The following is a 72,089-nucleotide window of genomic DNA, read 5'->3' as shown; positions in this document are numbered from 1 at the left end:
GTGTGTAGATGAGATTTAGACCAGCCTTGTGGCCAGACCAAGTCAGAGGGAGAGTTTTTAGGAACTTTTCTAATGCGGAACATCAGGGAGTTAATGATATCATCTAAGTAAGATGAGGAGTCAAACACTCAACTACAGAGGCAGGCAAGTAGCAGGAATGTGTGACCGAGGTCACAGGCTACAATACTGGAGCACTTGCCCAACCAAAGATGCCACAGGCAGCACATGTCACTTTCTCTTCCTCCCCCACTCTCTTCCCTCTGTCCTCTCTCCCTCACCGCCTCCCTTGCATCCTCTTCCTCTCTCTCCTTCTCACGCCTTCCCCCTCTCTCCCATGCTCTGGCTCATTTTCTTTCTGTCCTGGATGCCCCATTGGCAGAATGAATAATCTCCATGGTTCATTGACCCACAGGGCCCCTGCTTGACACCTCTTTTCAAGACATTCTGATACCTTAGGGGAAAAAAATAAAATTATTACAAAAACACCTGCCTCAAGACTTGACCTCCCAAAGACACCACATCTGCCCCCTTCCTTACCGCGGTCAACAATAGAATTTGGAGCTACACAATAAGACATAGAAGGGCACACGCTGCTGCGAATGCTCTCAGCCTCCTCTTCGTCACGTATGCCCCTCATGTATGTCCATCACACTATGAATTTGGTTCCATAATCTTCCATCAAATACCTGCTGATGGTCCTTTGCTGTCTGTGTGTGGTTCTGGTTTCCCTCTGGGCTCACATCTCTTCATCACACAGGTGCATGGAGGAGAGGCAAGCCTAGGAGGCTGACCACCAGCTCTTTTCTGACTAAGAGCTCCCAGCCTCAGTCTTATTGACATTTGGGGCCAGATAGTCCCTCAGGGGGAACGGTTCTATGCATTATAGATGTTGAACAGCATCTTTGACCTTTACCCTTTCAGACTTCCTCCCCTCCAGTGGAGCCCATTAAAAATATCTCCAGGGGCCTCCCCGGTGGCGCAGCGGTTGAGCGCTGGGTTGCGAAGCTGCCCGCGGCCTCTGCGGCGCTGGTTCGATCCCCGGCTGCTCCCCGGCCACCGGAGGAGGGTCCCACATGGTGTGCAGACCTCTCCTGCCGCCCGCTGCTCCCCTCAGCAGTGTACTTCGGTCCTTCTGCCTGCTCTGCTCCCCGCTCTGGCTCTGGTGAATTCTCTCGCCCTCCCGCGCTTCTGACCGTACCCAGTGCATGTATAAACCAAACAAACAAACAAATAATAAATAAATAAATAAGACATGCCTCTAGAAAATTAAAAAAAAAAAAAAATATCTCCAAACATTGCCAAGTGTTCCCTGGGGGACAAATCTTGCAGGGTGGAGACCGCAGCTCTCACCGCAGACAGTGTCCAGCACAGCGAGCTCAAAGGTCCAGGCAGCACCCACCCCTCTGGGCCGCAGACAGCCCACAACACAAGCTTCCAAAAGAAAGGACCAAGCTAAAAGGAAACAAGCTTCCGTGTGATGAGCTATGTCAGCTCCATTTAATTGTAAGTGACGACAGGCCCTGCTGAGGGGAGCACAGAATGTTTCTCGCCTTGGGCACTGATATTATATTAGAATAAAAGCAACCTGAGAGGCAGTTGTTTTGGTGGAAAGTGCGTGCATGGGCAAATCTCTGCTCATCAGCTTGTTTTGAATTAATGCAGAAGCTATAAATAAAGTGTTCGCTCTTGGCTGGACTGGCTTTGATCTATTGTTATCCCTCCCTTTTTAGAACCCTTTAAAGGCAATTTTCATTCAGATCTTTCATCAGTGAAGCAGACAGTCTTCAATGATTCTGCTCAAAAGCCTCAGTGGCATTCGGCACAGAAACCCCAGCTCGCTCCCCCGAGGGCTGTCTCCTTCCTCTCCTGGAGACGGGAGATGATGGACCTCCTTGGTGGCTCAAGGGGTTAAGTCTCAGCACTATGAAGCTATTGGCAGCCACTGCGGCATGAGTTCCATCCCCAGCCAGGGAGCTGAACCACATGGCGCAGCAGACCCCTCCTGTCTCGCCTGCTGCTCCCTCAACAGTGTATTTCAGTCAGTCTGCCTGTTCTGTTTCGCATTCTGTCTCTGGTGAATCTTCTCACCCCCCACCAGCACCTCTGGCCTGTACCCCAGCTCTTGTATGCATAAATAAATAAAATAAATCTTAAAAAAAAAAGAGTTCTTTTTTTTTTGGTGTTTTAAAATTTATATATATATATATATATATCTATATATATATATATCTCCATTATTGTTCATTCTTATACAGTGTATGCTTGTTCACTTTCATCTTTTAGGAATATTCCCTATAAAATCACCACCACCAGTTCACCAGTGCACCATCACCGTTGTCCCTTGTGCTCTTCTCTCCCTTATTTTGACCCCTCTCCCTCCCTCTCCCTTGCTGAATACCTCTGTATATAGACTTGCCTTGACAAAGTGGATAGTAGTTTTCTTTTTTTTTATAGATTTATTTATTTATGCATACAAAAACTGGGGTACAAGCCAGAGGTATGGGGGGGTGAGAGAATTCACCAGAGACAGAGTGGGGAGCAGAACAGGCAGATCTACTGAAATACACTGCTTAGGGGAGCAGTGGGCAAGACAGGAGAGGTCTGCTGCACCATGTGTGTTGCTCCCTGGCCAGGGATCGAACTCAGGCTGCAGGGACTGCGGACAACTTAATAGGTTGTGTCTTAACCCCTTGTGCCACCAGGGAGGCCTGATAATAGTAGTTTTCACTGAGACTTTAGTTCAAAGGCCCAGAGGCTATGGAGGGGACCAGGCACATTGAGTATATGGTTTCCTGCCCTGCATTCCATGCAAGAGCATGGACTGTAATCTCATGCAAATTGAAGACTTGACTGTCAAGAAAGTCCAATTTGAATGCCAGAGCAAGCTAGAGAAGTGGTGTAGATTAAAGAATAAGCCATAGACAACGAAGACAGATCCACATAGAATCCAACTCTGATTCTTCCATTTAATAATTAGGGAATGCTGCCTCCTCCCAATCTCAGCATCTATTCTGTAATCGTGGGTGGAATAGTTCCTATTTCACAAAGTCTGTCGTCTGGTTCTCTCCCTATATGGATTTGTGATAAACTCCTAGAGAAGATGGTGGTTTTCAGTAGAAGATGCCCATCAAAAAATTAAAATGCTCTTAAAACAAGAGGCTATAGGATACTGAGGTCAAGGCAACTGCTTTGCGCCAGGTCAGAGATGAATATCAATGAGAGAAGAGCTTGCCTTCTCCCTCACCCAAGGAAGTGGCCACACTGAGTAAGGCTGGAGAGAGAACACAGAGGACTGGACTAAGAATATTATCTTAAGGGCCTCCCCTGGTGGTGCAGCGGTTGAGCGCTGGCCTGCGAAGCTGCCTGCAGCCTCTGCAGCACCGGTTCGATCCCCGGCCACCAGCAAGTGTCCCACATGGCTCAGCAGACCTCTCCTGTCTCGCCCGCTGCTCCCCTCAGCAGTGTGTTTTGTCAGTCTGCCTGTTCTCTTCCCCGCTCTGGCTCTGGTGAAATCCTCTCACCCTCCCGTGCTTCTGACTGTACCCAGTGCTTATAAAAATAAATAATCTTTAAAAAAAAAAAAAAAGAATATTATCTTAAGATGCAGCTGCCCCACCCACAAAGGATCAGAGACCCACAGGGCAAAGTGGCAGAGGTGTCAGAAATGCTTCCATACCCAGCAGAGGCATCAGTGTCCTCTGTGAGTCACACAGGGCAATCCCAGAGAGCCCTGGATCAGAAGGGGTCAGAGCTCCCGCAGGCTTTGTTGTTTAGGATGGAATCAGACACTGCAGTTTTCTCATCTGTTGTGTCTCTTTGCTCTTTCCAGCTGGTGTGCTGTGGGAAATGAGGGTTTCACAGGGATTTACAAACTGCTCATCTTTGCAGCAAATGAGAAAATATACAATGTCAGATTTGTTGAAAAGCAGAAAATCTGTCAAAAACATTCAACCAGGAATTGGGAGTTCAGTTCCTAGACCCAGCTCAGTTCCTAAACCCTCCACATGGTGCCCTGGACGCAGAACAATCCTCCACTCACCTGACTCTTATCCATGAAATCAGTGTTGGGTTGGTTGTAGAATCTTCATCTGAAAAGTCAAGTTGTAGCACTTCGTGATGACTCTGTGACTCTCCTCTCTGAGGCAGGGAGTCTGAGTCTGAGGTTCTTGGGATGTGCTTGAGTCAACAGGGAACAGCCGCCCCTCCTGCCATTATCATACATCTAGAATGGAGGAAAATGTCTCCACACCAAACCTCACAATTAGCCCAGAGCACTCAGAGAATCAAATCCACTCTGCCCCACAGTTGGCACTCTGCCTTCTCTCTTTAGTGTCCCAACTCATTGATCTTCAACAAGAGAAACAAAAAGCCCTGGAGAGAAATCCAGTCTTAACCAAAAGATAACTAACACACACATCCAGCCTGGCCTTCTCCCCTGCAACAAAGCCATTCACCTGCCCAGGTGCCTGGACTTGAATGACTCCCAGCAGCCCTGGGGAAATAAAAATAGAAACAGATTCACTTTTCAGAGATTTTTCCTCATTTGCAGGGTGTGTGGAAATGAATTTTAAACACAATTTTCTGTGCTTACTGAGTTTGAAGCAAATTGGAAGCTTGACCACAAGGAATGAAGGTGGCTAATCTCATTTGAAGATAGCATGTAGCCAAAAGGGTGCATGTGAGCTGCATGGACCCGAGTCCTCCTCGTGCCCAACACCCTGGAGAAAGGAAAGATGCATTTATCTTCCAGGCAGGTGAGGTCCTAGGGAGACACTGGGCCTTTGCTTCTAGCTCTAAATTGATGAGACTCTATGAGTCTGTGACCCTGTGAGCCTTAATAACCACTCGACGAATAAAGATACGTATCCTAACAGGTTCACACATCATAGTAATATATGTTACCCAATACCCTGGAAATATTAATTCGAGCCTTTTTTCCCTCTGTTCTTCCTACCTCTTTATATAGAGATAGATATAAATATAGAGCTAGAGATTGATATACAGATATAATTTGATACAAAGGACCCATGAGGTGAGCATATTATAACCATGTTTAGATGAGATCATTTGGATTGAGATTAGTTCAGTACCTTGACCTTGACAGCAGCTAACACAATGGAAGAGTCAACATCAGATTCCCATGGAGGCAAGTCCAAAGAATTCCCCACTGTTCTCGCCTTCATGGGTACAAGCATAAATGAACCATGAAGTGATAAACTTCCCAGTAAGTTTGTGGTGAAAGATCCCTTCTAAATAGGCATAATGGTTTAATCAATATCATGTTTGGTAAAGGATTCTAGAAATATACCCCCAGAGAACAGAAAACCTGTGGCAATTTCCTGTGATGATTCATTGTAGGTTTGACGTTTGGAGGAGAAATTGCTTCCTGGTGTAATTCAGGTTCTCGCTACTTAAATTATTGTCACAGACCACTGGTGTTGACATCACCTGAAAACTTGAGTCTAAACTTGTCCTGTGGGATCAGAATCTGCCCTTTAATAATGTCCAGGAAAGATTCTTACTTACATTAAAAATTTGAAAAGCATTGATTTAGGGCACCAAAGTTAGAATATTTGTGGATTGTTCACAAGCTGTGCATAGATACCCACAAACCTAGGCTCCTGGGTGCTGTGATTTATAAAGATTTCTAAAATCTTTTGCTCTTGAAGGAAGTGCAATATATAATTTATTGAAAATTTGTTCACTGACGTTTATGTATTAATATGCATTAAGCACTAACTCTAAGGCATTGTACTCAGTATTTTAATACTTATTCTTTTATTTAATTAATCTAGAGCTCTAAAAGGTGACCCAATCACTATCCTCATTTTAGAGGTGGAACTGAAATTTAAGGAACTCAAGGAAAATGTTCAAAGTCTCTGTGCTGGCAAGTGGTGGTTCTGGGGTTTGACACCAGATATTGGGATACTAGGGTTTCCCCTGTGAATGAATTAGTGAACTGCGGCCTCTTCATACCATGCAAGAAAACACCCAACATCCCAGAAGGTTAAACAGAGCTTTGTGCTTCCAGGAAGTGAATTAGAGCTGCAGTTTTCTATAATACATGATTATATACCCATGCAATCTCCCATCAGATAGCAGATATGCAGAGGGTAACTTATTATTAATTCAATTACAATGTTTTAAATTAAGTAAATAAACTATGTAAATAAATTCAGCATAGGGATTAAGCCGTGTAAATAACAATGCAGCAAATGGACAAGCTTTATCTCCTGTTATGATCCCTGACACAGACACAACCTCAGCTGTGCTGTGTGTTTGCCACGCATAACCTGGATCAAATAAGAAGACTGACAAATCCAAACAGAGGAGCGTTCATTCCCCAGAGCAACTTGCCTGTACTCTTCAACGATGTCAGGTTCAGGAAGGGAAAAACAAAAAGGCAGGGAAACTGTTGTAGAATAAACAGACTAGATAGATACGCCAAACCAATGCACTGTGTAACCCTTGATGGCATCCTTAATGAGCAGAGGATGGAGGAGACACCTTATAAGGGACTTATAAGGGTCTCTGAATGTGGACTCTGTACACATTAAGTAATTAAATTGCATTGGTGTTGAATTAATTATGACCATTGTGTTGTGATCATGTGGAAGAAAGCTGTATTCTTAGGTCATGCATGAAGAATGAGAGAGGCTTGAAAAATCACTTTACATGTAACTCCTTTTTAAATGGTTCAGAGAAAAGAGAAGAACAAGGTCAATCAGGTGTAGCAAAATGTTTGCAATTTGTAAATCTAGATAATATAACCATTAGTGTTCATTTGTACCATTCTTCCAACTTTTCTATGGGTTAAAAAATTCAAAATTATATATAGAAGGAATGATTTAGTGCTGATTGAATGTTATTTCAATAAAATCGTGCCACTCTTGAGTAAGAGGAGAAGGATACTGCGTGGTGGGGGAAAGGATGTAGGGATGAGGGACTGGAGAGAGCATGTTTGGGGGACTAGGAATTGTCATAAACTAGATAAGTCATGGTAGACAGCTGCCGATGTCACCTGCGTGTGCGTTGAACTGTCAAAGGAAGCTGCAAATACAGAGAGATCAGTGCCGACTTCAGTGTGGTCCGTCAGACTGATGACTTGCCATCACCAGTCTGTAGTTGACATCTCCCATTATTCCCAATTAATATCCCCAAACATACTTTTACCTCATCAGAAATGTTTTGGGAGTCCCTGGTGTCCCCCACCCACTTTGTTGAGGAGTTGTTCTTAGGCTGTCATGTTTGTCCCACCTGATCCTAATCCCTGGCCCCAGGGGACTAAGATTAGACACCCTAATTAAGCTGGACCAATCTGGGTTAACTCTCAGGAATCTCAAACACTGAAAACATGAGTCTAGTTTGGAGAATTTAGGACAAAAAACTGTATGACCTGAGTAAATGACAGCCCAAGCAAGCAGAAGTTATGATGAAGCAGAACCATAAGTGCAGAGAGAAACATAGGTATCTGCAGAGAGAAGAGTAGAGCAGGTGTCTGTGTCAAATTCTTGAAAGTGAACATTCTTCTGCTGAAAGTGACTTGCCCCACTCCTGCTTTCACTGGGGTTCCCTCCCAGAACCACCTCCTCCTTTAGCTGGAACATCCCCAAGCCCCAACTACTCATCCCACTCTCCCCCTCTGAGGCAGGCCTGTACCTGGGCTTACTTGAATGGTGACATGATTTATTTTACTGTTTCTTCTGTTAATGTGTGGATTGGTGGAATGTTCTATTTCTAGTAAACTGATTGCCTTAGGGATTCTAGAAGGCCAGGGACAGAGGCCACACTACTTCTGTTTTTATTATAAAAGTAATACATGCTCATAATAGAATTCTTGGCGAAAAATAGAGAGGGGGGAAGGGAAAGAAAAATCATTTATAATTCTATCATCTTGAGATAAATCCTATTACTATTTGCATTTATTTTCATACAGACTTGACTTAACATAATTCAGATTATGCAACATACAATTCAAAACCCCCATTTTCATTAAATGGAAAGCATTCCCCTACATTTTTCAAGTTTTGTTAAAATATCATTTAAAAATCTACATGATATTCCATTTTATGTAAAATATGTAAAATTATGTAATTATACAGAATAATCTAATTATACACACTACTGTTAATACAAATGTTGGCTGTTTTCATTGTTTGTTAACATAAATAACCCAGGGATGAACATCTGTGTGTGTTTTAGATTCTTGATGAAAATTGACAAACTGCTTTCACAAATGGTTTTACAATTTGCTCTTCCTCTTCGGCTACAAACCTTTCTTGCATAGCATCTGTCCTGGATGGCTGCCATGATTGTTTCAAGGATTGCAAGTTTAATCATGAAAAAATAGTAGCTCATATTGCTTTACATTTCTGAAGATTAGCAACGTTGAACAGTACTCATTTCTAATTCGATTTGATACAAAGAAAATCAGTGAGCAATTAATAATTTTTCCACTGGATGAAGTCACAGGTGTATTTTTTTTTCTTTTTACATAACATAATAGTGTCTTCTGTTATGTGTTTGGGAACTTCAAAAAATTCTCCCTTTTGAGTAGTTAATGATCAGTGCTGGTGCAGAAAGTAATCACACAACAGAGTTTTGCTAATTCTTTCCAGACTGAGACCCCAACTGGAGTTGTTCCACATCTAGATGGGGGGAAAAAAACAAACAATATATACAGGCAGATTATAATTGAAGAAAAATTATGATAATAATTTTTTTTTGGCAAATGTTTCTTCATGTGTTGTTAAAACCTGGTTTCAATTAGGCACTGTTAAAATATGGCAGGTTTGAAAAAATATATAAAAATAAGAAATTTGGAACATGTTTAAGAGAGGAAAACTTCCATTTGTTAGAATTCTAATTTTAAAAAACAAGTCTAGACTGTAAGTACTGGGTTTTCTTTCAGTCTTGAAAATATTAGGATGGGAACTGTATTCCCATTATTCACATAATTCATGTAAGTTACCTGTAACTTTCACCACTATGTTACTCCAGTGTCTGACCAGTTCCTTTCTTACTCTAAAGGAAAATTTCTTTTTCCTCCCAGGTTTACATCAAACACTAGTTTCTGAGTTCCCAACAGAAGGAATGGAGATAATGGGAAGTCTAGTGGCTTATTTAAGGTTATATTTAGATTATTTTTAGCTTTATTAAAAATTCCAGATAGTTCTACTGTTGAACTGACCTTAAGCCCATTTTGTATGGGAAGAAGGAACTGAATGTTTAACTCAGTTTTATTCTTTCATTGCTAATCTTCAAATTTATTACAGAATGTCCACATTTCATTTTCTTTTTTTTTAATATATATTTTTTTAAAGATTTATTTATTTATACAAGCGCTGGTTACAGTCAGAAGCGCAGGAGGGTGAGAGAATTCACTAGAGCCAGAGCGGGGAACAGAGCAGGCAGAAGGACCGAAGTACACTGCTGAGGGGAGCAGGCCGGGGATCGAACCGGCGCTACAGAGGCTGGGGGCAGCTTCGCAACCCAGCGCTCAACCGCTGCGCCACCAGGGAGGCCCCACATTTCATTTTCTAATAGTAAAGGTGTTTTCTGTGTGATTTTACCTCCCAAAGAAGCTAGAGATTTCATGTATCAGCTCAGAAGAGCCCATTGCTAAATGTTCGAGAACTTCGTGAGCCAGGTGTTAGATACAACCATTTGAAATTAGATAAACAAAAATCTATTGAATTATATATAAAGGAAACAAAGGTTGAAACATATTCATCAATTCCTAATTATTTTCTGGATTTTATTGCTATCTATGCTTTGGGGTTTATTTGTGCTGATTGCATCATTGATAGGGATTTTTTGTAATGATACCCTACTGCACATCTCTTTCCAATGTTGACGTCTTTCAACAATAGCATGTTTGTAGCTGGAAATTCACCATAGCAACATACGTGCATTCCACTAAAAATGGACACACTACAGACCAGAACTTTTCCCTTCTCTTCTGCCATTCACTTCTCAAAAGAGAGCCATCACAAAAAATTTTTTAACACACCAACACATTGGAGAGTGTGTTTGTTGGTGGAGAGAGTAGGACTTTATGGTAAGAGCTTGGGTTTCAAAGTCAGAGAAACTTGAATTGACATTCTGGCTCTGTCATTCACTGTCTCTGTGGTTTAGGAAAGTTTAACAGCTTCTCTGAACTTCACACTTGTCTTCTATAAAATGGAAAGAATCTCTGTCTCTCAAGATTATTTTATTTTGAGATATCGACAATCATATATGCTAGTTATTTCTCAAGGTGTACCCATATTGAGAAGCTTTAATAAATGCTATTATTATTTTTCCACTCGAATCATTGTGAATTTACCATATAAATGTACAGTATAAGAGTCCTCATGTTAGATAAGGTAAGGGGAAAACATTTTCCTTTCTATAGAATTAGCTATGCTAGTTCTCAAGGAACAATCTCACTGAACAATGCAAAGTTAAATACTTAGAGAAGGGAGGAGAGAGGGCAAAAGGCGATAAGGTTAGAAAGGGAGGCAGGTACGATGTGGAGAAAGTCTGTGTGCCCCTTTGCACAAAACTGGACCCCAATTCTCAGATAGATTAGAAGCTAAATATTCTCAAGCAAGAGATGTCACAACCACCTTTGTGTTTTAGATAGAGCATCCTGGAAATAGAAGGGAGAAACCAACGTTAATGAGAGAAACTAATTGGGGCAATACTGAGTGATCCAAAAGAGAGAGGGCAGTGGTTTAACCTAAGGTGAAACTGGAAAAGGAAGAGAAGGGAAGAAAGATGCTGAAAAAGATCTCTGCTAAAGAAAGATCTTCCATCCCTCCTGCAGAGACAGAGTAGCTAAGCTAAATGCTTGGAATATTTCAATCTATCAGGAGAAATGAAAAATAAATTCCTTTCTCACTGGGTTATTGATTAAAATGGTCATCCTTGAGCTGCATGAAAATGATGACAGCATTAAATACCTTTGCTGAGCAAAATATTAACTAAGAATAAAATGATAAGTTGATATGCTACCTGGAACTCTCTAGAGCAGTAGTTGACAAGAAGTTTCTGTAAAGGGCCAGATAATAAATATTTTGGGTGCAAAGCCATAGAGTAGCAGTCAAACCAGTATTGTCAATAAGTACTGTTGACTCAGTTTGGGGACAATCGAGAGAAAGTAGACACGAGCCATATAAGTGAGAATGGTCATGCCCCAATCAGCTGTGTATGACCCAAAATGATAATTTTATATAATTTGATTTTAATATAATTATAGGTGTCACAAAATGTTCTTTTTTCTATGTATTTGTCAATCACTTATAAATGAAAAAATATTCTTAGTTCACACAGAAATGAAAGAGCCTCTGGATTGGCCTGTGAGGTGCAACTTTTTGATCTGGGACTAAAATAAAGAGGGTCCTCTGTATTATCACTGTCGTGTCCCAATTCTGTGCAGAAAGCCATGGAGACTACGCTTGAAAGATGGGTAGAGATGGATGGGAGCAAAGCTGTGTGCAGAAACATCTTAGCCAGGAGCATCAGTCTGGAGATGATTAATCAGGTCTTGCAAAGACAAATATAATGGGCTTCGGCAAGTCTCTGTCCAGAATGGCCGTGGGGTATTCCAGGATGAACAACTATTTTAATTCTAGCTCGGCCACTAAGGACTTGCATTTTGAAATACATATGATTTGAAAAAAATATTGAATTGGAAATTGAAATTCATAGAGGCAGTGATACCCTCACAGTGCCTGCCGGAGCCGGGTCTCGAGGCCTGGGTGACAGGTTGGCGCGGGCTGACTGCAGAGATGTGTCCACCCCGCGGACAGTCTCGAGAAAGCAGCGAGGACCCAGCGCAGATCCCACACGAGGCCATTGCTCTGTGATCTTACCAAACCAGTGGTGTGGAATTTAGGGATGACACTTAGGAACCTGGTGATGCTCCTTCGGGACATTCGCAAGCTGATCTCTGTGTAGACGGATTCTGTGTCCAACTCCTAGAAATCAGTTCAGGGTGAAGGAGACAAGAGGAATTGATGGTGACAGCTTTAGCTGGATAGTGCAAGATTTCTCCTGACGTCCTTTCGGCCCCAGAGGAGACATCAGAATTTGATGGAACCCTTGGATTGTTTAGAAGCAGGTGCAGCGGTTTTCCTGGAGAAGAGCAGAGGGTGGAAGGAGCAGGAGGCCAGGTTGGGAGGAAGAAACAGGAAGAGAGGGAGAGACAGAGACAGAGAGAGAATGTGTTTTAGGAAAACACAGGGGATTTTACTAACTGAAAAGTTTCTTTTTTTTCTTTTCCTTTTCCTTCCTCTCCCTCCTGCCCTTCTTTCTTTCTGACACACTATCTCAACAGCCATCCTGGTAGAACAGTCTCTGGCATTTTCTAGCCCTTGTTTTTTGGTGTTCGGTGTCCAGAGACAGGGAGGGAGCTGCTGGAGGAGAGCATGGACACGAGCCTCCAGGGGGCCTCCGGGCGTTGCTCTTCCTTGCTGTCTTCTCCTTTCTTCTCCAAACTTGCCAGTCCCTCTTCCCAGGCAGTCCTCACGCCGAGGACACCAGACAGAGTTGATCTGGTAACCTACGAATGTGGACTTTTCCCAGAAAACTTTGTACTTAACACCTTAAAGATACCGTGAATGGACTGAAGCAGAAGTGTGTTTGCAGGTCTTGTGCTGACCACCAGTTCCCACCTCTAGGCCTCCTTTGATGAGTGGAAATGTCAGCTCTGCAGGAGGCTGGGGGTGACTCACAAGGAAGCCAGGACAGAGAGTTCCAGGGCTGAGAGGGGAGGTCTTGCCACCTCAGGTCCAGGCAGCTGCTGGAATGGCCAAGGGGTCCTGCAAATCAGGTTTACTCTTTTCGTACCCTCGGAAGAAATGGACTTGTTCACACTCAGAACTTGTCCTTGCTCTTAGAAACTTCCAGAACAGAAGGAGGTGAGGTGCTAGGGGGAAACAGTATTAACAGCAGAACAGATTGGCCAAGCTTTTAAAAATGCCTTCCGGCTTCGTGGGAGCGATATGCACACACAGTCGCTCCGCTGCGTCGGAGACGAATATTTCACCCCTGCTGTCTGGAGCAAAAGCCTTTTCCTCTTTCTTGAACCCCTTCTGACAATTTGTAGCTGGCATGGAGTCTTTCGAATGTGGCGTTTTGATTTGGATGCTGACAACTCGAAACTGATTTACTTTGTGCCAAATCTGAAATTGGATTTGCTTTGGTTGGAGCAGATGGAAAGGCCGTGAAAACACACCGAAGCAGCCCCATCCCGGCCCAGGGCTGTGAGATCAGGCGGGGAGGGGCCTTGGGTTCCTAACTCAGAACAAGAAGAAAGGAAAAGGAGCATGGTCCCCCAGGGACACTCCACCCCCTTCCAATTGGTGTCTGGTTCTAAATTGCTCAGAAATTGTCCTGCCAGGTCTGTGTAGACAAACTCAAGCACCTGCTTCCCGCAGATCGGTTCTCTCCTGCCTTCCTCCAGCTCCCAAACTCTGCCGGGGATTGCAAGGCCGGCTTTGAATGTCCCTCTCCAGCCCTCCCCTCTCTCCTGCAGTGCTCCTCTCCCTGCTCCCTGATTTACAGGGACCCTCTTCCTCTTCCTCTGGCTGTGTCTTCCTTTCTCCTCCTCCTGCTCTTCCCTCCACGCACCCTCTCACCCCATTCCTGCCCCATCCCTGCTCCCATCCTGCCCCTGCCCATTTTAATGTGCTCCAGCTCCTAGAACTCTGTTCACAGGGACTTGTCAGGAACTGTTAGGGGGGAAAGGCTGTCCCAAAGCTAATTCCATTCAGGCTTTGTGGACTCCACCCCCACCCCAGGCCAAAGCCAAAGACACTGGGAACTCCAAATCCCATCACCACCAAAGGGAAGGTGGCTGGGACCTGAGGGTGGGGTTCAGCGGCCAGGTTGGTATAAAGCCAGACACGTGGGCTTTGGGGGGTCCCCCATGTTGGCTCTCCGCCAGCGTCCGGCCAGCTCTGAGAGTGCCTTTGGGTTTCCAGGTAGGCGGATCGGGTAGGACGCGTTAAAGACTTTATTTCCCTATTTTCTCCCTGAGTTGTACATTTTCCTTATTTCCTTTTCTCTTGTAAATAAACCTTTTATGAACCTTTTGTGTGTGCCTGCAGTGGAGTATTCATAAGTCCCTTGTAAACGCACAGGTGAGGACCCACAGCCAGGCAACCTGTTCAATATCGGGGCTGCCCTATAACAGCCCAGTGTCTTTGGCTTTGGCCTGGGGTGGGGTGGAGTCCACAAAGCCTGCATGGAATTAGCTTTAGGACAGCCTTTTCCCCCCTAACACTATGAACAAGGTATGAATAAATGATGCTGATCAAAACAGAACCAGGGGTCTCATTCCACCCCCCTGTGAGAACCGGGTTTTGATTTCAGACAGTGGGTGAGTGGCACAGGGAGCTGTGAGCTCAGAACCTGCAGGCCCCCTTTCAGGATGGTGGGGGGAAGGGAAGGGCTGTAACCTCCCAGACCAATTCTATAGCTGCCTGCAGACCCTACTCTTCTCCACCAGACTCTGTTTACATTGGATCAAGGGTTTTAGGGGCACAACTAAGGAAAGATGAAAGTTGTAATTATCCCAGGCCATCATTTTTTTTGCAACTGGATACAGTTTCACAACCTCTTCCTGTGCCCATGTTTTATTCTTTATTGTGCACCTGTTAGGGGGAAAGGATGTCCTGAGCTAATCCCATACAGGCTTTGTGGACCCCACCCCCACTCCAGACCAAAGCCATCAGGACATTGGAAAAGACAAATCCTGTCACCACCAAAGGGAGGGTGGCTGGGACCTAAGGGTGGAGTTAAGCAGCAAGGTTGTGTATAAAAAACCAAACACGTGGGCCTTGGGGTCTCTTGCTCTGTTGCTCGCCTCCTGGCTTCACGGCTCCTGGTTCGCGGCCAGCTCTCAGAGGGCCATTTGGGATTCCTGATCGGCAGATCAGGTAGGACTCATTTAAAACTTTGTCTCCCACTTTTCTCCCTAAGCTGTACATTTCCTCATTTGCCCTTCCCTGGTAAATAAACCTTTTATTAACCTTTCACGTGTGCCTGCAGTAGAGCATTGATAAGTCCTTTTAAGCGTGCGGGTGAGGACCCACAGTCAAGCACCCCGTTTTGTATTGGGGCTGCCCTGTAACACACCCACCACACCTACTAATCTGTGAATGGACCTTGGGGTCCTCTTCTTTGGTACAAAGTTCAACTTCCTGCCCGTGACTCTTAGGGTCCTCCAATCTCTGGTCTTTCCTCTGAGGCTACCTCCTAGCCACTGATCCTTATAGTCCAGTCGCGGTGATGTTCATGTTCATCCAGTCTATGCCTGGCCTTTGCACACAGTTCTTCTCCTAGGAAGCACCCTGGCCACCCTGACTTGGGGCGGGGGGGGGGTGGCAGGGAGAAGCACTGTGCTTAGAGGAGCAATAAAGGGTGAACTCAGCTAGACTGTCTCTCATGTTTCCAGGATGACCAGGCAATGGGCATGGTCACAGCCCAGGCAGAAGGCTGGGCCAGGTCTCCCAGGCACACATAGGATAAATACAGCCCCGTGCTTAGCAACACAGGCTCAAGCAGACAGGCCTCCTTGGTTCAATCCCAAACTCAACCACTCACTACCTTGCTGAAATATAAGGTATTGTCTCATGTCTCCAAACCCATATTTATTTTATTTATAAAAACAGCGATCAAAAATAACATTTCCTTTTTAAGTTTGTAATAAGGAAAATTGAGATAAGTTATAATCACTGCTACTCATGGGTTCTTATGTTTGGCCGGCACTGTTTGATGTGCAATCTGTGTATTTGCACAATCGAACCTCATAATGGCCATTGAGTTAGGTATCTGGGGGCAGGGGCTGCCTTTTGGGAGCCTCCATGTGAAGCAATAAATGCCTCTCTTTCATAAAGACACTTCATATCCATCTGTTGGAAAGTTGTCATAATGCACTATTTATGTTAGAATGAGATACTCCATTGGCATCTGTCAGAAAACTAGCAATAATGATCCCAATCTCTCATGTGAATATGAGAACGGTGCAGGCATCTGGCACCAGTGTACACTGTGCAATTTGACCGCTGCAGGCAGCAGGCCTGTTGCTAAAATTGCTATCCCCACTTAGCAGATGGAGAAACTGAGGTTATAGAGAGAGGTTAAGCAACTTGACTGAGAGTGTACCAAGATGCACCACAGGGCTGAGTCAGGGCAGCCCCACGAGTGGAGGGGAGCAAGGTAGATAAAGCTATGATAAAATCATAGCTTTTATCACTGTCAGAATTGACCTATATAGGCTAGGTGGAGTTGATTACAAGTTTTTTGCTTAAATGGGGAGAGTATTCCCATAATAATGGACATTGGAGGGAGGGAGATAATTGCCTTCCATGTATGGATTGGTTATTAGTTGTTTTATTAATTACCAATGTAGCATTTGGTTATTAATTGGTGTATCAACTATTATATGGTTTGGTTATTAATTTATGTATTACTAATTATTATTAATGGCATTAATTGCTTTATGCTACATAAACCAATTGGTTTTTGATGTTGGGAGGCAGACTTGTGTGTGTGTTTACAACTTTGCCAATTAGAGAAATGCCTTACATCTGAGACATACTCTATCCTCTTCAAAGGATTTCTATGTTTACTTCTGGCAATCCGCAGCATTGGAAAGATTTAGATAACATCTTATCCTCCAGATTTCACAGATGTCGAAAGGGAGAGCTGGTGGCCAGCAGTGTCCACTCTTTATGTGTTAAAGAGGCAGGTGAGTGAAGGTTAAATATTTTTCTCAGGAACAAAAATAAATTCCTGAAGGTGCTTGCCCTGGGGGTGAGGCCTCCGGCTGAGCCCTCTCTCCTCAACTCCATGGAGCAAAAAGCCCAAAGATACTCAGCATTTTTTAAAGCATGGGGCAATCTCCATGAGTCAATAAAAACTTGCCAAGGTTGCTGAGAGTCCCTTTTTTTTTTTTTTTTTTTTTCAGAAATGCAAATTGTAGGGATTTTTTAAAAAACCAGAAAGCATATTTCCCTTTGATTTTAAACTGAGAACATAAAACCTAACATGACCTTTTCTGGATGACTCAGGATCAGCCTTTTGCTATTAGCAATCTTTTCTCAGGGCACCTGAGAGCCTCAGCAAATGCAGAACGGCCTGATGAAGGGTCTGAAAGCGACAGCTCTGTGACAGAAGACATGGCCAGGTGGTAGCACAGAGCTTTGCTTCTTAGGGCCTATTAATGTCATCCATCCAGGGCTGCAGACACAGTGAAACTTTAAACAGCACCTTAACTCATCTTGCCAAGCAGGCTTTAGCCGCCTCTACCTGGCTTGAGCAGCTCGCCCATGCAGGCAGGACACAACACTCCAGCAGTACCGACCCTGAGTGACCTGATAGGGCCAGGCCCTCATTAGCACGCTAAAATCTCCACCCTGGGGAGGAGCTGAAGCGCCATTTTCTGAATCAGTGACACGCGTGGAAGCAGATCAGCCCCAGGTGCGCAGGTGCCTGGCACCATCATCCGGGCACAGAGACTTCTTTGTTCTACTTTTGCTCTTCCCCCATTTAAAAAAACCTTTCAAATCTACGCAGGGAGGCAGTCTTTGGCGTTCTAGCCCCATGCCCTCTTACCTATCACAAGTAATACAACTGCTCTTTCTCCCACCCGGAGAAGCCTGGTCTGCACGGTCGGGGTAGTGCGCCCCTCTGCCATCCCTGGCAGCTACACCTGCTTCTGCCAGGTTAGGTGATCTGTGTGTTGACTGTGTGTTGTGTGTTGTCCATTGCGCCCCAAAAGACAGAGGTTAATGAGACAGCCGTGAAGGACACAGACCCGAGTGGGGAGACAAAGAAATGAGCAAGTTGCTTCGCAGATGGGTGGGGGATCCAAGGTTTAGACTATTGAGTGGGGTCCTGGGGGGCGGGGGGGAGCTAATATGAAAGTAAAACCATAGAACCATAGAGTGTAAGTTCAAAAATAAGTGAGTGAATAACCAGAGTGAAGAAAAAAAAAAAAAATCACAGTGAAACTCTAAGGATTCTAAACTGCAGACCCCTTTCTTCTGACGTGACTTTAGTCAATTCACCAGGAACTCCTAACTATAAATTATTCTTCTTTGCTTCTCTTCACCCCTGTTGGGCCAGGATGGGACGGATCAGGTTTTCTATGATCCAGCAGACGGCTTAAAGGAGAGTCCTGAAGCCCTCGGTGGCTTTTTTGGGGGCTTTTATGGAGCTTTTACAGGTAGAGCAGCAACCAGGTATGCAGCAGGTGGGGGTGAGGGTGGGGTGATGAGGCCTGCAGGCCTCCAAGCCCCTGGCAAGTCTTCACTCTGGGTTTCTCTCTCTCTTCTGGCTTGCTTTCTCCCCTTCTCTCTTCTGCCTCTCTCCAGCCTCTGCTTCTCTCCCTATCTCAATACTCCTCCCAGGGCCCACAGAAGTAAACACAACAATGTACCAACTGCAGGTGCCCCATCAGGCAGGGCGATCCTGATGGTGGGAGGGCAGAAAAGCCTGAAAACCATTTACCCTATAATAGGAAATCATAACTATAAATTATTCTTCTTCACCTTCTCTTCCCCGCCAGGACACTTTCCCTCAGGGGTGGCCAGTGCTGAAAGGGTCCTATACAGGGAGGGTTCTGAAACTGAGGAAACATTAGCTTCAAGGTCAATTTGCCTCTCAGTTGTATTTGCTTTCGTGACAGGGAAAATGCAGACATGGGTAAAATTCAGGAGCGCTGAACCTGAGACTCAGGAGTCCTTCCTGGAGGAGGAGACCCAGGAGCTGAGCCTGGAAGATCTGAGCAGTTAATTAGGGGGGTGGGCAAGAAGGGGGCTTCCAGACAGGGGCAATGGCCTGCCTGGGCACACTATGGGGGGTGGGGGCAGTGAATTTGGGGTAACTGTGCTACCTGCCTCAGTTACTATGGCAAAAAATGTGTTTGTAGGTGGGAAAGGTGCTTAGAGCAAAATTTCCCGCTGACTTCAGAATTGCCCCGCGCCCCCAGCATGGAGGGGAGTGATGGATGCCAGACAGAGATAAGGCAGCAGCGCCCACCCTCGCTGACACATTCCAGACTTGCAGAATCCAAGTGCTTCCCTTTTTATTACTCTGAGCCTTTCTTCTGGGAATGTCAAGTCTTCTTTCCCATCTATGGGAGCGAATGCAGAGAAACGCCCTTCTTATCAGGCGTGCCTGCTAGTCTGGCCTTTCTCTTTGCTGCCTTCTTGGGTCTCTGACTTTTCTGAATAGAAGATGTACCTGCCTCCCCGGTCCTGCTAGCTAAAAATGGGGAATGGCTTACGACATTTTGTACCTAAGTATTCGGGAGACCATAAAAAAGCCAAAGTATATTTACTTGGCTTCAAATAACTCCAATGTGGATTATACAGATGCAGGTAGAAACCTAAACCATGCCCCAAGGAGATAAAAAGTCAGGGATTTTTGTGGGAAGAAAGAGGAAGACGACCTAAGTGATTAAAGAAAGAGTTAACTAGCAGTAACAAGTTTAAACTATTCTTAGCCAAGAAAGAGAAAGATAAATATGGATAGTGTCACTTGGAGGTGGAATACAGACACACTGGAGGGTCAGACAAAAACAAACTTTAAAACCAGCCCTTGAAAGCTGACCGTGGATTTGCAGCTTTCAGAGGAGGAGGGAGAAGGGGCAGGGAGGGGGACCATGTGGACTTTGGTGGATGACTATGGGTGCCTCAGAGGTAGGAGTGTTACAGTGACTCCGCCTGGGGTGGGAGATCCTACACTGTTAAAACACTGGCAAGAATATGGAAGAAGGGGGGCCTCCCTGGTGCCTCAAGGAGTTAAGATGCAACCTATGAAGCTGTCCGCAGTCACTGCAGCACGAGTTCGATCCCCAGCCAGGTGCTACCCACATGACGCACATCCACTGCTCCCCTCAGCAGTGTATTTCAGTGGATCCACCTGTTCTGCTCCCCACTGTATCTGGTGAAACCCCTCACCCCCCACACCTCTGGCCTGCACCCCAATTCTTGTATGTATAAATAAATCTTTAAAAAAAAAAAAGAATGTGCCTTGGGCCTAATCTCTTCTTGTAAGGACACCTGTCACACTGGATTAGGGCCCACCCCAATGACCTCATTTAACCTCTGTCACCCTTTTAAGGACCCTTGCTGCAAGTGTAGCAACAAGCTCATACACTGGGGATCAGGACTTCAGTATACAAATTGGACAGCAGGCACAATGCCGCCCACACCTATTACACTAGATATCCTTTTTGTGGTTAGATAAGGTTTGTGCAAAAATGTGAGAACTTAAAAGAAGCAGCTATGTAAGCCCTTAGGAATGGAGAAACACATTCATGTGGGAGTTGAGAGGAGGAAGGAATTATCTCAAATTCTTAGAATGGGACAGGGCCATGAGGAAACTAAAGGCATGTCCAGCAGGATTATTGACCACAGGCAACAGAGACCAAGTGGCTTCTAGAAGCAGATTATATGTAGATAATATATATATGTATGCACACATATATTAAAAATATATGGGTATATAGATACACATACATACATATTTAATTTATATCATGGGTTTGAGAAACAAGGGGAGCCTCACAGAATGCAAGGAAAGGATGAAGCACCTGGCTTACAAAGATAAAAAGTGAATAAAGAGAAATTATTGTAAGACTCTCAGGTCTAATTAGCAAGAACCACTGGAAATCCTCATCCAAATTCCTCTTCCGGTATGAATTCAGTCCAGAGACTTTGACCTCACAAGATAGCCCTTGAGATGCAGGGTCCCGGGACAAGGAGCAGTGAGGCTGGCTTAAAGTGTGAGTTCATTCTTGACGTGGGGAGTCCAGGACACTCGGAACTAGTGCTTCCTGGAGGAATGGGCAGTGCCCTGAGGAGAGAGCAAGGGGCTGTCACTAAAAGGGGATAAATAAATACTGAGTGGGGCAAAACAGTATCATCCTGATATTACAGGTGGAGAAACTGAGTCTTAGCTTTAGGTATAACTCATAACCGAAGAGGCCTGGGGCTTACAAGAAGTTCTGCTAATTCTAAATGATTTCCAAAGAATCTACCTACCCCATACATTACCAGCCTGCCCACTCATACTAAATAAATTAATACATTCATGTATTATAGAGTATATAAACAAACACAAGCAAACAAGTACACAATAAGGCAAGAATTCCAAAATTTGAATCCACTAATTTATATATTCTCTCTCTTCACTACTAAATTGAAGTGAGGACAAGAGCTTTCTTTGTTTGATTATCATTAATATTCAACAGAGGATTTGAATCTACATAATCCACCTTTTGCAAAAGAACAAATCTAGTCTTTCTTCCTGTAACTTCATCTGGGCCCTGATGAGCTGAGGTATATTTCATGCAGGTCAACCGTAGGTGACCTCTGCTCTCCTGTCATGTGGATGATCAGATCTACCAGGCAGGGGTCATGTCCAGCTCTAAACTTGCTGAGTACTTGATATACTGGTGGGTTTCAAAATCATGTAAATTAACATTAGCAATGGGGGAGGCTGGCCATGGATATTAGAGAGGGGTATGCAGACCCATGTGTAGGGAGTGGAGATTGGTATGGGGGTGGGGAAGGCTGCAGGTGCTACATCATATTGCATTTTATTGAGCTTCCAACTATGTGCCCAGTGTTATATAAGTCCCCTAAAAGTAAATAATAGTAAGCCAACAAATTATTCTCAGGAATGTTTTATCTCTATAGTTACAGGTTTCATAATGAAAACCTGACCTCTAGAGTTCATCTCACAAGCACATGTCACTCCTGTGGTATTCTTTCAAAAACTCTGTCAGCCACACTAAAATATCAGACAAACTCAGGCATTCTCCAGGATACCTGACCATACTACTAAAGAGAGTCAAGGTCATGAAAAGTAAGGAGAGACTAAGAAACTGCAGAAGATCAGAGGCGGATGAGGAGACTTAATAACCCCGACCAGAAGCTGAAATAGAGAACTGCTGTATTTTGAATATAGTCCCTCCCCCAAAATTTATGTTCACCCAGTAGCTGTGAATATGACCTTATTTGGGAACAGGTTCTTTGCAGAAGTAATCGAAAAATGAGTGGGCCTCTCTGGTGGTGTAAGGGGTTAAGTCTCAGCCCTATCAAGCTATCAGCAGCCACTGCAGTCTGAGAGTTCAATCTGGCCAGGGAGCTACCCACATGGCGCAGCAGACCTCTCCTGTCTCACCTGCTGCTCCCCTCAGCAGTTTATTTCAGTAGATCCACTGTTCTGTTCCCCACTCTGTCTCTGGTGAATCCTGTCACCCCCCCAACCCCATATCTCTGGCCTGCACCCCAGCTCTTGCATGCATAAATAAATCAATCTTTAAAAAAAAAAGAAGCTCATTTTGGAATAATGGTCAACTCACAGGCTGGGCCATCTTAGGAGGGTCTCCTCATCCATGAAATGGAAATAACAATCCATTTGAGGGTTGTGTTTAAAATGCAATAATGCATATAAAGTGCTTAGCAGGTCACATCTTTTTCTCATTTTGATTCTGTCACTTGCTCTATTTACCAGGTCTTCCAAATTCATGTCACAGTGAATTTGCCCAGTTCATGCCCTCATTCATGTGGTTGCTTAAAATGTCAACAAAGAAATGGACGGAACCCTGAAAACTGCTGTGGATTCAGCAGCAATATCCCCACTGAACGAATCTTCCAGCAAATTTGAATCCAGCAAACTCATGCATTACCTCTTAGCTAAAACCTCAGCACTTGTGAGTCAACACTCCCCCATGGCCATTAGTTGAAGAACCTTAATAAAAAAGAAATGAGGTTCATCTAGGGTAGATATACTGCTTTCCTTTTCTTCTGGGCATGTTGGCACTGTCTGTTAGACTCAGTGTAGCCATCTGTAAAATAAGGACAAAAACACCTGCCTCTGGACCTCCCTGGTGGCACAAGGGGTTAAGACACAACCTATAAAGCTATCAGCAGCCACTGTAGCATGAGTTCGATCGTGGCCAGGGAGCTACCCACATGGTGCAGCAGACCTCTCCTGACTCGCTTGCTGTTCCCTCAGCAGTGTATTTCAGTCAATCTTCCTGTTCTGTTCCCCACTGTCTCTGGTGAAACCTCTCACCCCCTCACCTCTGGCCTGTACCCCAGTTCTTTTATGGATAAATAAATCTTTAAAAACAAATACCTGCCTCCTAAGTTTGTCAGCAAAGCATCATTAAAGCAGGCAGGCAAAGGGCTAAGCCATCGCTCTTCACACAAGCACTGACCTTAGTGCATGCGTGTATCTGTGCATGTATGTGTGTGTGCATGGGTGTGATTGTGTGTGTGTGTTTATTGCATGGTGCAGTAACTGACCTAGCCGGAGTACAAAAATGATCTATTTCTGGGGAAAATCCTGTGCAGTTGGGAACACTATGGATTAAAGAGACTTGACCAAGAGTCTACTGCAAGAGAATGGCAGATGTACTGGTGGACTCCGAGGGCATTTACTCTGCAGAAAGCTCAAGAGTAATCTATTGCTTTATTTTGTAGACATGGAAACTGAGTCCTAAATAATTAATGAGATTTGTCTGGGGCCCCATGATTTGCTGGTGATAAATATCAAGCCCCCAGCTCCTGTGACCCAGCTCCTTGTCTAGGTTCCTTTCCTGCATCTTCTAGATTCTCAAGGGCACCTAATAAAATCTATGCACTGAGCTTCCAGTCTGTACTTGAGATGACTGTTGATATCTGGCATCTCAGAAACCAAGGGCAGCCCTGGGAGTTGTCAGGCCTGCAGGCAAGGGCAGTGAGGATGAGGACCACAAAGCCAGAGCAGCTTTGATTTAAACATAGTGCATGGCTGGAAGACCTGTGACTGTATCTTAAGGTAAATACAATAAGAACACAGTTATCCCAGCGGTGGGCAGCACGCCTCACAGCTAGGCTTACACCTGGCACTCAGAGAGGCACCAAGAATATCCTGGCCCAGCTCTGTCTGCCTCATTCACACAATGACATTTTGAGCAAATTATTTCTCATCTGTTTGTTACACTTAATACCAGAACTAACGGTGCCTGAGGGTTTCCAAATACTTGATGGTTTTTAAAAAGACATTTGACTCTCAACCATTGTTTCATTTAATCCTCTTTGCAGCCCTTCAAGTTATTGATGTTATTATAGTATATCCCTATGTTATTGATGTTATTATAGTATATCCCCTATATCATAGATAGGACAATAGTTGCAATGAAGTAGTGTCATTGTTTTCATCAATAGCTATCATCAACAATGAAAATAAGGAAAGTAGCTGTTAATACTTGCTGAGCATATATCTGTTCTCAACACTTTATATTTGTCATTTAATTCTCATACAACCCTGTTAAGTTAGTAACATTAGTATCCAATTTCACTCAAAGACGCAGAGAGGTTAAGCAACTTGCTTGGGGTCACATAGCTAGGAAATGGAGTTGTCAGAACATGAGGCCAAGCAACCTGGTTCCAGAGCCCAGGTTCTCAGCAGTAAGTTATGACAAGCAGAGCATCCAGCTAAACAGTGAGCTTTTGAGTGCATAAGACATAGATATACCTTTCTCCTAAAGGCACTCACAGATTAGTTTGGGGAAATTGATATGTAAATCACATCATCACAGTTCAAGAAGAAAAAAATGGATAAGATTCATGATGAGAGCAATGACACAGGGGTGCCCAGAGTCAACGTGATGAGCTAGGATTGAAACCCAGATCTACTCACTGCATAATTAATATTCATTTATTCATTCATTCAATATTCGATAAGCACTAAATACTAAGTGCTTGGGGTTGGAAATGATGATGATGATGATGACGATGATGATGAAGGCATAGTTCTTCTCCTAAAGAACTAATACTTACAGTCCTGAGAAAATATTTCCTAAGCCACTTCAAGCTCGCAGCCTTTCACACTGGTGCCAGCTTTCATGACAAGGCACCAAGGAGAACTGAATTCCACTCCCATTAATAGTGGGGGCCTGACTTAATATAACGTGTTGGAGGTTCTTCCCTGAGAACCATGCTCCCTGGTGGTAGGCCTGCAGCACCAGTCTCTTGGGAGTTCCCAGAACACAAAGGGTCAGCACACTCTCTAGATGACGGGATGATCACTAGAGTGTCTGAACCAATCCTCATGAAAATACCTTTGAAAGAAATGTCCACTCCCTTGAGGTGAGAAATATCTGAGAATACACTTTCCCTAATGTCTTGGGGATGGCAATGAGGAAAAGCTAAAGATATAGTTTTAATTCCTAAAATAGCTCTGTAAAGCTCAACTATAAATTTCACTATCAAGTTCAGAGTCCCTGAGATGAAACGATAAAATAGGCTTCAACAACGTGACTTCCAAATATGGGTCTATTTTCTCATTTTCCCTTTAGTCACCAGAATACCTACCTAAAGTTTGAGGTCTCAAGTGTAGTTGGAGAAGTATATCATCATATTTGTCCCATCTAAAGGGGAAGGGTAGGGATAGCTCCCTTTCCAAATAGCCAAAGGAGACAGAACTCATGTTTAATCTGTCACTAGCATTTCTTCCTGTTGTCACATTGTGCCATACTTTCAGAATGGCCTCATACATGACTCATGATGCACATTCACTGCCAGGAAGATGATCTTGCTGATTTAGGTCATTGAGCAGGGTGCAGAGATGCCCACAGTGGATGGCAAGCCTGGCCACTTGTCCTCAAAGCTCAACCATTGTGCCTGGCTTCAACTTCAGTCACTAGTTAGCCAAAACTAGCTCTCCCCTAGTCCTTTCCACTTACAAGTGCTTCCACCAGCCTGGACTACTTAGGCTACCTCTTTGGGGGACCATTTTGATTTCCATTACTGGGCTCCTGCTGGACCCTCATGGTCCATCCTAGATTATCTTTCTAACTTCAAATTTTCCTGACTTTTTTGGTCCTGGGACATCAATGCATTAATATCCAGGAGACTCAACAATGGACATCTTGGCCAAGGCTGTAACCTTCTCAGTGACTGTCACTCCACATGGATCCTGTTCATGCTACATCTCTGCAGTTGGAGGAGTCAGCGACTCTCCCTTGAACACAGCACTTCTCTGGGACTTTTGCCACTAACTCCAGTTCAGGAAGAGTTTGATATATTTCAGGAACTCCCTCATCAATTCCACCCCATTGGTGCAGCATTGTGTGCCAGAAAAGCAACAACAGCTGAAGGATGTACGTGGGAAGGGAGTCTTGTCTTTTCATTATGACATAGCCACATGTTCATCTTGGAAGTATCGAGAATGGCAAGAAATTGACAATGGGCAAATTGGTGAGGGCAGGGAGAGAGAACCAGAGCACAGGGGTGGTAGAAGGGTCTGTCCACCGTTTCCTCTTCTGGCTTGGGAGTCAAGAGCTAAGGAGCAAGTTTGCCTGTGTTTCCTGTGGACCAGTGGAGGGTGATCCTGGAGGAGAGAGGGGAAAGGAAGGGAGTCTTCAAGACTGACTTGTTACCCCAGCATAACTCTTGAGCGGATGAGCCCACAGCTCTAAGAGTGAGCCCTTGTGGCAGCAGGACTAGCAAGGCTGCTGCTGTCAACTCTGGCTATGCAGCTACGCAGGACCACGTTCTTGTGTGCTGAGAGCCCTGGGTCCTTATCAGCCTTTATTCCAGAGACCCAAGCAGCTGCCCTTACCTGCTTGTCTTTTTCCAAGGCCTCCTGCCCAAACAAACCAATTAAAAACATCAACGGCTGAGGGGCACATAACACGATTCTGTTTTCAGTTACTCTGGGTTTCCAAGCACATTCCCAAAATATAAACCCCACCACCGTGGTGAACTCACTTTTGATGAAACACAATGTACCATCTCCAATGTTGACACAGAACAGATGGGACTTGGATTTTTTTAAAATCTGTTCTCGATAGAAGGAAAATTGATATAGTGGGTTTTTTAGGGGGGGGGCACTTAATACTCTTCATCTGAAGCACCCCTAATGCTGACGCCCTCTGATTGTCTCTGGTTCCCTCTCTAAATGGCCGTCTCTCTGATGGACCGGGTCTTGCTTTTCTCATCAACCAGCAGAACGAAAGTTACGGGCCTCATGTTCCCTCCACCTGGTTCAAAAACAGGCAGTGGCGGGAGCTGCACTCCAGAGTGTCCACGGACCATGGACACTGTGACCATGGCAGTGTGACCCGTCAGCGAAGGTCTGTGGTGATGGCTGTCCAGGAGGGTGGGGTGGAGTTACCCTGCCCACCCAGATTGATCAAGTCTAGGTGAAAACAGGGGGAGGCTGTGCACAGTTGCCTTCAAGCCTCCTCAGATGGTGCCCGCAAGCCCCCTGAGCAGCCCTCCAGCGTGAACTTGGTCAGGATGTGTCCTTTTCAGCCCTTCCCAGAAATGACTGGCAGAGACCTTTTCAGTGTGGTCTGTGCCGGAATGTTCTTTGCTGAGGGGATGTCCACCCCCACACAATGCTATTCCCTGGCAACGGTTGTTACAGGGGCAGATTGCAACATACATCAGGGAATGGCTTAGGTCCTATGACATGAACCCAGATTGTGTGATCAGATGATAATGGATATGCAGATAGCTTGCCTCGCCTTGCTGCCATACTCTGGGGCAGTATTTCCTCCTTGCAGCCAAAAAACTGTGAATGGGAGTAAAAAGCACATGAGGGATTATGGCTTAAGGTAGTGGGGGTTCTGCCCTGTGCTGAGGACGGTTTGGCCTTAGGTGTCTGTAGGACAGACTTCCCAGACATTTGGGTTGATTGAAAGGGACAAAGGCAGACTCTGTGGGGGAGGAGCAGAGGTGTTGTCAGTCCTCAATCCCTGCCCACTCCTACCCTCCTGAGGGCTGATGGGGTAGGAGGGCTGGGACTTTGCTGGTTTACAGAACTGGTAGGTCTGTCACCTGGACTCTCATCTTATTTGCACTCCCAGATTCCAGTCTCCAGTTTCCAGCACAAGTTATACTATTTTTCTAAAAAAATAATCTGGAAATATGCATAATTCTCCAAGAAAACTTTTTTTTTAAATAATAAATTTTATTTTTATATTCCCCATACATTTGCAACCCCCCATTCTGACCCCAATCCCTCCCCTCCCACCCCCCACCCCCAAAAAGTGTCTCTGGTTCATAGTTTTTTGTTGATTTTGATTTTCACTTTCTTATAGTTATTCATTTTCCTGGTCCCTTATTTAAGTTTTCTAGATTAAGTGTGAGAGGAACTTAAAGAGCAATCTCTGAGCCAGTGGGTGACGTCCACAGCCAACTCCATGGTAGAAGGTGGTGCTTCCAGACTCCACCCCCTGAGTTGGGGCTGATGGGAAATAAGGGTCAAGCTGGTGCTTTGACTGTTGAACACCTGAGATTTTAGCAGTTAAACTGCTAGTGAGAAGGGGTGTCTGCAGAGAAGCCGCCAGCTTGCCATGTGCAGCTTCATCTTGGAACTTGATATCTGCTCAGTGGATGTTATTAGGTGTAGGACAGATGGTATCTGACCACATGCCAGCCTGTACATTCTCCGCTCCTCTCCCCTTCTCGCCCTTCCCTGTGTAAATAAATCCTGTTGTTTCTCTTTGTGTATCTGTTTTTGGATCATGTTCTTATAGCATATGGGTGAGGACTCACAGCCTAGGTCACCTTGTTTTCCCTGCAGATCCCCAGTAAGAAAAGGGCAAAGTTATACAGTAATACAGTTGCATATCCAAAGGAGAGAAAAACATTATTTTGAAGAAATATCTGCACGTTCACTGCAACACTACTTGCAAGTCAGGATGTGGAACAAGATGTGGAAACAAAATCTAAGTGTCCACTGATATTGATGGATGAATCTCAATCTCTCTCTTTCTCTCTCCGCCGCCCCCCCCCATAATTCTTTGTGAAATAGGAGACCCTGCTATTTGCAACAGCATGCTTAGACTTCTTGAGGGCATTATGTTAATCAAAATAAGTCAGACAGAGAAAGACAAATACTGGATGATCTGACTGATGTGTGGAATCTAAAAAAAAAAAAAAACAACCAAAACTCAGATACAGAGAACAGATTGGTGACTGCATGTGGGGGCAAGAGTGAATGGGGAGTGGTGAAGATGGTCAAAGGCTCAAATTTCCAATTATAAGATAGAAAAGTTAGGAGACATAATGTACATTATGATGACTGAGGTTAGCAATACTCTGTGATGCACATTTGAAACTTCAAAAGAGATAGATCATAAGAGTTCTCAGCACATGAAAAAAGCAATCATGTAACAATTTGTCACCATAAGAAAAACTATAAGCATGCTGCAATTGCTTGGATTTGTGTGTACACACACACACACACACACACACACACATGCATATACATGCACACATACACACATGCTGTGGGTGTAAACTAAACTTATTGTGATAATCATTTACATATATACTCATGTTCTACATCTTCTATGTCAATTGTTTCTCAATAAAACTGGAAAAAATTACAGGGGGACAGAAAAAAGATTGTTGGGTTGTCTTATCTTATGAGCTGATTACTAAGAAGTTAGCTCCTATTTTTCATATTTCGAATGCATTAGAAACATGTCCTCTTGGTGACTTACTATCCCAGTTTCAATATGATGAATGTAACTAAAGGATACTTGTCATTTTGTTTACCATGTGGGACAGCAACCCCCCCCCCAATACATAATAAGTACTCAATAAGTATTTTGACTTTTGAAAAAAATATTATAACTGTTATGATTTAGTTAATGATTAGCAAACAAACAAGGAGAGAACACCCTTAATACTGATGACAATGCGATAATGACATTGGGAGTTAATGAGAAAGATGGATAGAAAAATAGTCTTTATGGAGCAACCTGCCAATTTTTGATAAGCGTACCCAAGTAAGGTAGGAGTTCCAGAATCTGAATTCAAATCCCACTCCTATCACTGAGGATGATTAGTTGGCAACTTATATTATGACCCACCCTCAACTTCTTCATCTTTACCTTGTAAAGAGTGGTCCTTCATAGGTTGTGAAAATCAAATAAGAAAATTATATGTAAGAGCAGCCTAAAAATGAGTTTATACCAATATAAGGCAGTAATTTTGTTATCGATGGTAAAGATACAAAGGTCACTCTGCATCCACTTAAGTTTTAAGACATCCTCACTACAAGCTCTGAATAAAAATGCAGAATAACCAACAATGCTCTATCCCTTCTATAATGCATATAACAAGTGTCCCCAGACTTAGCAGCGTAAAACAATGCCTGTTACATTAAAGATCAGAGATCCAGGCAGGCTTGGCTGCATTCTTTGCTTAGGGTATCACATGTCTGAGGTTCAAGAGTCAACTGGACTGGGTGTTACCTGGCAATAATGAGGAAGAATTTGATTCAGTGTTCACTCATGTCATTGACCAAATTCAGTTCCTGGGGTGTAGGACTGAGGTCTCCTTCCTTGCTGACTATGAGCCCGGAGCCATTCTCTGTACGCCAAGGCACTTCTCAGGTGTTTGCCCCTCGCATCTCCACAATCTCCCTTAGATGAGACGTTGTCCCTCTGACTTTCTTTTATACTACCAGCTGGAGAAAACCCTGCTGTTAAAGTGATTAGATTAGATGCACCAGGACACTCTTTTATTAACTCAAGTCAACTGATTATAACCTTAAGTACACATCCAAGATCCCTCTTGCCATAAAATGTAACATAATCACCGGTATGACATCTTGCCATATTATTATCCCTGGGAGCTAGGGACAATCATCTGAGGAAGGGGCATCGTAGAATTCTGCTCACCACAGATTATGAAGCCACAATTCCAGGCCACAGCTTTGAATATGTGTACAATGGAGGGTCATTCTCATCGGTTCTCAATGCCTAACACAGTTCCTTGCACAGAGCAACTGCTTAATGTTGGTTTGTCAAATAAATACAAGATGCTTCTTCGGGGATATCTGTTTCCAAATCTCAGCTTTCATTAAAAAAAAAAAATTTTTTTTTGATCTTTCGTTCAGTTTTCTATATTCCTTCTGTAAGTGAAACCATCTGATAAATATCTTTTCCTTCTAATTTCACTGAGCACAATTCCTTCCAGCTCCAACCATGTTGCTGCAAATAGTATGAGTTTATCTTTTTTGATTGCTGAAAAGTATTCACAAACTTTCAGGGCAACTATAGATCTGAGACATACAGCAGGGGAGGGAGAGACAGAGGGGTCAAAGCAGGGGAGGAAGAGCACAAGGAAACTGTGGTGATGGTTCACGGGTGCTGTGGTCGTGGGAGATTTATGGGGACTAGAGCTAAGAGGAGAAATCAAATTTTGCACAAAAATGAACAACCATGTAAGAAAATTTAAAAAAAAATTAAGGAAAGTGTCTTTCCTCTTGTTCATAATCGTATACCCATCTTGCCCCTCTACCACCTAGCAAAACAGCCACCATAGACTAGGCCCACTCTAAATAATTTTGAGTGAAGAATGAATGAATGAAGAATGCTCTCTTAGGTTTAACCATTGATAATAATCTCCTTTGATATCTGCATATCAATCTAAAAATGCTTGTTTTTTTTTTTTAAGGAAAAGATGTTAGGAAATCTTAATAGTAAGATTTAATTTTTGAATCTTGTATTTATACACCTTTTAGAAGATTTCCTCAGGGATTTGTTCCACTGTGCAGTACTTACACTGAATAACACTATCCCTCCATAGTATAGAAGAATCAGTACTTTCAGACTCCGAGGTGATTTGCACAGATCAGAAGAAGCTCTACCTGAGAGAGGCATCAGAGGGCACCTGAAAAGGTTCAACTCCAGGAACCTTCTCTCTGAAAGCATTTAAGAGCCTCGCCAGTCTGCTAAAGAATTTAACAACACGAGGCATCACAACAGGCCAGAGTCTGGCTCAGCAAAGAAGTAATGTCCTCAACCAAACGAAGCACTTAAACAATCTTCCCTGAACCCTCCATGAAAATGACAAAGTCTCTGCAGTGTTTCAAAGTTTCCTTCTTGAAAGCTGGATTGACAGATATTGCACTAAAGTGAGGCAAGCTGAATATCAAAGATGACAGCTGGCAGTGCAGCATCAATACACAGCCCACCTTGCCGTGGATAAATCATTGTTCCGCTCTGGGCGATTCCTGCATTAGTGGCTGGTTATTATTTAAAAGTAAAAACCTGCAAATACATATTGGTTACACCTTCATCAGACTTTCTCTCTGGAGGATTCTTTTATGATTCTTCTGTTTTCCAAGTAGCACAAAACAATTTCCCATTAACCATATTCCAGCACATTCTGCTTACTAAATCAAAGCCATTTACATAATGGGTAATTTAAGACACACCCGCATACAAATACACTAGCTAAATATACGTGTGAACAAATAGCTTGCTAAAGTTTGGACACACTTGGAAAATGCTAGCCACCCAGACTGTGGTGGAGGTGGAAGATGGGAGGAATGTGTTACAAGTTAAAGAGAAAAATATATTAATATTATCTAATATTTATAATATCACTTGCTACACTTTCCTAAGCACTCTATTTCTATTAAGGCATTTAATCCTCACAGAAACTCTGTGATGTAGGTGTACTGTCATTATGGTCTCCCACTTATTGATGGAACTAGGATGTGGGGAGGCCAAACAGCAGCGCTGGACATGGAGCTCTCTAGTGATACTAGTGCTGGTCTATTCAGCAGAGGATTTCTGAACCCCATAACCACCTCATTGTCAAGTGACTGCTGCTCGGTGACTCTGGTACCTTGTTCCATTTCTCTAAGCCTTAGTTTCCTTATCTGCAAAATAAAGATAGACTCAAGCTCCTAACTGATTACAACGAGAATTACTCATTTCTTCAGTCAAAAGGTATTCATCGGCCACCTACTGTGTGCCATGCAATGTCCTGAACAGTAAGCAAAACACACAAATTCCTGCCCTCAGGAAGCATACGTTCTAGAGTGGAGAATAGACAGTAAACAAAAAATGTAGCAAAACGCAGAATCTACATCTGCTGAAAGTAAAGGAGAAAGCAGACTTCAATGAATTGATCAAGGTTACTTCTTGGGGTGATAAAGTCACTGGGACATTTGGACACATGACACAGATAATGTTTCTGGTGTATTATCTGCTGGTTCAACACAGACTTGGGAAAGCTAGGTGTTAGCCCCAGGGTACCATGTCTAGTAGGCAATGGAAATTGTATTTTACTTGAGGTCTGTGGGGCCCAAAGTCAGTGATTTTTCCAAGATCGCTGCTCAGTAGGTGATCGTTAGGTCTCTACTGTACATAGATGTTCATTTAGTGACGGGTTTCTAAGCTGTCTGCAACTGAAAGATTCTCATCTTTCCCTTAGATTTTACATTGTAGGTTTACTTTAGCGCAATCGATTGAAGCACAAGTCTGCAGAGACAGCTGCTTAACTTTCAGCCTGAAACGTAAATTTCAGAACCTTTGCATGAAAGGTTCTATCTGAAGCCCTCACTTCAGGGCAGAGAATTTCTCATCCCAAGAGTTGGTCAAGGTCAACATAGAGACCAAGAGACCATCACCATCCCAAGAGAGAAAAGCTATTGAGACCTGTTGGCAAGATGCTGGTTTTTCATTGGAACCCAGGTCTCACCACTTAATAGCCGGTGATCTCAGGTTATTTATCCTCCTGATTCTTGATTCCTCATCTCAAGATGGGTTGACAGTTGTACCTACTTCAGAGTGGTTACAATGTTTAGACATTTCCACTTGATTGTTTGAAAGACACCACAAATTAAACATTTCCAAAAATATCCAAATGGAACATGAAGATCCTGATCATCAACTTCAAACTCTTCCTCTCTAGTTTTTTTATGTCATAAGCAGAAATGCCATTCTTCAAGGTACTTAATCCAAAAATAAGTAAATAAAGGCATAAACTTTCTTGATTTTGCATCCGCACCCTGTAAGCATTCAAAAAATTCTGTCACCTCAACTTTGAAAAATATGTTGTTAACACAAAAAGTGACCAGTTTTCTCATCAAAAAAGTGGGTTTATTCAAAAACAGCAACAAAAAGACAATCTGGAAAGCATAGCCTAATAATGAGACACCTACATACTTTCCTAGAAGGAAAGCTAGTGTGCCCTGATACAGCCTTGGGGTGAAGGGAGAGAGGGCTGCCTCTTGATAAAGAGGACCCCCTCTTTCCACTGAGATGGAGGAGCAAGGTCACAAGCAACAGCCTGTTGTGGACACAAGGAATGTTGAGTCCTGTATCTTGGTGATTGTGCATGCATGGACACTCTCTTCTAGTAGTCTCTTGACCTCATTTAAATAGGGGTTCTGTACATTAATCTTCACAATATCCAGAATCCAACCAGTTCTTACCCTTAACTTCAAGAACCCTAAAGTCTACAAACTTTCACTGGATGGTTGCCATGACAACTCTCCTCATTTTCATCTTTGACTCTTGATAGGCAATTTTCAATGTAGTGGCCAGTAGGGTTTTCTAAAAGCAAATCAGCTTATTATGTGCCTTTGCTCCAAACCCTGCCATGGTTTCCCATCTCCCTCATCCCAATCAATGACCCACCCACATCCCCAGAGCCTATCTCCCCTCCTGAGCTCTTCTCAGGTCACAGTGAGTTGCTTGCTCTTCCTTGAGAAGACCAGGCATGCTCTTACCTACAGCCCTTCCTTTTGCTTTCCCTGACCTGGAAGGATCTCTTCCCCTAGGTGTGCACAGAAAGACACCTGCATTCCTTCAAGCTTTCCTTCAAAGTCATGTCTTAGGCAAGACCTTTCCCAAACATTCTCAACTTTCAACCCCCAACCTTCCAGCCAGCCACCCAAACTCTTTCTCTTTCCCTTCTTACCCAGCAGTGGCTTTTGTCCTTCAGAGTGTAAAACCTTTGTTGTCTTCTAGTATAATTGACATTTCGCTGGTAGATCTCCTGCCCAGAATCAGGTTTCTCAGCCTTAGCACCACTGACACTTGGGGCAGGATAATTCTATGTTGTGGCGGCTGCTTTGTATCTGGTAGGTTGTTTAGCAACATCTCACCAGATGCTAATAGCACCTCCCCAGCTATAACAAGCAAAATCACTCCCAGTTGAGAATCACTGACCGAAAACAGTGTGTTATGCAAAGCAAATGCTCAGTATTTATTGATAGAATAAATGAATGTGAAATGAGTTCTTGTCTTAAGTACATAGAACAGTGCTTGGCCCATAGTAAGTACTCAAGAAATGCTAATTGCGACGGATGTAAGTTTTTTCCCCTATTATTGTTGCTGTGTTGTTGTCTACATCTAGAATGAAAAATAGGGGAAACAATGACATTATGTGAAGCCCTGAATCTATACAGATTTCATTTTTTAAATATATTTGAATTATTTTAAAAACTGCAGTACCAAGCCTCACACTTAGAAGTGCTAACGCAGTGGGTACCACCAATTCATTAACTTGTGTTGCCACGTTGACTTGTTTTCATGCAGACCTCAGAATACATCCTCTTCTGCCATCTCTGTGCATATATTTTAACTTCTTATAAATGTGTCGCTGATTAGGAAGGCTTTAGCTTGGCACTGGTGTTTATTTTTATTCTTGTCTATTCCTGCTGGCTCATGTAAAACTATTCAAGCAAGTCTTCTCTAGAAGAGTTGCATCAAACCTACATTGATTTAATCTGCCCAAATTCAAGTATACAAGCTTGGCCAAAAAATAGAGACAGAAAGCATGATTTTCATTCAACATGGGTCCTTAAATGCAAGCCAATTACTTCATCTGGTGCTCAACGAAAGCAACAGAAATCTGTTGCTGGAGGAACAATTGGCTGGGAGATAGAGCACCATATACAACACCATTGGAGATGTTTTTTGTGGGAGATTTAGGATATTTTTCATGGGCAATTTTGACCATGTATGTTTATAATCCCTTCTTATCCATAGTCTCAAATTCAAAGTCTTTAAAAAAAAAAAAACAGCCTTTGGAATAATACATTTAGCAGCAAATTGAATGAGGTTATCTGTGGTTGTCGATTATGAAATGTTGTCCCAGACCAACTCAGGTGCCAACTCAGGTGCCAACTCAGGGAGTACATAGACAATTTATTAATTTTAAAGGTATGAAAATTCTGAGTTTCAAAACATATCTGACTACATAGTTTGAGAAGAGAGATTGTTACATGCCCAATGGTTCTAAAGAAGTTGTAAAAAAAGTTACTAGAACTATAACAGGTCATAGGATGCAAAGTCAGTCTACAAAATCCAGAGCCATCCCCATAAATACATGCTGACCACAAGTCAGAGTGTGGAGCTCAGAGGTCGCCCTGCAGATGTGCTGGTGCTGCCCCCATGAAGCTAACTGAGAGCCCTGTGGGGCTATGATGAGTCTGTCAAAGCACCCACAGCATGGACACTTCCTGTGGAATGCTCCCAGCTCCTGGCCAGGGCCAGTGTATCTACTAATTCAGGCCCCTTCCTGTGAGACAAAGGATTTCTCCAAAGATGATTTTGGCTCAAGAACTTCCCGCAGATCCTGCTGAGCCTCTCTTAGAACTAGGCCAGTTTGATTTTCCTTCTCAGACCTCCTTCCTTCTACTCATAGCAATCCTACCTGTGTAAGGGTCTGCAGACTCTCGCTGCCTTCTTCCTGTCCCCTCTATTCTTTTTTTCACAGGCGTTTTATCTCTCTATATATAATGCTTTCTCCTATACGTGCCTATGGTCAAGAGTATATCAATTAGGCATAGCAAGAGATTAACACAGAACAATTCTCTGGCTCCTTGTGTCTATCTGTCTGTCTGTCTGTGTCTGTCTTTTAATTACTTATTGTATGCAATAGTTTCCAACTGAAAGGTCACTGAAACTTTGGATAGTGAAACCCAAGATAAAGGGGAACCACTAAAGGTATACAATGAGAGGTTCTCATCAATGAAGAAAGCACTTTGAAGTAATAAAGAAATTTTTATTTTATTCTACATTGTGACTATTATTGGCTGAATCGTGCCCCTTCACACATTCACATGTTGAAGTCCTAAGTACATAGAACATAGGATCTCAGAAGGTGACTGTTTTTGGAGAAAGAATTAGGAAGAACTTGGATGCTTTGAGCTTCACCTCATTGGCGCTAACCCAGGCTTTCACCAGAAAGGCAAGAAACTTACAAATAAGCTTCTTCTGAACTGAGCCAGATGGGAATCAACCAATCTCAGACTTCAAGATGCTTTTAGTGACTTTTCTGTGTGACACTCTGACTACCCGGGGGCATTTCTGCCCTGTTGATGCCCATATAGAAAAGGAACATAAAGGCATTGGGTTCATTAGATAGTTTTCAACCTGAACAAATTTTCTTCCTGGATTGAGCCCTTTTAGAATGGGCATAATGGGTTTGTCTCTTTAACAATTTGGGGTCCCTGAGTACCCTGCAGAATTTGGTTCTCTAACCAGGAAAGACATTCCCTGCAACAGATCCATCACTTAATGCTGTTTCATTTGTCAAATTTTGAATCTGAGGTCGCAGTTTCCTCATCTGTAAGGTGGTAATCTTGTTGTAATTTGGAAGGTGTTTACTAATTACTATCATTTACATTCAGTAGAAAGTGTTATCATGTGTATGTAAGAGTCTGGGACATTGCAAAGCGCTGTTAGGTACATTATATTTTCTGTCCCTAATGCACCTCTGTGAAGTCAGGGGAGGGGATTGCTATACTGTCTTATATGTAAGGAAATTGAACCTAAAGAGTTTAAATGACTTGCCTACTGCCACAAGGAGTACCTCTTTACAGTCAGTTCTAGATCTTCGAACTCAGAATTCTTTTGTTACCCTGCCTTCTCCTTCGCAAAATATGATGGTTGCTTTGAGCAAAAATTTACCTCAAAACTCCATCTTTCCTCTTGCAAGTTAAAATCAACAACCCATATACCACACAGACTCCAGCCATGCCGGAAAAATGAAGTTTGTTAAATACCTTTTGCTGGGGTCACCGATACCTCCAATGACTGAAGATCTTAATGAGAAATTTAGACACATCCCTTGCAGCTTCCTGCCTGGAATCAGGTCATTTCAAAAACTCGTTTAATACAACTTTGCTTTGAAAGTCAATTGCTGTTGACATGCTCAGACACACACTCAGAGGCACCCTGTCTGGAGCCTCAACACTGAAGACAGGCTCCATTCACTAGCCTCCCAATTCATCATGGAATACTCCCAGCAGGGTCAAAGGTCACTTGCCTGGGTGAGCTCTGATGCAGAGAAATCTAGGCCCAGGCCTTATTTTGTAAAGTTTTATAGCTGTTAAAAAATAGTCTTCAGTAAATCCTCAGTAAAAAAGATTTGACATCATCACCCAGTTACAGGGGTGTTTAAAAACAGTGAATACAGAAGTCACTTCATACTTTTAGAAATTAGCTAGAATGGAAAGGAATGGAATGGAATAGAATGGAATAGAATAGAATAGAATAGAATAGAATAGAATAGAATAGAATAGAATAGAATAGAATAGAATAGAATAGAAAAGAAAAGAATAGACTAGAAATAATAGAAAAATAGTGTACATTGCATATAGCATTAAGTATTTATCTATTGTCAAGATGCAAAGGAAATCACTTCAGACTCCTCTGGATTCTAGGTTGACAAATAATCAAACAAGCATCAGGCAGGTTGATAGGGGGGAAACATAGAAGTTTAATATTAATATCATGCGTGTGTGGGAGACACCCAGCATGACTGAGAAGCCCGCCCATGTGCTTTAGATGCCATCTTAAAGAGCTTAGCTGAGACAAGGGAGATGGGGGAAGGTAGGGGATGCCAGTTAAAACGCTTGGCAGGGTGGGGGGCGTGATGACAAAGGAATGCTGACTTAGGTTCTTCCTTCTCCATTGAAAAGAGATAAGGAAAAGGAAAGTTGGACTCATAGAAACAGGGCAGGAGGGAGGGCACCATTCTATATCTGCAACACCAAACTATCTGCAATTTGGGTAACAATCCAAGATCACTCACTCCTGCAGACTCCTGTTTGTCTGTTTCTTCACCTAGAATTTCTGTTCTCACTGTGCCTTACCTTGGTGAATCTTATTCCTGCTTTCAATTACTCAATGAAATTGCCACCTACTTCCTCGAGGAAATTTTGGTTTACCACCCAGCCTCCTAGCCTTCCTGCCTGCCTGCCTTCAGCATCGGACACATTTTCACAAAACACAGACATAGGTACTGAAGACATAGTGAGCAACAGGACAGAAGCTCCTGCAACTCGTGGAGTTTATACCCAAGAGAACAAATGGGAAATAAATAACCAAATGTGTAATCTAATGTCACTGAAAAAAAGTGAAGCACAGTAAGGGGAACTTTGTGGAGAAAACCAAGTCAGGCTGCAAAGCAAGCTATGCTATGTTTGGAGAGAAGAGCGTTCCAGATGCAGGACCAGTAGGTTCCAAGACCCTGACACAGAAACAGGCTCAGCAGGTATTCGCTACCAGGCTTGGTGTCTGACTCCTCCTCCTGGCTCCATGGCACTTTATGTATGCTTCCATTCCACTGAGTTATAGTGTTTTCCTTTATTTTTTTCCCTTCTACTTAAATACCAGATTCTTGACGGCATCTTTGAACTAACAAAACATACACATTTGAGGGTATGAAAAAATAAATTAGTAAATGACTAAGGAAATCATTTGAACGAAGAAAGAGCAAATCATTGCCCATCCCTTCTTAAGCTCCCCCAGAATAATGCAGGGATCTAAATCCAGGAAAGGATGGGACACAGTCATCCTTGGCTACTAGACAAGGACATTGACACTCAGAGAAGAGAAGTCACGAATGAGGCCTAGACAGAAGGTTAATAGGAGAGTTAGGGCTGAATTCCAAGTCTCTTGAGAGCTCCAGGTAGAGGTGATCATGGCCAAGTAATCTTTCTACTAGACCTAGAGCTACAACCTGAAGGAAAGAGAGAGCATCAGAGTCCTAATGTCTCAGCTCAGCATTCAGAGAACTGAAGGACTTTGGGAAATGTGCATTCACAGAGTAAAGTTCTCAAAACAAAAATGAAGACATAGAGTTTACCTGAAATTAACCCAGTTGGCATATGCAAAATCACAAATGAAGAAATGAGTAGACTGGTCATTCTGGGGAAAACATGCCCATTAGGATAACCTATCTAAACTCATTAGTTTGAGAAGTAAATACTCTTTGAAAACATCATTGTGTTACATCAGTGTTTAGAAATTTCTCCTGAGTCTGCACACATTCAGTCTTGTGAAAAGACATGCCAGGGCCCTGACAATTTTTCAATAGTCTAGAAAATGAATCTTAGAATATTAGCGCTTGACCAAAAAGAAAAAGAAAAATACCGGATGGTCTCACTCACAGCAGGAATCTAGAAAACTTAAATAAGGGACCAGGAAAATGAATAACTATAAGAAAGTGAAAATCAAAATCAACAAAAAACTATGAACCAGAGACACTTTTTGGGGGGTGGGGGGGGGAGGGGAGGGATTGGGGTCAGAATGGGGGGGTTGCAATTGTATGGGGAATATAAAAATAAAATTTATTATAAAAAAAAAAAGAATATTAGCGCTTGAAGGAGAAAATGAACATCTCTCAAATCCTCAATTTACAATCCACCTAAGGAGGCAGAGCAGCCTCCTGCCCGCTCTGTACCTAGAGCCCAGGCTGGTTCCCTACAGGGTCCTTGCGCCCCACCATGCTGCCTTCCTTGCCCACTGCAGGATATTTTTCTTTTTCAATTTTATGAGAGAACCCTTCCCCCTGCCCCATAATACGATAGGGATTTATGAAGATAATTGAAAGTGCTGAACTCTGATGACCTTCTCCCTTATTCAAGATGTCAGAAGAAAAATTGCAACATTATCACATCAACTGAAGTGTCAGATAAAGAACCCCCGGGAATCTTAATCCAGGGACCCCATCCTGTCTCACTCTGCTCCCTTTGAACTCCTGCACTCCAGCTAACACTTAATGCAAGTTGTTCTTAAAAATACCCATTTGTTCTCAGCACAGTTTACATTGGTAGGAGAGTTGGAGGTTCCTCCAGCATAATGGTAGGACTGGGAGCTGTGATTGGGTGTTGATATGTCTTGGAGAGTCCTTTGTGTTTATGTGTCTTTGCCAAAAGTCAAAAAGATAGGCTATTACATTCCTTAAATAAAGATTTAATTTAGAATAATTTTAGGTTTAATTTGTGTTGCAGATATAATCCAGAAATTCCCCACATATACCTCACCCAGTTACATCTCCTGTTAACATCTTATATTACTATCAGACATTTGTCACAACTAAAGAACCAAAACTGGTAATTAACTAAATTCTATATTTTGGTTTCTCAATTTTTCCCCAAGTGTCCTTTTCCTGTTCCAGAACCCCATACGGGAAACCATATTGCATTGAGGTCTTCTCAGTCTTCTCTCATCTATAACAGTTTCATCAGGCTTTATTTGTTTTTGATGACTGTGACAGTTTTTTCAATTGTAATGCTTTTTTTATTGAGGTAATGCTGGTGACCTCACTGTGTATGATTTAGGGTGCAGTTCACACCTTTTCAGATGTACGTTGCTACACTGCACCCACCACCAAAGCACACATCATCCTCCACTACAGTCTGTTGGGTCCCCTCCCACTTCTGTTCCACACCCCCATCCTTCGCTTCCAGTTGCCTTAATTCTGCAGTTTTAAGGGTCATGCATTATTCTTCAGTTTGTATCTTCAACTTGCATCTTTTTTACAGTTAGACTTGTGTTTGGGGTTTTGAAAAGGAAGAACACGCACTGGAGTGCCCTTCCCAACACAACCGATCAAGGGGATACGCAATCAGCTTGACTTATCACTGAGTCAGCCTTGACCACCTGTTAGAGAACTGGATTAATAAATAAATATGACACATCTTTTAACCACATGTCAGAAGTCAACTCACTTGCCAATACTCTTCTCACTACACTTTCCAAGAGCGCAGAAAAACATGCAATTTGAAAAACATACCACATTATTCCTCCTTCTTGTCCTTTGCTCATGCTGTTACCTCTGATTGGAACACGCTATCTCCTCGTGCCTTGGTATATCCCTCTCACTTGTCACTATTCAGATCTGACTTTACTTTTATATCACATCTTCTTGAATACTCATTACTTTTTAAAAGATTTACTTATTTATTTATGCATAGAAGAACTGGATTGTAGGCCAGAGGTTCGGGGTGGTGGGGGGAGGGTATGGGGTGAGAGGATTCACTAGAGACAGAGCAGGGAGCACAACAGGTAGATCTGCTGAAATACACCACTGAGGGGAGAAATAATCAAGACAGGTCTGCTGTGCCATGTGGGTTAGCTCCCTGGCAGGGGATCAAACTCAGGCCTGCTGGGGATCGAACTCAGGCTATGCAGTGGACCATTGCAATGATAGCTCTGACACTTACCCACTATGCCACTAGGGAGGCCCCTCTCACACTTACTTAGGCAGGGTAAAACATCCCCGCTCTCGTGCCACGTGCATGCTTAATATCCTATTAGGTCTCGCTTATCAGCTTCTTGAAGAACATGACCATGATTTATATATTTCTATCCTTAGAATATAGCATATAGAACAAACTTAAGAAATGCTCACTGAGTAGATAAATGAATGAATAAATGTGAACCTCACAATGCTGTCCAGTAGATATTATTTGCATTTTAAGAATGGGGAAACTGAGGTTTATGGATAATAGATTTATCTTCCACCCAAATCTAAATAAATTTATTAGGGATAATAGACCTTCTGTAATGTCACATAACTAATAAGGGCAGAGTCAAGATTCAACCCTACTCATTTGACTATGTCCTTCTTGTCAACTTTAATGCTAATATTTTAAGTATTTAAACCTGCAGGATCTCTCTGCTACCTGGTGATGTGTGAAAATCCCATAGTACATCTAGGTTGTTACTATGCTTTCTTACATCTTCCCCTAAATTCAGCTGTTATCATTTAGGTCTTGACTAAAGATTTCTAATTCAGTTTAATATACTTGGTATTGGATTTTGGGTGTCAGAGCCCCACACTCTGTCTTAAAATTTGATGCATGTCCCCAAGGGAATCCAAAGGCTTGTCTCTTTCAAAGTGAGTTTATTTTAAGAGTGTGTCTAACCTAGGAAGACAAAATGTAATCATTTACATTATTTATAGTCTTTGCTCATGTTATACATTTAGAGGAGCAATTGTTAGTCTCAATTTGGATAGATCCAAGAGTTCCCAGTCATAAGAATTACCAAATTTTGAGCTCATACCTTGTTTTATACAGGATGACAGAGATTTGGGGAAGTTAATCACCTCCTAAAAGACACTCAGCCAGATGGAGTGAGACCATGTCCTGAATCCTCTGTGTCTATTTTCTCCATTACTCAACTTTGGTTAGTGTTGGCTGAATTCCAGAAGACCAAGTATGTATCACTCCCAAGGAGTGTGAAGAAATCTTATCATTCCTGAAGAGTGAAAGAAACGTGGGTAAGTAGAACTTTCCTCTTGTTATTTTCCTTTCTTTCTTTTCTCTCCCTCTTGCTTCTACTTGAGCAAGTGGGTTACAGTAAGAGAGAGAGAGGGGTGGGCACAAATCCAAGCTAATTATAACATCTATACTTAACCATCAGTTAAACAAACATATGCTAGATTTTTTTTAGATGAGTTCCATTTTCAATCACCCTGTTCACTCTCTCTTAAGAATTTCTCATAGTGCTAAAATCAAACTGGAACAGCATACTCACAGCAAAGGGAGGTAATGTTTCTGGCCCAGCCAGAGAAGTTTCAGCTCATGGTGACTTGGGTAGAGTTTTTCTTCTTAGCATTCTGCGTATTTTCATTTGTTTGTTTTTTCACCAAAAGTCCGAGGTTACCAATTGCCGACTAGTCATGGATTAAGCAACCTGTTTACTCTCATTCAGAGCAGCCTACTGAGGACATCCCAGCTATGACAATGGTCATCAAACAACTCTGTTACCCTAGGTCCCCCCACTTTTCTTTCTTACACATGGCTTCCAAGCTATGAATGGTTTGGGTACTCTTAAATGGTACAAAATAAATCAAAAGAATAATACTATTTCTTGAGATAAGAAAAGTATACCAAACTCAAATTTCAATGCCAAAAGATAAAATTTTGAATTTTGCAATTAAGAATGTACAGAAATTAGTTTGCTCTCATTTTACATTAATTCTATGAGTTTATCTCAATTTTGCCTTTTAATCCACAAAGCCCAACGTATTTATTATCTGATTCTTTATATAAAGATATTTGGTCTGTTATGCGGAAAGGTTGCAAAGACCTTGTTAGAAGCTCAGGTGTTGGATTCCATGTAGACTTGGATGGAATTCCCAGTGAAAACACTTTATAACTGGTGATTTTAAGCAAGTCCCAGACTCCTCAAAATTTCACCCATCGATGAAATGGGGAAATAACAGCAGCCTGCCTTTTAAGAATGTTGAGTTAAATGAGATGATGTATATACAGCTTGATGTACTTGGTTTATAGTAAACCCTCACTAAATTTCAGATATTCTCAGTATCTGCATGGTCACCCCTTTTCTCTTCACTATTTTTATTAGAGCAGTCCTTATGAAGCTCAGTTCTGAAGCTGCACCTGTCTCTAAAGTGGGTGTTCTAGGAAACAGTGAGTGCTGGAGGAAGTTGATAAAAGGAAGCAAGCAAACTCCTTTCAGAGTCCTCAATCTGAATTTCTGATAACAAACAGAGAAGCTGCATACGGGACTCGGTTAGATGTGGATCTCATTTAGTTCATGCATATTGTGGTGTCTGTAAGACTTAAGCCTCATCGAGGAGACATTTTAATATTAAGAAGTTTGCTTACTGTACCAAATAAATCTATAATTATTAAAGTAAGTACATGATGGGGGAAGGAAATTCATCAGTGGTGAAAATGAATAATGTCTAATTTTTTTGTCCATGGAACAGTTTTGACTTAGTTTTTGTAAATTCCAATTCACATACTTCTTGCTACTCCCATTTGAGATTATTCAATAACCCTGTCTCCGCCTCTTCCAGTCCAATGCACATTTATATTACATACACACATACTTTAATTTGTCTTTGAGAAAGCTAAATACATAAAAATATCATTGCATTATTTTGTTCTTAAAAATTTATATTCATTATAAATGAAGTATAACTATATTGCTGAAAATTTGGGAGAAAAGGAAATAAAAGGGAAAAGAGGCAATATCTCACCTGAGATCTCATTTGTTCTGAGCATATGCCTTTTTAGAGTTGTAATCATTATAAATACATTCACATTTTCACATACTGTTATTTCATTTAGTTGGTGAAAGCATTTTTCTATATTACTCTAATAGCGTTCATAAACATTGTTTAGATGTATGAAGGACACAGCTAAATCAATTGTCAACTTTGAGGGAATTAAAGAAAGATTCTTTTTTTCTAAGTCAACACAGTCCCATAGCAGAGACACTGGATGAGCATAACACAGATGAGAGTTCAGCGTCCAGGGATCTCTACCCAATGTCCAGCCCTTGGAGGAGTCACCTTGTGCAGTGAACAACCCAGAGCACTGTGCATGGCTGCCATATGTAGCTCTGTGTTTCACATGCCGGTCAGAGTCACAAGATGCCACGGGAATGAAATTTCAACTGTCATCTTGCACAACAATCTGAACGTTGGATCTTCCTTAAAGGTGTGATTGTGGTAGTGTTGTCATACCAAGGATAATCAGGGGAATAATGCGGAAACACACGCATAATTCAGGAATCAGACTCCTGGGTTAAAACCCTGCCTCTCTACTGGTTGGTGCACAACTGACCTTGGGGATAGGAGGGGGCTGGAGATTAGCTTAAAAAAGAACATCCTGGACAATGAGATTCAGGAAGCTTCTGGATTGGAGCTGCTTTATAAGAAAGTAGCCATTGTAAGTGAATTTCTGAGTTTTGTGAGACATCTTAGTGTATTCTAGAACATAAGACGGGAGTCAGAGGAAACTCCAGATTTGTGTTTGGTTGGGCAGAACTGCGAGTAGCTTGGAATCCACCTGCATTTGCTGTGTGGGCAGAGGCAGACTTGTGGTTTCTGCACTGACTCTGGGTAGTGCTGGAATTGAATCAAATTGTTGGGCAGCCAGTTGGTGAGGCTGAACAGGAGCCCTGGGCTGGGGTGGGGGGTGGCACACATTTATTATTTATTATCAAAACGGTGTTAGAAAACACCACTAAAAACCCTCACTGCTGCTGACAGTTCACAGAATAGAGGGGCAGATTCCCCGGCAAGGTCCAAGCTTACTCAGGCCTCCAAATCCCATCTTTCACCATCTCTGATGAGTGAGGGTACTGACAAACTTACGAGGCAAACACCCCCAATAGACAACCAACCCAGGAGCAATTTAGAGAAAGAATGGTTTGGACAGTACTTCACGGTTTGAAGAGTTTATCTCCACACATCACATCTACAAATCATATTATCAGAGAAATACTTAGCTCTTTTATTTAAGCTCCCGTTCTTCCAAATTGGACCTCTTAGACTAAGCTTGCAGGGAAAAAGAACTGAGCCTATGGCAAGGGTGACTTCCTTCATCACTAGAAGAAAATCAACACAATCGCTGCCTTAGCAAGGATTCAATGACATTCTCAGCCAGAAGTCCTCATTCTCCAGTTTCTACCAAGGGAAAGAAGAAAGGAGAGAGTGCCTTGATCTCTCAGTGACTCCAGGTCTTGCTTTTAGCTTCATCAACATTTTTTTAAAAGATTTATTTATTGGGGCCTCCCTGGTGGCACAAGGGGTTAAGATGCAACCTATGAAGCTATCCACAGCCACTGCAGTACCAGTTCAATCCCCAGCCAGGGCGCTGACCCACATGGCACAGCAGTTTATTTCAGTCAATCTACCTGTTCTGTTTCCCACTCTGTCTCCGGTGAATCCTCTTACCCCCCACTCCTCTGGCCTGTACCCCAGTTCTTGTATGCATAAATAAATGAATCTTTTTTAAAATAAGTTTATTTATGCATACAAGAACTGGGGTACAGGCCAGAGGAATGGAGGGTAAGAGGATTCACCGGAGACAGAGTGGGAAACAGAACAGGTAGATCTATTGAAATACACTGCTGAGGGGAGCAGCACGTGAGACAGGAGAGGTCTGCTGTGCCATGTGGGTCAGCTCCCTGGCAGGGGATCAAACTCAGGCTGCAGTGACTATGGACAGCTTGATAGTGTTGAGACTTTAACCCCTGGGCTCCCAGGGAGACCCCAGCTTCATCAATATCCTATTCATCATTCCATCATGGCCATCAGCATTTCGGGGTTTATCTTTTTGCTACTTTCCATCTTAAGTCTCCCTACCCCACTCAACCATATGCACCTCAAAGACAGGGTGGGCTCCCTGCGTGCAGGAGAGCTCAGCAGAGTACCCAACCCAAGCAGCCTCCAGAGAAAAAGTCAGTGACTTTGAGAGTGTCTCTGAGTGTAAATAAAGGATGAAATAACAAAGGAGACAAATGACTAATTCAGATAATGAGGCCTGAATAAGAACATGGGGAAAGCGCTGAGTCTAGTCCCTGTCTATGCCTCTGCTCAGTAAATGCTAAGTTTCCTCCCTCCACTTTCTAAATGCAAAAGCTGCAATTTAGCTTCTGTGGCTGATGACATCACTGTGTTTACACTTAGGATCAGACATGCAGTCTCTGTGCTCTTAATGGCGAGGCTTGTTACTCTATCAGGGCACTGGGGTATATTCCAGAGAGCAAGTCTCTACTTTCATGCTGCAGAGAGGCTCCAAGACCAGAATGGGGAAGTGCTAAATGCAGTGTTTATTTGGAATAACAGTTACTGGCTGTTTTGAAACAATAAAGGTTATATATATATATATATATATATATATATTTTTTTTTTTTTTTAAAGACTTATTTATTTATACAAGAACCAGGGTACAGGTCAAATGGGTGGGAGGGTGAGAGGATTCACCAGAGACAGAGTGGAGAACAGAACAGGCAGACTGACAGAAATACACTGCTGAGAGGAGCAGTGGGTGAGGCAGGAGAGGTCTGCTGTGCCATGTGGGACCCTCGCCAGCTAGCCGGGATCGAACCAGCACTGCAGAGGCTGTGGGCAGCTTCACAGCGCGTTGCTCAACTGCCTTTGCCACCAGTGGAGGCCCAATAAAGGTTATATTTTACAGAAGATAGTCTTTAATATAGAAGGGGAAAATGGAACTATATCAGCATGTTATAACAATTTAGAAAGTACCTGAGACGATCTTAATTGAAAATGATATATGAATTTTGGGGGTGATAGGTGCACTAATTGGATTACAGTCATATTTTCATGGGTTCGGAAAGGTTTCAAATTCACCAAATTGTACCCTTTGAAAATATGTTGTTTATTGCTGGTCATTACCCCTTAATCAAGCTGTTTAAAAGATGTTGAAAAAATGAAAATCACTCCAGCATAAAAGAAAGACAATAATTAACCTAAAAAGAAGGGCGAGGACATATGAAAATGTTATAATAACTCACAAAAAAGGCTGCTAAGACTATCTTAATTCAAAAGCAGATACTAAAATGAACCAGCCATAGCCAGTACGTAAACACAGCACAAAAACAACCCTCAGAATTGGTTTTCCGTTTCTTCCTGCTCAGCTATGTGCACACATATGCTTGCTTTTATCTTTACTTATGGAGACGAAGCAAAATAAAACAGACTAGAAACAGCAAAGTGAAGTTTTAGTTCATCAGAGCGATTTTCCAGGGAATCGGGTGATCTAGAGAATATTTGAAATGAGTTGAAGGGGATTTTGTTTTTCTTAACCGGACCCAGCCTCAAAAGCAAAAATAAAAGCAAAACTGATCTGCCCATTGAACTGCATCAAACCGAAGTTTAGCAAACATAAACCCGGCAGAGTTCTCGTGAAATCTTCACCATCACAGCTATTCTTTCCTTTGGACGGAATCACAGGACACCTAAGCAGGATTACCAACACATTCATTTTCTCCTTCCTGACACAAACGTTTCCCCCCATAGCTAAGCTTCAATTAAGAAACAAAGGGGAAGGCTTCTCTCTGGATTTAAGTGGAATTCAAGGGGCTCCTGGCTTGGGTCCTCTAAGCAGGAGAGGAGCCAGATCATTTGTGTCATTTAATTGATATCCATTACAATTACAATAGGTGAGTCTGATGCCAGTAATGATGACGTGGAAGCCAGCCAGGGTCTCCCCTCTGTCTGGTGGGGGTGGGGGTGGGGTGTGCCTTTCAGATCTGCACCTGCCCAGGCATCCCTCTGGTGTCCCTAACCAAAAGGCTCTCTGATTCAGACTGCCACAAGCCCAGCTCAGTCCCACTGGCCCATGAAGGGGATTTGCAGCACATAAATACATCTGACAAAACCACCAGGGATTTGAAAACAGAATCTGGCAATAAATATGGTAATTAGGTAATTTGAGACTTCCAGTGCAGGGTTCTTGGAAAATGCAATCTCAGAACTGGAGTCCAAAGTTGATTTTTGCACCATTAAGGAGAATTATGAGCGAATTGGAACTTTTAATGACATTTAAGTATTTTTTCATTGGCAAGTTAATAACTTCTCTGTCCACGCTGGGGAAATTTTAATGATGCAGTTAGAAAAGACACCACCCAGCTGGCCAGTGACAGAACTGGCAACTCCAAAGCAAACTTCCCACTTTCTCACTCCTCTGGAAGCCAAAGTGCAGCTTGGCTGAAGTCTGTAATGGGTACTTGGTGGATGCTTAAGAATTCAATTCAGCTGCTATTTGGGAGGGGGGAGGAGAGGCAGCAGTCTCTTTATCTAATTTAATAGCATCCAAGTTTTAATTATGTTTTGCCATTTCACAGAGGGGAGTTTTAGATGTTTAATCAAGCTGCAGGTTGTGGTTCAGCTTGGGGTGTTTGCTGTTAAGAAGCTGCTTCCAGGAAGGCTTCCTTTTGCATCTCGGAAAGGAAGAAAGAAGGTTGTGATGCCCCTTCCTTCAGTGGGTCACCTCCAAACAGCCAGCTGGCTTCTGAGCTCTTCTGTGGGCACCATTGCATTCTGGCCTACCCCCTGTTCTGACAGGGACAATTTAGATTACTCCGGACAGATATTGAGATCACGCCTCCCCCAAAGAAAAAACTACATGCTGTCCCTGGGGATCCCTAGCATTTCCATTTCTAGCAGATAAAGGCTCAAAACAGATATTTATTGGATAAAAGAGGGAGTAGACTTCTTTGGAATGCAAAATGCTCTCATGATAGAAAAATTCAGCGAATTGGAAGGATTCCACATTCTGTTTTCCTGTGAAGGCTATTTGCGTGAGTCCTTCTGTACCGTTCTAAAATATAATCTTTGAGGGATGAAGATCAAAGGACCTTGGGATAGTAGTTCTCAACCTGGCTGATGATCAAATCGTACTCAAAATCAAATTATAGATTTCCTGGTGAAATTCTAGGGTGGAGATCAGTAATGCTATTGCTTTGTTTCGTTATTATTATGATGATTATATCCTCAGTTGATCCTGAAATATTGGAACCCCTGCTTTTGAAATTAGATAATCAAACATTCCCTAGTGATGGATGAGGTTACTATCTAGAAAAGATGAGACTTGCTCAAGGTCAAAAGCAGGTTAGTGGCAGAGGTCTTCAGACTTAGGTGTTAGGACTTAGGTCCCCAGATTCTCAGCTTTTTGATCTCTTTCTTACACTTCAAGTCCTTACAAGTTGACGGAGTGTCTGTACCGTGCCAGCACTCTGCTGAGTATTGGAAATAAAAGACAAATAAAAATAGCCCCTCCCCGCCTTTATTGAGCATATCCTCTGTGTGTGATGCTGAATGAAGTGCTTTACAGCATAGAGCCTGGTATCATAAATATTGTTATCTTTGAATCAGAGAATTTTAACTTAAAGAGGTTAACTTGCCCAACTTTAAAAAAAAAAAAATTCATGCTTTTAGACTGCAATAATTCTGTAGAGAACTTTGCCTTTGAGAAGAGATAAGATAAGCATGTGAAGAAGTAACTGATGTGATGGAGTTTCTTCTTCAGCAGTTCTTCACCTGACCTGCTTTTTCTAGAGCTGGTACCTTTGATAATGTAACTCAAACTTGGGCATCATAAGGCACAGAAGAGGTGCCCATGCTTAGTCCCTGTGGCATATAATCTTTGTGGTTGTTTTAAAATATTAATCTATTTATAAACCATCGCAGTGTGAAGCACCCTGCTTCTCACCCTCACCCTCTCTCCCCAGACTGTGGCCCCTGCATGGCTCCCTGCTGTGGAAACAGATAAAGAATGACCAGCAATGAAGGGTGGACTTTGCTTGAGGGCAGGATGGAAGAGTGACAGGGTTGAAGGGCTGAGGGTGTTGACTTGGGAGGAAAGAAGATAAGTAAGAAAAAGTCCAAGGGTCATACACTGCAGATGATGAAAGTGGTGGAGGAATGTGCTTGGAAATCCACAGCCAAAACCCCCGACCATGAAATGAAGCTCAGGGAGAGACGCATCCTTAAAGAACCACTCCAAGATGGCTCCATTTTGTGGATTCAGTTGACCGGGTTATGTCTCCAAGAGCTCTTTGGTTTTCCCTGCTGATCTTAACATTTTATAACACACCACGTCACCCTTCTCTTCTGTGAGGTGGTGGAGCAGAGCAAAGTGTACATTCTGGGAGTGCTAGCAGGCCAGATAAGAAAGGAATGAATCTGCCCCAGGAGACGGTGTCAGGGAGAAAGGAAAGGCTCAGGGGAGGTTTGGAAAGACTAAAGCTTGCTGAATGGTGTTTGTTAGCCTTCCAGAAGGAGGGACCAAGCCTTGCAAGTATAAGGAGTCTTGAAAGGGTGGCCTGTTTAGAAAATGCTACTTAGGAAGCGGTTCTCCCATCAGGAAACTTAATGAAATGCAGATTGTCAGGCCTTCCCCTGAGCCTCGCCTCCACTTCAGAGGAGGGCTTTTGTTCCTGGCTTTTTGTTTTTAACTGGGTGTGCACAACTCTATCCCATGAAGCCCCTGGATTTCACTGGAAGACATTATATCTCTATCTTCACTAACCCCTAAGAGAAGTTTAGCATTCTGAAAGCAGGCAACAAGCAGGATGATAATGGCATCTGTACTCTCACCAAGAGAAGCCACATGTATTTTGACGTCACACGAGCTTTGTGTAGAAATCACCAAACACCATTTATTCAGAAGTCACATTTATTAAATGATGCTGAATCTTGTTTTTATGTGGTAATAGATATATATTACATCAGAAAACTGGTATATTGCTAACCACAAAATTAATATATAGTTATGAAGATAGAAAACTACATAATTAATTTCCTTTGTGACCCTATTTGTTCAATTGCACGCATTTTAAGACACAGTTGTGAGAAGAGAGTCCAAAGGCCAAAGGGGTATGTGGCAAGAAAAGTTTAGTTACTTCTAACAGAGTAAATTCCGGGAATCTCCACGGGGCTAGTGGTCTAGGGAATGAACTTTGAGAGACCCTAGGGCTTGAGTGAGTGGTGACTATGTGAGTGTGTGAGTGTGTGTGTTTGTGAAATATGACTATCTGTAAGTCTGTGGGTAAGTGTGAGTATATGTATGTGTGGGCTTAAGTGTGACTATGTGTGTGCTAAGCATGACTAAGTGTGACTATGTGTGTGCATGCATATGCATATGAGTATGTGAGTATATGTATTTGTGTGTATGTGTATATGTGTGTATGTGCATGTGTGAGTATGTATGTATGGAAATGAGTATGAGTGTGTTTGTTCATGACTATGTGTGAGTATGTGGGTAAGTGTGAGTATGAGGGTGTATGAGTGTGAGTATGAGTATGTGAGTCTGTATGTTTGCATATGTGTTTATGTGCATCAGTGTGTGTGTATGTGTGCATGAGTGTGAGTATGTGTGTGTTGCTCATGCTGCAGGACTGGGGTAGACTGAAGTTGGGAGCAATGAGCCTGGGAAGTCGGTGAGGCAAGGCTGCCCGGGAGAGTGGGTTGAGCACAGCGCAAAGAAAGACCCCTCCCAAAGGTACAGGTGAACTCACAAACAGGTAATACATTCCCCTTGGCCATCCAACTGGAGAGGACTCTCCACTTCGCACAGTCACTGTTAAATCACAGAAGAGGGGCTACCAGGTTTTATGACAATGGTGGACTTAAGTGCATGCCAAGTGTCTTACTAACTTGAAACCTGGGCCAAGAGTGGAAATGAAAACAAGTGAACCGTGAGACAAAAGGAAACAGGAAATGCCAGGAAACCAGGGCTCTCCAGGTCAACCAGAGGCGGGGTCTGGGCCCCAGTGGCTCTTGCTCAGAGTCATTCTGTCCTGGGCAGCGGCCATTGCTCAATCCTGAGAAGCAGAGGGGCAGCCGTGAGACATTAAATAAGCAAGCCCACCTGGGGTAGTGTTAGGGTTTATTGGACCTCTTCACGTTCTCATTATAAAGCATATTCATTTGTGGGCTCAAAGAAGAATAAGGATTCGTCTGTATTTACTGAAAACCAGGTATTTTATATACTCAATCTCATGTAACCTTGGGAGCCTACTCTGATCCCCCTTTGACAGCTACCGAGGCACTGGCTGGTAGCAGAAAAGGCTGTTTAGCAGGAGGCTATGCATCCTGGCCAGTTTTACCATCCCCTGCTTCTGTTCCCATTTGTGCTAAGGAATTTCTACAATAAGTTGGGGAGAAAAATGATAAACTGCGTTTCTTTTTTTTTTTTTTTAAAGATTTATTTATACAAGAACTGGGGTACAATCAGAGGTGCAGGAGGGTGAGAGAATTCACCAGAGACAGAGCGGGGAGCAGAACAGGCAGATTGAAATACACTGCTGAGGGGAGCAGTGGGTGAGACAGGAGAGGTCTGCTGCGCCACGTGGGTAGCTCCCTGCCCAGGGATCAAACTTGTGCTACAGTGACTGAGGACAGCCTCATAGGTTGCATCTTAACTCCTTGTGCCACCAGGGAGGCCCCAGTTTCAAATTTTAACCTGGAGCACTCCTGATGTTACGAACCAAGAATAACAACACTACAAAGAGAGAACCCAGAAAATGAAAAGAATATCAAGTAAATAATTCAAGAACTATCCCCACAATGGGAGGGCATGACTTTCCTGAGTACAAAGGCCACCTAATTAGATTTAGCAAAAGAATTTTTTTTTAAAAAAATACTCAAACCACTGAAATCAAGTGGGAAAAAAGATAAAGCTCGTAAATTTCCTGAGTGAGGTGGAGAGCAGCTTCTCTGCAAGGTATCGGGAATTAAAATGGTTTTGCACCACTCAGCTTTAACAAGAGAGGCTGGAAGAAAGCCTTCAGAATCTCACACAGTGAGATGAGTCCTCATAGCCTGTTCTTGGCCTCAGTCTCAATTAAGGTTGAATGTGCATTGAAGAGGTTCTCAGACACATCATTTCTCAAAAATGCTAAGAGCACCTTTTTCTGGGGAATTTAGTTGAGGGTGAGCACTGTGCAAGAAGGGATGAAATGTGGATTCAAGATGTGGATTCAAGTGGTAGAAGAGATGAGACAAGATTTGATCTGATAGCAGAAAGGAAGAGGGTAAAGGGTAAGGGTGAGGAAGAGGTACAGGATGATTGTATCTCAAAATGGAAAAGTCTTCCTTAAAAGATGAAATTGAAATCCCCCCTCAAGGTCCATGGTAAGAGGACATTTGAGCAAGTAGAGAGACTGGGGATGATTGAGTAAGATGCACAGCAAAGAAACAAATATAAAAGGCAATCATTAACTTCAGTGAAAACAAATGTCCAAAGGAAATGCAATCCCAATCTACTACCTGGTGAACCTACAAATAACATTTACAGATTTTAGATAGTGGAAACACTTGGTATTTAACTTGCCATAATTACAAAAATTCTATAGGAGGACAGAAGAAGGAAAAATTGCATGCCTGTCAGGTGGGGCTGAGAAGGGATGTGAAAAATGATCAAATTCTCATATTCTATAAGGTTGTCACAAAATAAAACTGAAATCCCCAAAAGCAGTATTTAGAGTTATGGAAGAATACACACACACACACACACACACACACACACACACAGAATGGCAACTAGAATGTTTTACTGCAAACTTGTGAAATGGAGAGGAGAGGAACACAGCATTTGGGGGTTTATTTTAATAAGTTTTGTAGAATTATTTGACTCTTTGAATCATGTTTATGAACTACTTTATAAAAATAAATGCTTAAAATGATAAAAAGCAGGGCCAACCTGCCATCTCTCTCTGTGAACCCCCATATTAAGGTACTTAGTACTGGCTTCCCACATCCTTTTTCCTCAACTGCACAGTGGACTCCCTCCTGGTCTCCTTAAAACCTGCTGATTCTGGAAGATGGTAATAGATGACTCAGATTCTTCCAGTGAAATGATGGCCTCAAAAAATGGAGAAGATACGCAGGGGATTTAGAAGGCAGAGTAGCTGGAAAGAAGCATAAATTTCCCCACTGCAAGTTTCACAGAAATGCTGACACTAACTGTTGTGGGTGAGATATTTGCAGTAAGTGTCAGTCGGATGCCAGATACCATGGGTAGTTGCAAAAAGTGTCCAAGTTTCCCTTGGAATGTTCTGGCAGTACCACTGGGCTCCGTCTTCAGGAGTGCACCAGTTTGGGTCAGTGTCCTGATTGGACAGAGCCTTATCACTCACATCACCTGCCTCTGCTGTCCCCTCTTTGCAGGGACAGTGAGGAGAGTAAGGAGGACACGAGGAGGCCAACATTTATTGACTCATTGCAATCACCTGTCATGTGCTTTTCCTGAAAATATATAAAGCTGAGAACCCATGGCCTTTGGGTTGGCTCTGGACAGCAGATAATAAGTTTTCTTCATCTTTCTCCCCTTCTACTAGCTGTTGGTGATAAGAGAGTTAGCATGGACTATCTCTTTAAGAATGGGGAGTTGGAGTATTAAATAATTTCCCCCAAATTTCTTCCTTGCTAAAAGTGAGCACCTATGATGAATGGCTCATCAGTTTAGGAAAGTGCTCTAATGTCCTTTGGCTTAGGAAAGACAAGCATCAGCTGTGATGTGGAAGGAGGCAGTCGAGACAAAGGGAGATTAAAGTATTCTGAAAAATAAAGGGGGCTTCCACCCAACCCCATGCCCAACCCACAACCCAGGAGACGGTAGGATTAAGTCCTGAGAAATGGGGGGATGAAGAGGGGAGAACCAAGTCCAAAGAAATAATGCTAAGTTGGGACCTACAAGAATTAGACCAAAACTATCCCATCCTTAGGAAAGCCAAGGGGTGATATGAGAGTAATATAGGAAAAGGTGGCTGGATTCTGATATAAGAGATTCTCTCTAATGTTTTTGTGGGTTTTTTTTTTTTTATGGTAATCACTTGCCATTATTAAAAAGACAACTAAGGTAGTAAGGACAAGAACAAGCTTACAGTGGCGTCCTTTGGAAAATGGTTAAGAATGCCCAGACACCTTGGGGAAGAACTTGGACTTCCCTCAGTTGTAATTAATGGGGACTTGAGGTTGCTTATTTAGATAATCAAGGAAAGGACAGACATGATAGAAGGAAGAGGAATTCAGGGACTTTAAAGTGTGTCTTTAACTGTCAGGAACGTGGGAGGCGTTTATTCACTTCTACTGACACGAGTGGCTTCTTTGCTATCTGGGCTGTAGTGGGTGCCCCCAAGTCACTTCTCAGGGTGTACAGCAGTACAGGGGGGTGTCCTTTCTAAGGCACTGATCCTCCCCCATTTTACACCACAGGAATCCCAGGTGCTTAATGTTGAGGAAAAGTTTAGGAATCTTTCAAGTTTAGATAAAGGAAAAAGTAAGTTATCAGTAAATCCTGTGAAAAAATTTGAAGGACAATAAGAACATGGTGAGAAAACTATAAAAGAGGGAGAAGAAAACAACCCAAGAAGGAAAATGTATGTTTCTGCCACCCCAAGAATAGAATAAGCCCAGAACACATAATCCGATTAGAGAGAGCTGGGCGCCATGAAGACTGTGCCCCACGCTGGTTACCTTGGTAACCCTTTCCTGAGGATCACGATGCAGAATGAGAAGAAAGCATGTGCACAGGTGATCCAGCAAGGTCCCCGAGGAAGCTCTGGGGAAGAGATTGGAAGCAGAACTGAGTCTGGAATGAGGTGCCCGAGAGGAAGATCTTGGGCATTGCAAATCATGTGCCCTCTGCTGACTTGGGCACAGTCAGAGTAAATAATAAAGTAAATGTTGATGGATCCACAAGCCTTCTCCTGCACACCAGGGCCCTCCCTGCTCTGAAAAGCAGAAGCCCTGGCGGGGAGTGGTAGGGTCTGAGGCTATGAAGTCAGCCCCCACTTCTTCACAGGGTGAAGCTGGATTTGAGTAGGTTTACCTAGATCCACGGTCAAAATGCAGATGTTGGGCCTTCCCCAGGTCTAAACCACGGCCCTCCTTAGCATTACCCTTAGCCACAGGCCACCTCAAACCCTTGGGGAACTTGATAAATGACAGTAAAATGTGTCCTTTCTGGCGAAAGCTGCACATGGGTGCCGGCACAGCCCACACAGTGGCTGCAGTTCAGCCCTGTGGCCCTGTGGCTGGCTGAGTGCTCTTGCCCATGCATAGACCATGATTCTTTGCAACTCTTCTGCCAAGTAAAGACTCTAGGTGCCCTCTCCCCTGGGTGGGGCCTCCTTCCACTCATCAGTCCACAGCTCAGAGGATCTCAGCCTAGTTCCAATCCCCCAATCCTAAGAGAACCGGGGGAACATGGGCCTCTGGACCAGTTTCTAAAGAAACCCTTGCATCTAAATGTCCTTCATATGTTAAAAATGAAGCAGACACAGGGAGTTTGCACTAAGCTGACCCGTGTGTCTAAAATAGGAAGAGGCCTCAATAGTCCATCACAATCAAGGCTCCAGAGATTTCAAAAGTTTTGGTTAAGACTCACAATAACAGGTATGTTTTCTATGTGACACAACACGGGCACACACACACACACAGATACCCATACAGACACACACAGACAGACAGATACACCGAGACAAGCAGACGCTTAGACACACACAGTCACACACAGAGCACCAAAAAGAAAGTTTTCAGAAACTAAACTTACAATGTGCTTTTACCTTTCTGTAATGTAACTCTTACCCTTCATGGATTTCATGACCTCTAATTAGTCACAGCCCCAGATTGAGAACACTGAACTAATGGAAGACAAACTCTCGTACCTACCAACTAGACAAATCATTCTTCCTCTTCTAAGGGGGAGCGAGGGACTGTGGAGGAAAGCAGACTTCTTCTTCCTGAAACTTCCCAATGGGGTACAATTCAAATTCTAGGACCTGGAGAAATGTGGGCAAGGAAAGATGTCTCCCTGCCTGGCAGCACACATCCAAAGCAGGGAGTCCTCACATAACGTTTGCCATCTAGTCAATAGGTTCTTTGGAAACTGTGACTTTAAGCAAAATGACCTATAACGAAACCAGGTCCTGGAATAAAGTTCAATGCCAGCTGGGATTCTTTTTTACCAACGTCATAACAAAATGACTTTGAACAAAATGATGTTATTCGAAGACCTGCTAGAGTTTGAATGATGGATGACACTTTCAGAAATACCAAAATAGTTTTAAGTGCTTCTTTAAATTAAACACATTTTTTTTTTTTGAACTGTGGCTTCAAAGTATTTTTGCTTTGTGTTATTTTTCTGTTTGTTTGGGGTTTTCTTTGCAAATATGCCTACTGGGTGGTTTCAAAGTATGACCAAATCAATGCATAATCTGAAGTGACTCAAGTGGAAGAAACCAACACAACAAAACATCCTTTGAGCTCAACAAATATCTTATTCCCTTCAAGCATCAGTGGATCCTGAGACTGAAGGCTTTGGGACTGTTGGTGCTAGAAGTAGAGGAGTCATCGGATCCACGTTACTCAGCTTCTCTGACTGGTAGGTACCCTATGCCTCAGTCATCCCTAGCTGCTCTCAGCATCCCCCCAAAATCCCTACTGCTTCATGCCTCCAAGCCTCTGCTCATGCAGCTCCTTCTGTTTCGTCTGCCCTTGACTCCCTACCTGCTGGGCAACTGCCTACTCATCTTTCAAAACTGAGCTCAAGGACCCGCCCATCTATTCGTTTGTTCATTTACTTTTCCAACAAGGTTTAATTGAAAGCACACCATATGCCAACGTCATGCTAGATAGTGGGGAAACAAAGGGTGACCAACACATGTCCCTGTTCTTGAAAAGCTTCTAATCTAACCAAGCGTGATAGGCACTAGTGACGTAACCTGGTGAGGATGGCCATCCAACAAAGCACACAGTCAACAGAGCACAGACGGGGAGCTTTTATCTGAGTGTATACATTGTCCCCGACTTAAGATTGTTTGACTTACTAATTTTCAACTTTTCCATGGTGTGAACGCAACATGTATTCAATAGAAACCACACATTGAATTCTGGATTTAGGCTTTCTGGGGCTCTCCATATACAATGAGTTTCTCTGCTGTGACAGTGGGCAGCAGCAGCAAGTCCCAGCTCCCAGCCAGCCTCCCAATCACAAGGGTAAATAATCACACTCTTCAGAGTTTCCTACCAGCTACTCTCAAGTCCATCAGTAGAGAGAGAAATTGATGGCTCTGCCATTGTTCCATCAGCATCATCCACAGATTAATTTTAGTTCAGTGCTTCAAACATTCCTCATGCCCAGCGTGTTCACAGCTGTGTACATTAGCTGTGAGGACCCCCCCACCCACCCACCATTCTTTTACTTTCAGTACAGTAGTCAATAAATTACACAAGACATTCGACACCTTATGATAAATTGGTTTTTGGTTAGATGATTTTGCCTAAATTTAGGCTAATATAAGTGATCTGCACACTTAAATTAGGCTACACTAAGCTATGATGATCAGAGAAGATACAGTAAGGGTATTTTTAACTTAAAATAGTCCAACTTACGATGGTTTATCAGAATGTGACCCCACTGTGAGTCCAGAAAGATCTCTAATGGGTCATGTGAGGCTCCCTGAAGAGCTGGGGAGCTGGTTGGTGAGAGAGTGGAGATTCTAGGGGACTGCAACCCTTTGAGCCAACACCATTATTCCCAATTTAGAGATGAAAAAATCAAGGTCGAGAACATTTAAATACATTTCCCATGGTGCAAAATTACACAATAACAGAGCTGTATCTCATCCCTAAGCACATTAATGCCAAAACAAGACTCTTAATCATTAACTTGAATGATCTTCATTTGCTTTAAAGAATCCAGGCAAAAAGGCAGCCCCAGAGGAGACTTGTCAGACAGAGGAAGAAACTGTGGGGTGGGCACCAGCTGTTGGATGTATGTGGGGCAAAATCTAAGCACAGAGAGGATGAAAGGGGCCGGGGGCAGGGCTTGGGGATGGTGGACAGTCAAAACCTGGTGAGCAGACCCTTCAAAAAAGCACATCTCTGCCACCTTGTCCTTGGAGGGAATGACTAACAATGGTCTATAGCAGGCCACCTATTGGCTGAGCACTAAGTTTCTAAGTCAAATCAAATGAGTTATAAATCCTCTCTTTTAGTTATTAGAAGTGTGTCCTTTGTGAGTCTCTGTGGAGTGGGGATAGCATGCATTGTCTACCTTATGGGAACAAAGAATATTAAATTATGTGAGATTAAATATACCGAGCGCCAAACATTGTCCCTGGGACACAATGTGTGCTGAATACACATTACTTCTGCTTCTTTCAAATCGGTTAGGATTTTCCTCCCTGGTGAAGGAGATATACTTGGGTTCCTCTACTGCCTCTGCCACAGAATGGGCAGGAAACTGGAATCCAGCCCATTAAGATGTAATGGTAATGACCCTGCCAGGGAGTGGCTGGGAGCAGAGTTCCAGGACCTGAGCAGAGCTTGTTAAAGTGAAAATGGAAAGAACAGGGTCCATCTTTAAGAGCTGCCAAGGGAGCCAGGAACCACCCAGCCCCTGCAGGAAGGAACTCTTAATTGTGTCATTAATAATACTTAGCATTGTCCCTGTGCTTTTCCAAGCTAATTAATTCCGCTCTGAATCCTGGAAAACAAATGACTGGATGTATTGGAGACAGGCCTCTGTTTTTGAGATAGAAGAGTGAGGAAGCATGTCCTTCATGATGACCAGGCGCAGGAAAGAGTGGCATTGTTACTTTCTATGGCCGAGTTCCCCAGTGGGAGAGGCACTGAGCCCTGGTTGGGACTTGGGCCCCATCCCTAAGACCCTCTTCGAACAGGTGCAGTCACCTGATGATACACAGCTATAATAATGCTGACTGGATCTAGGACACATGGCCCAGAAGTGGCAGATGTGTCTAAGCCCTGAATGTAAAAGTCCAGCCCTTTCTTTTCCCAAAACACAGGTTCAAGCTCACGTGCATACAAGGCAAGACATGTAGTTAACTGGTCAACTCTGCTGTCGTTCAACTCAGTGGAGACTGACTTTAGAGACAAGAAACTGGGGTCATCGTGAATCCAACCCATTCTGTCTCCATCCTGATGACATAATAAATAGCATGACTGTAGACTCTCATTACAATCATCCATAACCAAAGTTTAGAAGGATCTTGGAATGTCCCTCCTTCTCAGTTGTCTTCTCTCCTTTCAAACACTAAGTCTACATAAGCTTATTGCCTAAATAATCCTATGTTCAATTTCCTCTTCCCATCCCTGTTATTGCACAGGTGATTCCAGTCACCTCCAAACTGGTCCATACCTCTCCTAGGAACCTTCAAGCTTCCTTCTCTTCCTGGATCCTCAGTTGAACTTTTTAAATTGCAAATCTGATTCTGTTAAGACTGTTTATATGTCCCTCCTAACTTCCCTGAGTCACTACATAAGAGTAATAATTGCTTTGTACTAGGCATTATTCTAAAAGGCCTTACATACTTTAACTCACTAGCCTACAGCAATCATATAAGGTAGGTTTGATATTTGTGCCATTTGTACTGGTTATTTGTAACCCCCTATTCTGCCCTCTTATGTTCTCCTTTCTATTTCAGGGGGTTGGAAGCCTGCAAACTACATTTCCCAGGCTCCCTGTTCAGCTGCCTTGTGTTGAGTTCTCCCTAGAATTGGGTTCCACCCATGGGGTTTACCACTGGGGAAAGACTGGAAAGCTAGAAGGGAGACATTTGGTTTTGGATTGTTTTCTTTTTCCCCCTGCTCTGCTGTACCTTCCTTCACACCCTCCTCTACACTCTCCCTGACCCCTGCCCCTTTATTAGTGAAAAAGCAGCTTCAGGTTTCACAGCTGCAGGGAGCTCCTCACTGCAGATGCCTCCAGCAGATCAGCACTACCGGCTGGGCTCCCTCCTGCCAAAGGTTGGTAAGTGCTTTCTCACTTCTGAATCACTCTCTTCTCCCTTTTGCCCCTCTACATTTTCCAAAATATTGTAACTAATCACCTGCATTAAATTCCTTTCTGCTGGAAATATCTGCAGTGCATTTATTTTCTTGACTAGACACTGATGGATACCCCCTTTAACACATGAAGAAGCTGAGACACAGAGAGGTGAAGTAACTTGTAACTTGTCCTAAAGTAAACAGCTAGGAAGCACCATAAAGACAGATAAAGAAATAGATGCTAAATTAAGTTGAAACACCTTAGGCATATCAGAGAATGCCCTTCATATTTGTTTTTCTGCCCATCCCCATCTCACAGTCTAGCTGGAGGGTGACCGCAGAGAGGGCTGTGTTTTGTTATTTTTATTACTGAATGAATGAATGTCAAATGCACCAACTTGTGTAAAACCCCCGCAGGATTTGTGACTGCAGCAGATGTTTGAAGGATGGGTGAGGGAATACATAACAAACAAATGAATAAACTCCAGGACACAACAAAGCCACCTGAGAAGCAATTCCCTGCCCCCCAAAATCCTCCCTGCTCAGGTCTCAGAGCCTGGCTGCAACCCAGACAGGGAAGGTCCACGCTCCTTACACAAAGCAACATAAATAAATGAGCATTTGTTAAATGAATGAATGAATCCATCAAGTCAAAATGAAATCAATCAAGTCCTAACTCAATGACGTTAAAAATTCTAGTTTATCAAAATAGAAATTTCTCCGGGAGCATGGCACCAAACAAAACTATTACATTTTCCTAAAAACAAAAATCTCCAACATAAGCAGCCTGCAAATAACTAGGCACTAATATTTCTAATTCTAATGTAACACAAAACAAAACACAGTTAATCTCAGGGGACATCTCTATGAAAAAGGAAAAAAACAATGCGTCATGGAGTTTAACCTGTTTATAACCTGGGTCCACAAATGATCTGTTGCTACAGGAGAAGAAAGCCATTTATCTGCCAACCCAGGGAGTAATGTTATATTTTGTATAAAAACAAAATAAGCAGCTTTAAGGAGGGAAATAAATCAGATATGCAGTAATTAGTTTGAAAGAGCCAGATTTCCCTGCCTAACACTCTCTTTGGAACTTAAGCCTCATCCATCAAAGTGAAAGTCTATTGGATGACACAGAGATTCCCATTCCCTTTTCAGACGAAATTAGAAAGTCGATCTGAATAGTAAATTGACAGGACCCAGAAGGGAGAGCAGGAGGGAATGAAAGAGAGCAATGAATGAATGAATGGGTGCTTCCTAGTTTGGGGACCCTTCCCCTGCACTGTTAATCTGCCAGCTTCTGTGTCATTCTTTGTTCATTTAGTTGTTCTGTCTTTTTATCTGTCCATTCTCTGAATACACAGGATTTTTTTCACAGAATCTAAGATGGGCCCTATTTGTTTTCCAACCCAGCATCCTTCTTGTGTGTAGAGAGAATGCTCAGTCCAGAGGCAGAAATTGACTTGCTTACTTTTCCCATAAGAACAGCAGCACTAGGAGACCCCAGATCCCGGTCACGCATCTCCACAAAACCAATGAAGACAAAATGGCCACCAGTCATAAAGTTAGGGAGACCTTTGATTTGAGGCAACTGTTTTGGCACAGAAGCCCCTTTTCTGCTCACTCAGAAGAAGGTCACATCCCTGTTCAATGTCCACTTCCTGTGCATTTTCCTTCCAGTCAAAACCCTCTCCAGATTCCTCTATCACTCATTTACACCTTGTTCTGAATTCTAATGCTCATGTTTACTCTCCCCATTATTTGGAATGTCCTGCTAGAATTTTTTTTTTTTTTTTTTTTTGCAACAGTTTGGTAACCGGAAGCACAGAGGGAGCTTCTCCAGATATATTTACAATCCTTGCATGGGACTTTTTTCTTTTTAATTATTTTATTTTATTTATGCATACAGGAACTGGGGTGTAGCCCACAGGTCCAGGCGGTGAGTGGACCCACCAGAGGCAGAGTGAGGAGCAGAACAGGTGGATCTACTGAAATATACCGCTGGCTGACGGGAGAAGCAGGCAAGACAGGAGAGGTCTGCAGCACCATGTGGGTCAGCTTCCTTGCCGGGGATCGAACTCATGCTGCAGTGGCTGGTGATAGTTTGATAGTGCTGGGACTTTAAGCCCTGTACCATCAGGGAGGCCCCCTTGCATGGGACTTTGGTTGCTGTTAATACCATGAGTAGAGCACCTGAATATCTTGGCCCATTCACCTCTCATCCCCAACCCAGCACTTCACATTGGGTCTACAGAGCCAAAGATTAGTAACTGGGTAATGGAAAGAACAGGGAGATGTAGAAATATTAAAGATGTTCATCAAAGCATTGATTTCTAATAACACTGTAATAATTCACAAGCTGATTATAAGTTAAATGCCCTTCAACGCTGACTAGTTAAATAAATTATGATTTATTCCTACAACAAAAAACTAGCTATTTAAAATAATATAGATAAGCCTATGTATTGACATAGAAAGATGTTCACGGTACATTGTGAATATGGACAGTGAAAAGATTTATCAACTGGCACTGATGACGTCATCCCAAATTTTACAAAAAAAAAAAAAACCACATATACACAACCAAGAGCAATAGTTTTCACTAAAAATTATATTCCCAATTTTGTAACATATATAAATTTTGACTAATATTTTATAATAGAACACATAAATACCTTTTTATAAGAGAAACACACAATATAATTTCTGTTATTTTTAAATATAAAGTCAAATGGCCCAGGGAATTGTCTGCACAGTTGGAGAAACAGTGTAAGAAATGATGCCTGAGCCGCCTCGGTGGAGATGTGACACAGGAAGAAGGAAGAATCTGCTTTCTGTACTTTATGTATCAGCTCTGTTTGCTTTCATAAGATGTTGAATTTAAACAAAAGCTTCCGAGGGCAGAGATGCGCATGTGTTTTGCTCAGATTATTTTTTTTTTATTTAAAAGATTTATTTATTTATGCATACAAGAACTGGGGTACAGGCCAGGGGTGGGGGTGGGTGAGTGAGAGGATTCACCAGAGGCAGAGCAGGGAACAGAACAGGCAGACTGATGAAATACACTGCTGAGGGGAGCAGCGGGCAAGACAGGAGAGGTCTGCTGCGCCATGTGGGTCAGCAACCTGGCTGGGGATCAAACTCATGCCATGGTGGCTGCAGATAGCTTCACAGTGCTGTGCTTAACCCCTTGAGCCACCAGGGAGGACCAGATCCTTTTTTTAATGACTGTGTTTAGTCCCTATGTGTGACTATTCTATTGGTGTGGATGTAGAAGAAACAGAAATACTTACTGAGAGGCTTTGCTGTTATCACCTGTTGTCCTGGGACTTTTAGAAATACTTTTCTGCTCTGAGAAGCAGGTATCTTTCCTTTTTTTTTTTTTCTTTTTTAAAGATTTATTTATTTATACAAGAGCTGGGGTACAGGCCAGATGCGGGAGGGTAAGAGAATTCACCAGAAATAGAGTGGGGAACAGAACAGGCAGACCGACTGAAATACATTGCTGAGGGGAGCAGTGGGTGAGAAAGGAGAGGTCTGCCACGCCATATGGGTATCTCCCTGGCCAGCCGGGAATTGAACCCGCGCTGCAGAGGCTGTGGACAGCTTCACAGCGCTGTTCTCAACCTGCACACCACCTGGGAGGTCCAGCAGGTGTCTTTTCTACTCATTTTAAGTGCAGGCACAGAGATTCTGAAGATGCAGTGACCAGCCCAGTCTCGGCAGGGAGACACAGTGGGCCTGGGGTGGGCTGAGAACCAGGAGGCAAGCAAGGCCTGTGTCTTCACTAGCTCACAGCACATGGTGGTCAGCATGGCTGATGCTGTGGTTGGATTGTCTGTCCCTACCGCACAGGGTCATCTGTTGAAGTCCTAGCCTTTCAGTACCTCAAAATCTTATCTAATTTGGGGATAAGGTATTTATGGAAGTCATGGAGATAAAACCAGGTCATTCTGGTGAGTTCAAGTCCAATAGGACTGGTATCTTTTTCTAAAAAGATTTATTTATTTATGATTACAAGAACTAGGGTACAGGCCAGAGGTGTAGGAGGTGAGAGGATTCATTAGAGACAGAGTGGGGAACAGAACAGGCAGATAGATTGAAGTACACTGCTGAGGGGAGCAGCGGGCGAGTCAGGAGAGGTCTGCTGTGCTATGTGGGTAGCTCCCTGGCCGGGGATCGAACTCACTCTGAAGTGGCTGTGGACAGCCCCACAGCGCTGCACTCAACCGCCTGCGCCACCAGGGAGGCCCAGGACTGGTGTCTTTTTAAGAAGGGAGATTCAGGCACAGGCATGAGCAGAGGGAGACACAGAGATGGTCACCCATAAGCAAAGAAGAGAGGATTGGAATGGATCCCTTCCTCATAGCTTTCAAAAAGAACCAATTCTGCCACACCTTAAGCTTGGAATCCTAGGCTCCAGAACTGTGAGTCAATACATTTCTTTTAAGACCCCAGTCTGTAGTAATTTGTTACAAAAGCCCCAGCAAACAAATAGAGCTGGTCACCTGGTGAACACAAGAAAGGTGAGTTTTAATGGGGAGAGAGGATGCCCTTCAGAATGCAAAGAAGTTAGGGGGCCACTCTACAAAGCAGAAGGCTTCAGTGGGTGTGAGGGAGAGGAAAGAAATGCTCAGTAAGAAAGGCCCCACAGAGCCCCGCTGCCTTCCTACCCAAGATGCCCTTGCAAACCCTGCCACCAGGAATAAATCCTCAAGGCAAAGTCCTCAGAACCACAGGGCCTGGGACTAGAGATGTATTGTTTAATTTTTTGCAGCAGATGTACCTTTTACTTTGTTTTAGGTGAAAATTACAATATTAAATTTAAATATTCAAATACCAGCATGAGTTTGCATTCCCTGAATGTCCCTATCTGCAAGGTCCTGTGACCTTGAACTCATGGCTTCATGTCCCCAGGGCTCTGTTACTTTGTCCATCAATTGATGAAGATGACCTGGGTGTTCTTCAAATTTTCTTCAACGCAAGGTATCTGCACTCTGTGTTCTCAAGAGACTAGAGAGAGCCAAATTGATATCGATTCCAAATGGTGATGCAGGAATTGAGTCTTCAGCCACTGTCAGAGCTACAAAGTGAGTTTCTCCAAGGACTGATAGGTGTGAGGCCTGAGCAGAACTTCTACAGGCCTTTAGAGTCCCTAATAGAAGAAATCCCACAGTGTTGGTCCCTGTCATCTTTTGTACATGATGAAACACAAAATTTATGGGAATGTGAAACAGAAAAGATTTTCTGAGTACGATCCCTTGGATTATTTATTGACTTGGATTATTTATAGATGTGTGCCTCAGTTTCCCTGGTATCTCAAGCAAGTACTTAATCTGTGAGGTAATTAAGCCTGGAAAATCAGGCCTCTGTCCTCTTCTCCACTCATGGCCTCCTCCTCATGTCTCTTTATTTCTACCATGGGCGAGAGCGTAAGTCAGAGACAGTTTAAGTGTTTGCATCTTCTCAATACCGCCCCCCAACTCCAGGCTGACAGTCTCTCTGCTGACTGAGAGCATCACCCAATCCACCCAACAGGAAGATTCATGCAAGGGGAATTCTTTGCCAAAACTTGGAATGAAATTGGGCAGAGTTAACTCATCTCTGTTCCATCCCTCTCCCTCACCAGTCCACCGGTCCAACCAAGCAGACTGAAGAAATTACTGAAAGTTCTTCACAGAAGAGTCAGGAAGTACCAGAAGGGTGTGGGTTAGAGCAAAGATGACCTTCCAGCTAACTGAGAAGTTTCCTGGAAAGTGCCTCTGTGCTAGCGCAAGGGATTAAGCCTCAGCACTGCCAGGGAGCTAACCTACATGGCTGCTCCCCTCGACAGTATATTTCAGTCGATCTGCCTGTTCCGCTCCCCACTCTGTCTCTTTGAATCCGCTCACCCCCTGCACCTCTTGAATGCATAATAAATAAAATATATCTTTAAAAAAAATGCTTCTGTGCTCACGCCTTATAGAAAAAGGATTCTCTACTGTCCAATGTAACTATCAAGGAACTAAGCAAGGGAGAGGCATCTGGCACCATTGCTGGAGTCTGTTAGGCAGAAGCATGTCACTGGTTGCTTTGGCCAAAGAATAATTCTTCTGCAGTTCTCGTAGGACGTGCCCATCACACCACGCTTCTTCTGATGACTTGAATCCCTTCCCAGCCCGGTTCTGCTTCCTTCTTCCGCAGCACAGTAGCAAAAGTGGCTGCCAGGCATGGTGAGGCAGAGGAAATGATCCTGTACAGGGTCTGGCTCCTTCTTTTAGTTCTACTGTGTTCTATGAGCTGTGTTCTGTGAACTGTACCCAATACTTCAGCTATTTCCTTAAATAGCTATTTCCTTAAGTAGGTTCCTATTACTGATCCCCAATTTGTAGCTCAGTAAGTGAGGATTTGTGACCTGACAAGACCTGAGTCAAAATCTCCAATTCTTGGTAAATAGCAATAATAAGCAAAAACTTGGGGAATGCTTCATAGGTCTCAGGAGCCATCTCTGTGGTTCTCTCTGCTCCCTCTTCCTCCTATAATGACCCTGGTGAATATTTTGAATACAACTTGATAATCCAGGATAATCATTCTATTTAAGGTCACCCAATTAGCAACCATAATTCCATATGTAACATTATGGGATTCATGGGATCAGACATGGAAGTAATTAGGAAACTATTATTTTTCCTGCTATCCTATTGGTTTTAGCCCAAACAGTAAAATAGAATGACTAGATTCTGTGCTATGAATCTAATAAATTCTGACCTTATGGAATATTTGATGCCACTAAGTAATTATTGTTGCATTAATTTCCTAGTTTGCTACAATAAATTACTACAAACATAGTTGTCAGTTCTGCTCCCCACTAGTTGCTGGATACACCCCAAATTATCTATGGTTTTGTAATCTGAAATTAGTCACCTTGGGCTGTATATTATAGAAAGGGATCAGCAGGGTTGCATTCCTCTGGAGGCCCTAGGGTAAGACCTGCTTCCTTGCCTTTTCCAGCTTTTATTCCACATTCCTTATCTCAAATCTCCCTTCCTCCACTTTCCAGGTCAGCAACAATAGGCTCACTCCTTATTTGCTGCAGTGTCTATAGTTATCCCTCTCTGCAACCCTGACCCTGTGAATACTTAGAGTCCAACTCGATAATCCAGGATAATCATTCTATTTTAAGGTCACCCATTTAGCAACCATAATTCCTTATGCAACCTTAATTTCCCTCTGCTGTGTACTATAATCAAGGGTTCGTGGGATCAGAACATGGACATCTTTAGGGAACTATTATTTTGCCTGCTACACTATTGGTTCATACACACACACACACACACACACACACCACGGGAAGTGATGCTTGCATTGTGGTTGTTAATCTTTTATCCCTATGTTTCAGAGATGCATATTGCATAATTTACAGCTGAAAAGATAGGATGCTTGAAATTTCCTTCAAAATAATACAAGGGGGAGAAGAAGATGGGATTAGAAATCAAATAGAATCAGTCATTTGCTGATAAGTATTGAATGTGGATTTGGTTTCTGTTAGCTCACTAGGCCGTCCTGCCTATTTTTTAATACATTTACACTTTTGCATAATAAACTTAAGGGAAAAGAGAGACCAAGTTCCTAATAATCCTTAGCAAAAATCAAGCAATTCTACATGCTAGGCACTGTGCCAAATGCCTTGTTAATACCATCTCTTTTCTCACAAAAGTCCTAGAAGGAAAACACTAACAATCTCACCTACAAGTCAGAAACCTGCTGCTCTGATAGGTTAAGTGACCTACCCAAATATATAAAGAACCAGGTGTGAATAAATCCAGGCTTCCTTTGATTTCAAAGGCTATGCTTTTAAGCACAATTTCAAGTTAAATCAAGTTAAGTGACGACATAAGGCACTGATGAGGTGATGATATTCAGAAGATGTGGCGCTCAGTCTTGAGCCCTAGACAATATTTGTTGAATTGTAATACTGGTCCTGACTCAACACACTTACAGATGTGTAACAAATTTTCTCAACTCTCTAGCTCTTCGGGCCTTTCCCTAGATGATGAGACCATGGAGTCCATTCTGCACATGGCAGAGGACAGTAGGGAAGGTCAGATGAAGTCCTGGAAGTAAAAGTCATCGTGAGCAGTCCAGGAATGTATAAATAAGCAGGGTAAAATGCAGACACAATGGCCATGACAATGTGGTGGAAGATAAAACAATCCTCACGCAGAGACAAGTGTGCTCTACCCAGCTCTCTTAAGCTGAAAGGGTTTTCTTCATAAAAAATCCACACGGAGTGAGACTGGCCCTAAGAACACCCAGGACAGCGACATTTCAGAGCAGTGCTGGAGAAACTGGGTCATCACATTGAAGTCTCCTCTGCCTCGAGGACTGTGCTTTGCACAGAGAAAGAGTCAGAGCCACATATGGGGAGCAGGAATTATTTCTGATGTGGTGACAGGGAAATCGTGACATGGCACTTCAATAAGGAGACAAGCACAGAGTTTCCGATGCACAGGAGCCTCAACAAGATGTCCTTCAGGATGTGGGCTCAGTTGGAATCTCCTGCAGCCTCTCCCATCACCTCCACACTAGTCATCTGCCCATCCCCTTGGCCCTACCTGAAATGAATTTTCCAAGAAAACCATGTCATCTCTCTGCCTTCTTCTTCACAATCCCCATGCAATTACTGGGTTCTTGCACCATTTGCTTAAGATTCAAGGCAGGGGCCTCCCTGGTGGTGCAGGGGTTAAAGACAACATTATCAAGCTATTGCCATCCACTGCAACACGAGTTCGATCCCCGGCCAGGGAGATACCCACATGGTGCAGCAGATCTCTTCTGCCTTACCTGCTGCTCCCCTCAGCAGTGTATTTCAGTCAATCTGCCTGTTCTGCTCCCCACTCTCTCTGGTGAATCCTCTTACCCCCCACACCTCTGGCCCATACCCCTGTTCTTATACGCATAAATAAATAAATCTTAAAAAAAAATTCAAGGCAGGTGCTTTCTAGGGCTAAGTGGGGGCTCCTCTAGGCAGGAGATTGATTGGATTATCTATCCCTCTTTTGACTTCCATGAAATCCTATGACTTCCAAACTATACTATTGTTGTCTATTTTACTAGTAGACCAAGAACTACGGAAGTCAGCAGTCGACTTTCATTGCTCTATTTCTAGGCCTACAGTAGGGCAGAAAATATAGTAGGTGCGATGTGATTATGCATTGAATGAAAGAAGGTATGCCACAGAAACTAATGTGATCCAACATACCCCTCCTTTAAAAGGGAAGTTTTCTTGTAATTGAAGGTGTCTCGCTGAGCGCTGCGTAGGTTGAGTGCACGAGCGTGGAAACATTGTTCCTCACAGGTAAGAGGAGAGCTTCATGGAGGAGCATTAAGTTCAGAAATGGAGTGCCAGGGTGAGGGTGGCTATAACGGTTCGTGTAAGACCAGTTGCTGTAACAGGTAAACCAGGAAACATGATTGATTCAATACAACTCACTCTCATAAAGTTTAATTCTCACTTATAGCTTCTCACTCTGGAAGTCCCTGCTCCCCAAGACCATCCTCAAGGCAAGGAGTAGAGGTGTGGGCTAGCTCCGGTGAGTTTTGCCCTACACAGAGCAGAGGTGGTAGAGGCTTCAACACCAAGAATCTCTGGACTTCAACACCAAGGCAGCAAAGGGAACGAGAGAGAGGCTTGTCCTTGGAAGGGTCTTCTGGGCCAGCCATTGGGAAGTAGTATACACCACTTCTTCCCATATTTCTCTGGGTAAACTGAGTCACATGGCTACACCTAAGTGCCAGGAAACCTGGGAAATGCAGGCTCACTGTGTGCCCAAGAACAAGAGAACATCACCTTTGGGGAGCACAGCAATTGCTACCTGAGGACTGCGAGATGGGGAGTATCAAAAATGACAAAGAACATTAGCAAGACAGAAAGGAGAAAAAGCAGAGAAGGAGGGAAAGAAG

The sequence above is a fragment of the Talpa occidentalis genome, unplaced genomic scaffold, assembly GCF_014898055.3.
Source record: "Talpa occidentalis isolate TD23 unplaced genomic scaffold, MPIMG_talOcc4v2.1, whole genome shotgun sequence".
In the NCBI taxonomy this organism is placed as follows: Eukaryota; Metazoa; Chordata; class Mammalia; order Eulipotyphla; family Talpidae; genus Talpa; species Talpa occidentalis.
The sequence above is the reverse complement of the archived record's forward strand: the minus strand, read 5'-3'. Positions refer to the sequence as shown.